At 38.7% G+C, this 71,629-nt stretch overlaps 4 protein-coding genes across 12 annotated transcripts; 2 read left to right on the top strand and 2 right to left on the bottom strand.

Moving 5' to 3' along the window:
- Window positions 1-22,568: 22,568 nt before the first annotated feature.
- LOC116262747 (protein MIZU-KUSSEI 1-like) lies at window positions 22,569-24,244 on the bottom strand. Its single transcript, XM_031642237.2, has one exon. The coding sequence runs from the start codon at window positions 23,650-23,652 to the stop codon at window positions 22,867-22,869; it is 786 nt and encodes a 261-aa protein (XP_031498097.1). The 5' UTR covers window positions 23,653-24,244; the 3' UTR covers window positions 22,569-22,866.
- A 4,820-nt stretch (window positions 24,245-29,064) lies between these two features.
- LOC116262330 (uncharacterized) lies at window positions 29,065-39,342 on the bottom strand. Of its 3 annotated transcripts, none has more exons than XM_031641591.2 (9): window positions 38,986-39,342; window positions 38,418-38,684; window positions 38,074-38,146; window positions 37,825-37,900; window positions 35,765-35,848; window positions 34,652-34,785; window positions 34,076-34,328; window positions 31,619-31,682; window positions 29,065-30,790 (listed from the first exon to the last, which is right to left on the bottom strand). In XM_031641591.2, exons 2-9 carry the CDS (start codon window positions 38,662-38,664, stop codon window positions 30,072-30,074), a joined length of 1,650 nt encoding a protein of 549 aa, XP_031497451.1. In that variant the 5' UTR covers window positions 38,665-38,684; window positions 38,986-39,342; the 3' UTR covers window positions 29,065-30,071. The 3 variants fall into 3 exon arrangements, with proteins under 3 accessions (XP_031497451.1, XP_031497452.1, XP_031497453.1); XM_031641592.2 differs by having other exon boundaries at window positions 38,418-38,681; XM_031641593.2 differs by having other exon boundaries at window positions 30,655-31,004.
- Window positions 39,343-41,873: 2,531 nt separating this feature from the next.
- On the top strand, window positions 41,874-52,384 carry LOC116262097 (protein decapping 5). Its single transcript, XM_031641179.2, has 8 exons — window positions 41,874-42,148; window positions 43,229-43,329; window positions 45,455-45,529; window positions 45,828-46,772; window positions 49,171-49,245; window positions 51,364-51,570; window positions 51,646-51,756; window positions 51,897-52,384. The coding sequence occupies exons 1-8, from the start codon at window positions 41,998-42,000 to the stop codon at window positions 52,044-52,046; spliced, it is 1,815 nt and encodes a 604-aa protein (XP_031497039.1). The 5' UTR covers window positions 41,874-41,997; the 3' UTR covers window positions 52,047-52,384.
- A 9,707-nt stretch (window positions 52,385-62,091) lies between these two features.
- On the top strand, window positions 62,092-70,033 carry LOC116263111 (uncharacterized). 7 transcript variants are annotated; one of them, XM_031642714.2, is made up of 7 exons: window positions 62,092-62,439; window positions 66,303-66,345; window positions 66,934-67,041; window positions 68,668-68,798; window positions 68,892-69,010; window positions 69,268-69,384; window positions 69,674-70,033. In XM_031642714.2, the coding sequence occupies exons 3-7, from the start codon at window positions 67,008-67,010 to the stop codon at window positions 69,747-69,749; spliced, it is 477 nt and encodes a 158-aa protein (XP_031498574.1). In that variant the 5' UTR covers window positions 62,092-62,439; window positions 66,303-66,345; window positions 66,934-67,007; the 3' UTR covers window positions 69,750-70,033. The 7 variants fall into 7 exon arrangements, with proteins under 7 accessions (XP_031498574.1, XP_049936249.1, XP_031498573.1 ...); XM_050080292.1 differs by lacking the exon at window positions 66,303-66,345 and adding an exon at window positions 64,362-64,494; XM_031642713.2 differs by lacking the exon at window positions 66,303-66,345.
- The last annotated feature ends 1,596 nt before the right edge of the window (window positions 70,034-71,629 follow it).

Raw genomic sequence — 71,629 nt, 5'->3', positions numbered from 1 at the left:
TTAAATGTGGTCAGAAAGATCTTGTGCACTAACTTTTGTTTAAATAATGTTAGTTTGAATGGCCCTGTGAGGGCCGTAGTATAGGTGGTCAGCAATTTGATTCTCATGAATGTTATTTTTCTGAACTGCAGATAATAACATGTGTTACACTTAAGTTAAAGGATATATCATAAGACCACCTAAGTCCCGAAACAGCCCTATGGGGGCTGGGGGTGGCTTTTCCTCTCTTGTACCACCACCTTAGTTTGAATGAACTTTTTAGATAAGAACTTAGCCCATGTTTCATTTCCTCGGCAGTCTGAGATCCACCCGGATTTGAAGAATCTTGAATCTCAAATCAACTGTTAGATTAAATAAGGGATTCCTCTCTACATGAATCTATGTAAGTTGGGGTTGGATGTATAAAACATGAGCAGTTAATTATGTCTAATGTTGTTGAGTTATTATATATCATTTGTTTGATGATTATATACCTGCAATGCTGGACTAAGTAAAAAGGTATTCGATGTCACATAAAAGAGAAAAGGGCGTCAGAGTTTATTTGGTATGTCTCCATTTGAGTCTACATACAATGGAAAGAGAAGTTGGTGATCTTTGACTCAGCTGAGCAACAAGTGAAGTTTGCTGACGTTCCTTTCATTATTTGATCACATCAACTTCATCCTAACATCAACGCCTTTATAAGACCCAAAAGAGTTGGCTCTAGAAAAGACGGCTTACGTGCATGTGCATGACCATGAGACCACAACAAGCCCACCTTTTAGGTCTGGGAGGGAACTTTTTACTCGGTGGGAAAGAGTACACGCATCTTTTTCAACATAAAAGTCGCCATGCCTCTTTCCTGGACACCCTCTTCACCAATGTCAATGTAAAATGGAGAGGAAGTTACCTTCATTAAATTAAAAATGGAGAGAAAGTTACCTGCATTGGGCAGAGGAATGAAGGATGTTTCAGTAATTTATTAAAAAGAAAAATCCTCCATAATCCTTTTACTTTTTTTCATTTTTAATGTTATTTTTACAAAAAAGTTTTTTTTTTTCAGAGTGAATTAAGAGAATTTTAGTCATTAACCATATTGACACACAAAAAAAGGTACACCAATATGGTGCATATAACCAGGTTCCGTAAAAATGAGATTCAACTTAGTGAATTGCAAACCTGCTTACTTACCTTAAAACAGAGATGAAAAGAGAGTAATTACCTGCAACAAGAACTTGGATCCAATTACTAGTTAATTTTAAAAAAAATAAGAACTTAAAATTATATTTATGTATTTTCTATTCAATTTTTAAAATGGATTTTTTAAATATTTTTTTACTAATCCACAACTGAATTTTTGGATCAATCCGGCATATGTTGCATGACGAGTGTTGTTTCAGTAAGACACCACAATGAAAATTGCATCATGAACATCGGGCTGCTCATCAGGGGCAAGTAGGAGAATTGTGGATCTGGTGATTCTGGTCGGCTTATGATGGGCTAGACCTAAAACCGTTCCTCATCTGGGGAAGAAAAACAAAAGTGAAGGCAAGATCGCTGCCAAAATTGAGAACAGGATGGAGAAACGATATGCTCATGAACTAGAGGTACTTCCTTAATTGGCAGTGGCAGAACCAAAAAAATTAGTTGAAGAGACATTGTTTAGAAATATTTATATCTAAAAGGGCACCTATATATGTATAAAAGTAATGTAAAAATAAAGGGATTTTAAGGAACTGGTGTGGGCAACTTGCCAACATGTGGCTACCCCACTGCATATTGGGAACCAAGAGAGAAACCGATCTGTTTCTAATTCTGTTCTTCATCAGGCATTGAACCCTTTTGTAGGTACAAGGTATTTCTACAATTTCAGATCATTTTACAGGTCTTGTACATCGGAGCTCCTCTGATTCAATTTGCTTGTGAAATTTCTTTATGAATTCTTCTACCCTCTTGTTGAATTCATCCACTCCTTCCGCCTCTTCGACGCACTCATATACTACAATGCAATGTTCTATGTTCATTTCACCTTCTTTTTGCTTTTCATCGTTTGCCGGTAAGAGTTGGCCGTCTTCCCCTGCTGCAATACTGACATCCCCTGGAAGAGTGGGTCCTCCTGCCTAAGCCCTCTCTTGTTCTCAAACCACATTCCTTCGTTACCATTGATAAAAGGCGCCGATTTAGCTGTGGTGATGATTGTCATAATTTTCTAAACCCAAAGCACATGAAATCCAAGGTGACATAGGGTGGCATTCAAGAATTCTCAATTTACTCTCTCATAAGTGTTACATAAATCAATTTTGATGCAAGCTGCTTTCTTCTTGCTGTTTTGAAAAATGTGGCCAATTTTTTGGCTGATTAGGAAGCTATCCTGAAGGTGTCTTCTCGAAAAAAAAGCGCTTTCATTGTTGGAGATAATCCTGTTTAGGATAGGTCGTATACGCTGAACAATAATCCTAGAGATAAATTTCAGCGTGCTAGTGCAAAGGGAGATGAGCCAAAGTTTCTCCACCTGTGTCGTGCCTTGCTCCTTGGGCAAAAGAATAATGTGAGTATTATTAACAGACTTAACCAACCTGTCGGAATCAAAAAGCCACGTATTGCCCTTGCTATTGCCTCCTGTACAATGCTTCAGTTACTCTGAAAGAAGTTGTTACCAAACCCATCTGGGTCAGGCGTGAACCCTAACTGCCCACTTGATTTATGTTTCAGCGACAGATTTCAAGAGTTCGGCATTCTCCTCCAGCAACACAGTAGGACCCGAAGCGAGAGTTTGAGGCAAGTGCCCTGAGCCATGGGTAGTCCCTAACAAGCCAGCAAAGAAATCAGTGCAAGCAGTAAAAAATTCAGGAATGTCTGTTACAAGCTGACCCTCATGAGAGATAGTTTCGATCTTATTCCCCTATCTCCTCCCATTGACATTCCCCTTGAAGAATTTAGTGTTTAGGTCTCCATCCCTCATCCATTTGATTCTAGCTTTCTGGTGCCATAGACGTTTTTCTAACCACAATAGCCTGGAAAGATCCTGCTTAAGTCTGCATTCTTCATCTATCGCCTCGAGCTCACCCCTTTCTCTTTGGGATTGGAGATGTTTGATTTTGCTCTTTGTCTCCATTATTTGGTGAGGTAGATTATTTTCTCCACCTTTGCACCAAACCTTAAGCTTGTCCCTGGTAACATTCAATTTGTGGATGTTTGATCATAGCGCAGCCCCTCATGTCCTGGATGTTTGATCATAGCGCAGCCCCTCATGTCCACCACTCAGGCTGAAAGAACTTGGTCACTATAACCTGTCATGTCCAACCAATACTGAAAGTGCCGAAATGGGGTACAACCCCAAGTACTAACCTGCACTTGGATATGCAAAGCAAAATAGGATTGTGATCCGAGATAGTTCTCGGATGCACTTCCAGGTGCAGCGTCAGTTCTGGATCATAGCTGGAAAGAGTTTTAAATGAAACAATCCTCAAACAAATGGTACTGATTCTATGCCCTTATTTTATATGATCGTAATACAAGAACATACATGAATGGTCACAGGCATGTATCCATGACAATATCATGTTTTTCTTACTATGTCTCTCTGTCTATGTCTCCCTCCTTTCTCTTTCTACCTTTCAGTACTGAAACTCTTTGCGTTGAGGATTTCAAGCAACTTAACCCTCGATGTAGAGGGTTTTAGTTGCATAAAAGCCTTTGAGCAGCGGGTTTTCGAGAACCCAAACCCTCAAACGCAGAGGGTTTCAGTGCCTGAAAGGTTTGGTTTGGGTCATAGGAAACCCTCGATGTAGAAGTTTCTTTTTTTTTTTGCCTCGTGCGCCAGTGGTAGTCGCCGATGCTTTTTTGTAAGAATACATAAGAGTCTGTCTGTGCATCCCCTGCACAGAAAGTATTGGGTTAAGCAGTGGATTTCTTTCGCCATGAATCTACATTTCCTGATTAAGCTGTTAGTTATGATGGTTGATTTTGTCGATTTTATTATGTATTCTCTACTAGATGAATTATAAGACTATACCAACAATGCGAGACTATATGCAAAGGAGTCCCATTTTTTTTGGAATGTATCTGTGTTTCCCCACGAGTCTACATACAAAGGAAAGGGAATTTCAGTGATCTACCGCTTGGGAGAAACAATAATAGAACTCCCTAATGGAATTGCTCGAGTTTTCTGACGTTCCGATGACATCAACACCATAATGAGAAGTTGTGTCTAAACTTTTGGATTTTGTTGCCAAGCCCACCCATCTTAATTACACAGATGTTTGGTGTGAGAGTTGTTCAATTTAGTCTTATCAAACAGTTTATAGTGGTCGTCATTGCTTCTCATGTTTCGTGGTCTTAGTCTTTGTGTTGCTGTCTTCTTCCTGTAAAAGGTACTTTATTCTATTAAATGGAACAGCATTTTCCCATGGGGAAGAGCAACCCTCTTGATTGTGAAGAAAGGCAGCTGGCCCACTTATTAGATGCAAAAAAATCTTAGTTTAATTTATTATGAAAAGCTAGGCAGTAGGAAAACCTTAGTTTCTCCTTTCAAATCATCAACGTCTTAGGATTTTAGGCCTCGAAATGGACACATGTGATTTTGTAAGGTCAACGGAGAGGTGAATATCCGTTTGATGATATGGGGAGATAAATACTATACATCTGTACAAGACTATGCTTTTTGAATGTAGAGTTGTTATGTACGTCAGTTTGATTCTCGTAGATATTATTCATCTGAACTCCAAAATGTGACAGTCACTACTCTCAAGTTAAACAGTTAAGTTCACCTAAGTCCCAACACAGCTCACCTAGAATGTGAAGTTGCTTGTTTCAGGGAAGGTTCATGACCAACCCAAATAAACAAGAGAAAACGGTGATAGTGAGTTAGTTCAACCTTATTCTCTTGAACCGCTGAATACAGGATGACCCCCCATTCTTTTGAAGGTAAATGGCACCAGGGCAGGAGTAGTCAAAGTGGAGCTAGCGGACTATTGAATTCAGAGCTGGGTGCCAACTCAAACCTATAAGTAAGAGGAACGAAAGGTCGAATGTGAAGAGTTGAATTTGGATAGTTTATTTAGATCTGTTGAGAAAGATCCAGTGTCCTAACTTTTGTTTAAATAATGTTAGTTTGAATGGCCCTGAGGGCACAGTATAGCTACTCAGCAATTTGATTCCCATGGATATTACTCTTTTAAACTGCAAATAATAACACTTGTGACACTCAAGCTAAAGGGTGTACCATATGACCACCTAAGTCCCAAAACTATACCCTGTGAGCAGTGGAAATGAAGATGGCTTTGCCTCTTGTGAACCACCACCTTAGTTTGAATGAATCTTTTAGATAAGAACTTAGCCCTTGCTTCATTGCCTCGGCAGTCCGAGATCCACACGGATTTGAAAATCTTGGATCTCAAATCTGCTGTTAGATTAAATAAGGCGCTGGATGTATAAAACATGAGCAGTTAATTAGGTCTAATGCTGTTGAGTTATTATATATCATTTGCTTGATGATTATACCTGCAATGCTGGACTAAGTAAAATGGTATTCGATGTCACATAAAAAAAAGTAGTCCGAGATATTTTGGTATGTCCGTGTGTATACAATGGAAAGAGAAGTTAGTGATCTTTGACTCAGCAGAAGGAACAAATGAAGTTTGCTGACGTTATTTTCATTATTTGATCACATCAACTTCATAGTAACATCAACACCTTTATAAGACCCAAAAGAGTTGGCTCTAGAAAAGACGGTTTACGCGTATGTGCATGACCATGCGAGACCATAACAAGCCCACCTTTTAGGCTTGGGAGGGAACTTTTAAGTCGGTGGGAAAGGGTACGTGGGAAAGAGTATGTGTATCTTTTTCACCTTAAAAGCCGTCATACCTCTTTCCTCGACACCCTCTTCACTTATGTTAATCTAAAGATAAAAGAGAAAGTTACTTGCACCGTACACTAAGGAGGGAAAAGATATTTTGATAATTTATTAAAAAAATATCTTTCGTAATCTGTTTAATTTTTTTATTTTAATTTTGTTTTTGCAAAAAAAATTCTTTGAACAAAGAGCATTTTAGTCATTAATCATATTAGCACATGAAAAATTGTGCCCGTAGTATTAACTAAGTTTGGTAAAAATGAGATTCATTATTCAACGGAGCAATAGCACAGCTACATATAGACTGGACAAAATTTTTATTTATTTTTTAGATATCAATTATTTACTTATTTATATATATTATGCCCCTTAAAAAATGATGTAATTTCTATAACAGTGCCCCGTAGCTAAAAAATTCTGGCTCCACCACTGCAACTGAGTGAATTACAAATCGACTTTGATTAAAATATTTTACCAATTTATTTGCATATAAATAAATAAACAATAAAAAATAACAGTTAAATTTTGTATAATTAAGTGTTGATGTGGGCATTCTTAAAACTATTATGCCCACTCGACTTCAAGCCAAGCTTGAGCAGCTCCAAGTCTGCTCTAGTGCTTAGAGCTCAACTCGAACTTGAGTTTATTAGTTGGAGCTCGTCTCGTCTCAAGTCAAGTTTAAGATGGATAAACTCGTTGAACATCCTTAGTCTTACATAATGAATAGTTAGCTACTTAGTTTTTCAGTTTAGAAAAACAAATAATTACCAATAATAAATTGTTATTTAGAAAAATAAAATAAAATAAAAAATTTTTAAAAAAAAATACATACTATAGAGATTAGTATCATGATGACCGACGTTGAGGTATTATTCATTGTGTGATTCGATTGTTGTCTATATGCATGATCGAATCCTTCCGAATGGTAATTCCATGACATACTATTCATCAGTTGCCCCGCGCCACCACACATTTAGCATTTACAAGCCCATGCAATTTTTAAGCACTTGAAAAACCATTCCTGACTTTTCCACCGTATTGGTAGACCCAGATCCATGTAAATAACATTAATTCTAGAATTTTACTTATGTTTTATCAAACACATCATCAAAACTTCAAACTATCAAACACAAAAGGAAATTAGAATTGGAATTTTCGTTTCATTGTTTCTAAAATTTTAATTAATTTCGGAATCAAAATTCTAAAACTCATAATCTACTCCATGATCAACTTTAGGAGATTTGGTATATGCAATCTCCATCTAACCTAAACGTAATGAATGAATTCGGCATGTCTCAAAAATCCCTTACAAAACCAAAGAACTGAAAGGGAAGAAGAAAAACAAAAGTGAAGGCAAGGTCGCTGCCAAAATTGAGAACAGGATGGATAAACCATATGCTCATGAACTAGAGGTACTTTCTTAATTGGCAGTGGTGGAACCAGAAAAATTAGTTGAAGAGACATTGTTTATAAACATTTATATGTAGAAGAGCACCTATATATATATAAAATAAATATTAAATTTCTTAATGTAAAAATAAAAAAATAATTAAAAAGTTGGTGTGGGCAACTTGCTCACATGTGGCTACTCGGGGAAGCAAGAGAGCAACTGATCTGTTTTTAATTATGTTCTTCATCAAGCATTGGACCCTTTTGCAGCTACAAGCTACAAGGTATTTGTACACTTTCAGATCATTTTACAGGTCCTTTGTGAGCTCCTCTGATTCAATTTGTTTGTGAAATTTCTTTATGAATTCTTCTACCCTCTTGTTGAATTCATCCATGCCTTCCGCCTCTTCGACGCACTCATATACCACAATGCAATGTTCCCGTTCGTTTCACCTTCTTTTTGCTTTTCATGGTTTGCCGTCAAGTGTGGCCGTCTTCCCCTGCTGCAATGCTGACATCCTCCTCCCGTAGATGTGCTTCGTCGCCTTCCGTTCCTGTCCCTCTTCCTACATCCATTGTTTCCGGCATGATTGCATAATGTGGTAGCCAAATTCGTCTAATTGCTTTGCTTCTTCAGGCAGCTTGAAGAGGGAGAAGCAGATTACACAAGCAATGATGCAGATGCCCATGAGAATCCATTAGATTAGCCGCGTCGAGGGCAGAGACTGTAATCGGTTGCTTGCAGCAAAGGAAGGTGAAGGTGAAGCTGGTGAGAGCTGTGAGCAGATGTGGCGGCGGTTTGCTTCCTTTCATCATGCTTTGCCCTCTGTGCGAGCCGAAGATGATGACTACAGTAGAGGGGTTAGTCATTTATATGGGCGACAGAAGGAAAGATCGTTCCGAGAGCAGAGAATTTTCCTGGATCAAGTTATCCGGTAAAATGCTATTTTATCTTCAGCGGTCACCGGTTTTCCACATGTTGTGAGAAACTCTGAACGCCACGGAAGCTCAGAAGAAATGGGGAGGAATTCTTAGCGCTGCTTTTACATTGTTTATTTACCAAGCGTGTTCCGGGTAGGATCCTGGACTCTGATGGATTTGGAAAGAATCCGGATCGGTCATATTGGATTTAGTACGATTTGGATTATTCTCTGAATCTGAATCCGACCGAATTGTGAGATATTAAACACAACTTTTGTAATATGTGGACATTGAATATTGACTATATATTTAAAACTATATCATATCCGAATAGAATCCGACCACATATTTACTTGAATCTTGAATCTAGTGGAATATTATTTCTTAAATCCAAATCCTATCCAACTTGAATATAGACTGTTTATTTAAAACTATATCATATCCGAATAGAATCCGACCACATATTTACTTGAATCTAGTGGAATATTATTTCTTAAATCCAAATCCTATCCAACTTGTTAATCATATATATATATATATATATGTGCGGATTAATATTAGATTTAAGTTGGATTTATTGACATCCCCAGCCCGAACTATATTCTAATTGACCACTACCTCCTATTGGGGAAACATTGGAGTTAGAAGGAATCTGATTATTTGCCCGAGGCAGCAACAGAGGGGCTGCTCCACATGTGGTTGCTGGTGAAGAATGGTTGAGAGCTTATCATCGCAGCTTGGCAGTCTCGGAAATAGGAGTTCGCCGGAGAACTTAATCGGACCGTCGAACAGCTTGAAGCCTGAAGGGTTTCCTGTTAAAAACGCTAGCGGGTTTGGATTGCAAAAGAAAAGGATTGTGGTTCGCGAAGCGGGAGGGGGAACAGGATTACAGGAAGTTGGGGTTTCTGCGCTTTGTGAGAGAAGATCGTCAATGCCGTGGGGTTTAATGGGGGAACAAACAGATGGAAGATCGCCAGTGGCGATAGGGTTTGGATCATGTGTTTGTGTTTAGTGTTCCGCATACTTTTAGTGGATGTTAATAGATGGGATTTCAATCAGCTATACTCTTAACTGCATTCGGTTTTTTCATATATTCAAATGCTCATGTTTAAATATGGATCTGAATGTGACTGAAGAAAAGTCATACTCGAATTAATCTGATTTTAAAAATTAAATCCAATCCGAATTTTGAACCAAATCCGGCCTATTTTCAAAAGACAATATATGATATTTATCTAAATCCAAATCTCATCAGATGTCATTTCTTAAATCCGAACCCGATCTGATTTTTTAATTAGATACTAAATTTTTTTCTATATCCGATTTTTTCAGAATGATTCGATTAAATATTCAATCCAAGTCATATATTGACATCCCAACCGTCTTCAAACTCAATTGTGTTGTTTAGAGGCAAAAATCAATTTTGCCTAAAAAACTTGGGGGAATCAGGTTTTTTGAGTAATTTGTGAAAATCAGGTTTGTCAAAACCAAGTTTTAATGTCATCCAAACATTCTTGCAATGGTGAGAAAAACAAGTTTTAGTGTCATCCAAACATTCTTGAAATGGTGTTTTTAAGTTCTCAAAGATATTAAATAACCTGAATGAAAAGAATAAGTTAGAAATATCATCATACACCAATCTTACACTGTCTCAATATGTTGATAATGATGTCCTATATTTGGGACTCTTCTTACACATTAGCATAACCTGCCAAAGTCACGGATAACTCAAATTGACAGAGTAAGGAGTTGACATTTTTAGCTACGATAGTCGATTCTCAAGGAAAAGTTTGACCCTTAGTGACATTTTTTTTTATGTTATTTGTCATAGCCCGTGAGACATAATGTCTATGTTCTGCTAACTATGATAAGTCAAGCCACTATATTGAGAAATAAAGGGTAACTATTTTTCTTTCATTATGTGAGTCCCTATAAGTGCGTAAAGTATATGCGTCGTATATTATAGTACCCCCAATAAGGCTACATTTGATTGCACCAAATTTTAGATCTGGTGTTTCCTATCCTGTAACTCGTTTAATGCTTTTATCAATAGGTGTGATCTGCGGGAGATTATGGATCTCGATAGCAGCTTCACATGGAGTAACAGAAGAAGGGAAGAAGATTTAGTTCAAAGCAGAATCGACAGTATCTTTGTCAATGGGAAATGGGTTGAATAGATTACTGGCTGTTGTAAGGTAGAGTCTACAGTTATACCTGTTGGATAGTGGCCACCGAGCCCTATCCGAATATCTCATAACTGCCTTGTAGTTTCGAGATTAACTCAGCAACTTTTTACTAGATAAAGTTCATTTTAATCTATGCTTTTTTCCTAAAAAATCTCTCACACTAACAGCCGCTGGGCTTTGGGAAAAACCTAAGGGGCTGGCCTATTTATGCCCAGCAATACTTTGTGTTAGGGTTCAATCTCTTGAAGATTACCTAAGAGGAGCCCCTTAGAAGGAAACCCTAAATCTGACAGTTTCTACTTGCTCTTTTACTTCATCTTCTTACTTGTCTCTTTCTCTTCCATCTCTATTGTCAGCTACTTGAAGAACAATACTAGAGCACCCGGTGGTGAATCAGTTGAGGAGAGTGAGATGTCGTTCTGCTGCCTTCACTCCAACAATACCAATGTCAGATTGTAGGGCTCTTATTGTATTTCTGCAGTCGAACAGGAGCAAGGAACTTAAGAGGCGGAGGTTCTATTTGTATAAACCATAGGTGTTAGTCTCAGAAGCGAGAACAGTGATGGCTGCAGCTTGGAATCAGAGGATGGAGGGTTGTCTGATGTTAAGGGTTATCAGAAGGCTTAGTAATGTCAAGAGAGATCTTAGGAAATGAAATTAAAAAAAGTTTGGGATCATAAGTGAATTGGCTAGGGACCCTTATAATCAGTTAGAGAAAGGTTGAAGAACCAGGGAACTTTTTGGCCAGAGGTTGACCAACCAGGGAACCTTTACCAAAAAGAGAGTTATCCATGACCAAATTCTAGTGGCTAATGAACATGGGGACCGACTCAGCAGGAGTAACCAAGGGGTGCTACGTCTGAAAATGGATATTGCTAGAGCTTATGGCTTTGTATCATGGGATTTTTTGCAGGCTGGGCTCTTCTTTTTTGGCTTTAATTGTTATAGTCGTATTCTCCAAAAAGAATGATTCAACAACAATAAAAGAGGCCAAACCAATACAAAACTGCTGAAAATCGAAATCACAGGGCTGCGAGCATAAGATCGAGTTTCCAACACCAATATTGCAGCAATATATATATCAAAATATATGCTAAAAATGCAGAAAAACATGAGACACCAATTTATGTAGAAAAACCCTCAATAATGGGGTAAAAAACCACGGGCAAGAGAGACTTTCTATATATCAAGAAAGGGAGTCAAATACACCTGCAGCAATATCCCTACTGTTTTAAGAAAAACAGTGAACTCAAGAGAACAATAACACTCTCTTATACGAATGAAAGAAAGAGCCCCAAAGATTCAAGAAAAAAATTACCCAATAAAGACTCCCTTCATTTTCTCTTTCTTCTTTGTTTTTCCTCTCTCTTCTTGGCGTGCCGATCAACCCACGTGCCTTGCTGCGATTTCTCCTTCTTCTCTTCCTTGCCTTCCTCTTCTCCTTCTCTCCTCTTGTTGTGCAGCCACAAGAGATCTCACATTTCTTTTTTCTCCAAAAGAAAACCCAAGAAAGAGAGAGACGTGAGAGGAAGGGGCACCATCGGGTGCCCTCCTTTTTCCTCCGCCCGTCACTTAAGTGACGGGTCGGATCGGGTCGAGTCCTCTCTTGAGGCTGGACCCGTCCCAACAAACTCTCCCTCCAACCTTAAGAGAGAGAACATACTTGCAAAATGAACAAAAATTAATACACTGCTTTAAAGGCAGTCATCCTAACTAAGTCTCTACACATGTCATGTTTCTCTTTAGGTAGAGACTTCGTCTTCATATCTGCAGGATTCTTCTCTTTATGTATCTTCTTTAATTGAAACAGTTTTTGCTCAAACACATTACGAATCCAATTATATCTGACATCAATGTGCTTGGTCCTTGAGTGGAACGCTGAATTCTTCGCCAAGTGTATAACACTTTGGCTATCACAATACAACACATAGGTCTTTTGACTAAGGCCTATATTATGAAGAAAACTCTTCATCTACAACAACTCTTTACAAGTTTCAGTTGGTGCAATATATTCTGACTCTGTAGTGGAAAGAGCAACACACTTCTGCAATCTGAACTGCCATAATATTGCTCATATGACTTTCTTTCCTCTTCCTCTACATCTTCATCAGTCTCACCATGCTCAGATGAAAGTTCTTCAGGTTTTGCATAGGTTGGCTCATGAACACTACTAACATTCACACCTGACTTCGTGTCTCCCATGACATCTTCAATCGTCTGATCCTCTCTAAAGACAACATCATGACTCCTGTAGATTTTGTCACTCTTTGGATCCTATAACCTGTAACCAAATTCATCATCTGCATGACCAAGAAATATTAGAGGAATAGCTTTATCATCTACTTTGGTTCTATGATCTTTAGTTACATGCATAAAAGCTTTGCAACCAAAAACTCTGAGGTGATCATACTTAACCTCTTCATCTGACCAAACTCTCTATAAAATATCTCCATCTAGAGGCATTGAAAGAGACATGTTTATTAAATAAATTGCAATATGCATTGCCTCTGTCCAAAAATACTTATGCAAACTTAGAGCTAGATAGCAAACTTCTAACTCTCTCAATTATAGTTATATTCATCATTTCTGCAACTCCATTATGTTGTGGAGTATATGGAACTTTCTTTTCATGTCTAATACTATGTCTTAGACATTACTCTCGTAAAGGAGATGCTATGTACTCACCACCATTATCTGTACACAGTCTCTTCATCTTCTTACTAGTTTCGCACTCAGCCGCTGCATGAAAAGTCATGAAGATACGACTTATTTCACTTTTGCTTTTAATTGTAAACGCCCACACCTTCCTAGATGCATCATCAATAAATGTGACAAAATAAGATGTTTCACCTTTAGATGTCACATTTATAAGTCCACATATATCTGAATAAACTAAATCTAATACTTCTTTAGTTTTTGAATAGCGCTTTTTCTGAAAGGAAATTCGATGCAACTTACCAACTAAACAATGATCATAAGGAGATAACTGTGCACCATTTGCCTTTGGTAACAAATTCTTCTTCGTGAGCAAATTGATTCCTCTTTGACTCATGTGACCTAACTTTTTATGCCACAAATCTGATGAAGTACCACCAGTAACTGCATTGACATCCACACTACTGATTTGAAACTTTATCCCATACAAAGAGCCAAATCTGTCACCTCTAGCCAACACTAGTGCCCCCTTTGTCAGTTTCCAACCAGTCTGATTAAACGAAGTACAATATCCTTCTTCACTTAATTTTCCTGCAGAAATCAAATTCATTCTAAGATCTGGAACATGTCTTACATCTTTCAAAGTCAACTTGCATTTTGTGCTCGTTTCAATGCAAACATCTTCTATTCCAATCTTCGAAGTATCACTATTACCCATGTGAACTACTCTAAAATCAACTGTTCTATAGGATAAGAATAACTCTCTACATGATGTAGCATGATATGATGCCCCAGTATCTAAAATCCATGTAGAATCACCATTCTGAACTGTAAGATAATTATTTTCTTCAGATAAAAATAATACTACCTCATCTTCTGAAGCAAATGTTGTGTACTCTTTTGACTTCACATTTTCTTAACTCTTTTTTTTCTGTTCTTTTTCTTCTTTTCATTTCTTACAATCAATCTTCTTGTGCCCTGGAATACCACAGTGAAAGCATTTACCTGTCATTTTGGGTCTTGATTTAGACCTAGAGTTTGATCTGTCATGTCATTTGTTACGGTTCTTTTGTCTGCCTCTGTCTCTCATCACTAGCACTTGTGAGCTACCAGTACCAAGAGACTTTCTCTTTGTCTCTTCATTTAGAATGCTGCTCGTTACATGTTTCATCGTAAGCACACCATCTGGAGTGGAGTTGCTCAAAGAAACAACTAAAGTCTCCCAACTGTTGGGAAGAGAACTGAGCAATAAAAGTGTATGTAACTCATCATCTAGTATCATTTTTATAGCCGACAACTGATTGATTATGCTCTGCACTTCATTCAAATACTCTGACACTGGTTTTCCCTCTCTAAGTTTCAGATTTACCAATTGTCTAATCAAGAAAACCTTGTTCTCAGCTATTTTCCTCTCGTAAAGATCATGCAACTTCTGTCGTAACGACTTCGCGCTCGTCTCTGCGAATACCAAATCAAAAACACAGTCATCTAACCATTGTCTGATGGTGCCAATGGTTTTCCTGTCCAATATCTTCTATTTTTCATCTGTCGTATTCGCTGGCTTCTCGTTCTCAATTGGTGCATACAGGTCTTTACAATTCACCAAATCTTTCATTTTTGCTTTTCATATAGTCCAATTGTTCTCATTTCGAGAGACCATTCTAGTGGGGGTCGACTTCATCCTTCAATAAGAATGTACACAACCAACCTGGCGCTAACCTGGCTCTGATACCGCTTTGTTATAGTCATATTCCCCAAAAAGAATGCTTCAACAACAATAAAAGAGGCCAAACCAATACAAAACTGCTGAAAATCAGAATAACGGGGCTGCGAGCATAAGATCGAGTTTCCAACACCAATGTTGCAACAATATATATCAAAATATATGTTAAAAATGCAGAAAAACATGAGACACCAATTTATGTGGGAAAACCCTCAATAATGGAGTAAAAAATCACGGGCAAGAGATACTTTTTATATATCAAGAAAGGGAATCAAATACACCAGCAGCAATATCCTTATTGTTTTAAGAAAAACAATGAACTCAAGAAAACAATAACACTCTCTTATACAAATGAAAGAAAGAGCCCCAAAGATTCAAGAAAGAAATCACCCAATGAAGACTCCCTTCATTTTCTCTTTCTTCTTTGTCTTTTCTCTCTCTTCTTGGCGTGTTGATCAACCCACGCGCCTTGCTACGATTTCTCCTTCTTCTCTTCCTTGCCTTCTTCTTCTCCTTCCCTCCTCTTGCTGTGTAGCCACAAGAGATCTCCTCTTTCTTTTTTCCCCAAAAGAAAACCCAAGAAAGAGAGAGACGTGAGAGGGAGGGGCACCATCGGGTGCCCTCCTTTTTCCTCTGCCCGTCACTTAAGTGACAGGTCGGATCAGGTCGGGTCCTCTCTTGAGGCTGGACCTGACCCAACATTAATGAGGAATGGACAATGCTAATACTAAAATGTGTTCTGTTTGCATCCCTCTGGCTTCCTATTAATGGTATAGAATGGAGAGTTTTAAAAGCAGCAGGGCCCCTTACCTCTTTATTATAGTAGTGGAGTTGATAATCAGGGCATTTAGAATGAAGGTTGAAGAAAAGTAAATATGGATCCCAAAGCTCATTGCGCTCAGGTTTGAGGTGGAAAGGCGGTATTTGTGCATGATGTTTTTATTTTCAGCAGAATCTCCAATGGAGCTATTACAGGTCTGAAACTCTTTATTATGGAGATGGAGACAAAAGTGGGCCTCAGAGGTAACTATAACAACCCGACCCACTCTCGGGCTCGGGCCCCTGGTTCGACGGATCCCAACCCGCCCCCTAGCAATTTCGGTTCCAATCCTAAAAAGGCTAGGAACCAGGACAATCATCTCATTAAAGCCTCCCTTTATAAGCCCTTGAAGATCCCTCACAATCTTCGATACGGGACTAAACTTCTGAGGTGTTACAATCCACCCCCCTTAAGGCACACGCGTCCGCGCGTGTGGGACCCCAGGTCCGAGTGTTGAAACTGCTATGATACCACTATAACAACCTGACCCACTCCCGGGCTCAGGCCCCTGGTTCGACGGATCCCAACCCGCCCCCTAGCAATTTCGGTTCCAATCCTAAAAAGGCTAGGAACCAGGACAATCATCTCATTAAAGCCTCCATTTATAAGCCCTTGAATATCCCTCACAATCTTCGATACGGGACTAAACATCTGGGGTGTTACAATCCACCCCCCTTAAGGCACACGCGTCCGCGCGTGTGGGACCCTAGGTCCGAGTGTTGAAACTGCTCTGATACCATTATAACAACCCGACCCACTCTCGGGCTCGGGCCCCTGGTTCGACAGATCCCAACCCGCCCCCTAGCAATTTCGGTTCCAATCCTAAAAAGGCTAGGAACCAGGACAATCATCTCATTAAAGCCTTCCTTTATAAGCCCTTGAAGATCCCTCACAATCTTCGATACGGGACTAAACTTCTGAGGTGTTACAGTAACAGCTCAAAATCAAAAGTGATCCCCATTAATGTTAATGAAGATAAAGTCTGGCTGCTTGGAATAGAGTTAGGATGGGGCACGCATTCTCTCCCTCTCATGTATTTGGGCATTCCCTTACTTGCTAGTAAGTTAAGTGTGCAAGATTGTAGGCTTCTGATTGAGGAGTTTGGCAAGAGATTAGCCGGCTGAAAAGCAAACCTTTTCTAAGAAGGAGGCCGGTTGTGCTTAATCAAACACAACCTAGCTGTCTTTTGGTTGCAAGCTTTTATGATGCCTAGTCCTGTGATCTGTCAATTGGAGCATTTAATGATGCAGTTTTTATTGGGTGATGAGCAGGATGGGAGCAAGATGAGTTACATGGTGGCTTGGAATGCTCTATGTAGGCTGTTTGGAGAGGGTGGTGTGGGGCTGAACCCTCTAAGACTATGGAATCAGGCTTTTTTTTGTCAACAAGAATTTTTCACATTGTCAATAACAGGTCAGAATTATGGAGTTGGTTCCAGAATAGATAAGTTAATGTAAGTGCTGCTTTAAACTGAAATCTAAAACCATGAATCATTGGGCCTGGCTAAACACATCTAGTAAAGAAAGTAAACACTAGTCAAAACGGAAACTCGTTTATTGTTCTCTCAAAATATTTCCTGCAAATGACAGGTCTACTACGAATTCACTTAGGCTCCAAAGCAACTCTAGATCTTGAGAGTTAGGGGAAAGGGAGGGCTTCACTCAAGGGGCATAGCATGCCTGGTCGGTTGGCGAGTCAGTGAGAGCCTTGTCATTCACTCGAGGGGCATAGCATGCCTGGTCGGTTGGCGAGTTAGTGAGAGCCTCGTCATCAGTTTGTTTCATGTGGATGCTAATCTTTTAAACTGAAAATGGTGGCAATGAGGGATTCTTATTGACAGGTATACGACGGGTTCACTTAAGCTCCAAAGCAGCTCTCGATCTTGAGAATTAGGGAAAGAAAAGAGCTTCACCTCGTATTAAGGGTTAGAATAATAACCCCAACATGTACTATTACTCAGTGCCCTTGTGCCATACACCAAATCCCCTTTCCTTTACACGCCGAAGCAATTTTTAAGCACTCGAAAAACCATTTCTTACTTGCCCGTCATATTGGCAGAGCCGGATCCAGATATGAATTGTATCCTGTCAGATTTTCATTAGTCAGGTTTCGCTAAAGAGCGGACAATCTAATCAATGGTCAACTTCAGGAGATCTGGCAGATGCATTTTGCACCTAACATGAACCTAATGGATGAATCCCGGCGTATCTCGAAAATCCGTCAAAAAACCAAAAAAAAATGAAAGGGAAGAAGCAAAACAGAAAGTGAAGGCAACCTTGCTACCAAAATTAGGAATAGAAATGGATGGCAAAATGATAGAACTCTTGCACTAGAGGTTCATCCATTTTGGGAAACAGGACAACAACTGATCTGTTTCTGATTCTGTTCTTGATCTGCCATTGAACCCTCTTGTAGCGACAAGGTTTTTGTACAATTTTACACAGCTAATCGCTGATAAATTTTCGGAACATTTCACGTCTGGTATGAAATCATCCGAGCTCCTCCGATTTCATTTGTTTGTGAACTTTCTTTATGAATTCTTCTACCCTTTTGTTGAACTCAACCATTGCTTTTTCCTCTTCGACACACCAATATGCCACAATCTGCTGGTTTTCTAAGTTTGGTTCACCTTCTTTTTGCTGCTCCTCATCATGTGCTGGCACGTGTTGACCGTCTTCCCCTGCTGCATTACTGACATCCTTCTCCTGTGGATGTGCTTCTTCACCTTCTTTTCCTGTCCCTCTTCCTACATCCATCGTTTCCGCCATGATTGCATCATCTGGTTGGCCGAATCCATCTTTCTTCGCTTCCTCAGGCAACTTGAAGAGTGAAAACCAGATTACGCAAGCAACGACGCAGATGCTCGTGAGAAATGCAAGGCCTGGTGTCCTGAACTCCATGAGATGAGCCGCGTCGAGGGGAGAGGTCATAATTGGTTGCTTGCGGAAGAGGAAGGAGAAGGTGACGCTGGTGAGGGCTGTGAGCAGATGTGGAGGACTTTTTCTTCCTTTCATCATGCTCTGCTCTCTGTGCGAACCTGAATGCGCGAGGACTACGGAAGAAGAAGGGTTGGTCCTTTATATAGACAACTGCGAGCAGGAAAGATCGTTCCGAGAGGAGAGAATTTTCTTGGATGGTAAAAGCACCGTCTCATCTTTAGCCGTCGTCTGCTTTTCCACATCCTGTCAGCAACTGTGAATGGCAGGGAAGCTCCAGAGAAATGTGAAGGAAGGTCTTAACATTGCTGCTACATTTCTTTATTTACCAAGCATGTTCCGCGTAGAATCCTGGACTCAAATGGATTTGGGAAGAATCCGGATTGGCTACTATATTGGATCTAGAACAATTGGTGAATCGGGTCCCGTCCCAACTGGCGCCCACTTGGATTGGCGGCTACCGGTGGTCGGGTCGGCTGACCTAGGCTTGACCCAAGGTAGGTGCGCACCAGCCAACCTAAGCTCAGACCTACGTATTGAAGTTTGCTGGGTCAGGTAGGTGCAGTTAGGGTCTGGATTACAAGTGTATGTCGAAGTTTTTGAATTAGGGCAGGAATATCTCTACGATGATAAAAGTGCTGTTGATCTAACAACTTGGAGACCTTAGATTCGAAGAGTTCTTTTCCATAAAATTCATGGAACTTATTTATAGATTTAAGAGATATTGAGAATTTTTAATTTGTGGTTTTTAGAAATGCAGTCTAATAGGCTCCACGTGAGGTCGGACCCTTAAATCTAAGATTGACGCAATGTCAGACAAGTTTGAAGAATATATTGTCATCTCATCGAGATTTTCTCTGCTGTATTTCTATTTTTTGGGTCCTGAGCTGTGTTGGCGTCTAGTCTAAAACAGGAACAGTCATAGAAGACCAGAAACTAAACCTCAAGAGTTTAACCAGCTTAGGAGAAGTCAGATCGCAGGCAGGGTCGCCAAGGAAGCAGTTGGTTTGCTTTATGGACCAAGTTCTTTTTGGTAAAGATTGGCAACCGATCAAGTGCAGTAGGAAATTGATTGATTAGGTTCATTGAGCACTACGATGGTTTTGTTCATTTTCTGTTGTTTACTACATGTTTTTTTTTTATTTTTTTATCTTTGTAACTATTTTTCTTTTAAATGAATGTAATAATTTTTTTCCGAAGAATTGGTTTTCCACTTTTTTTTATCAAAGAAGCATTCTTTTGTCTTTTTACAAGGGGTTATTTTTATAGATTCTGCTTTTTTTAATTCTAAAAAGGTATTAAAATTAAGAATAGATGCTCCTGACTTAGGGATGTTATTGGATGGATTCGAATTGGATATGATATTGTTTTTGGATGTTTACATATTCCGCTTCGAATGCAAGTGAGGAAAAATGAACATCTTATCCGAATCAAAATTTGCAAACGAAGTTTAATCCGAATTCAATTTTTAGATTATTATATGAATCTGAATCCGACTTTAATATATTAAAATACAACTTTTAAAATGTATGAACGTTGGGTATAAAATATTTATTTAAAATAATATCCTGTCTGAATAGAAATCGGTATTTACTTCAATCTTGAATGATATTTACTTAAACCGATCCAATTTCTTAATCGTATATACCTTTTTTTTTTCTTTTTTCTTTTTTTATGTTGTTGGGAACTTTCCGATATCATATTTAAGTCATAGGTTATTTTACCCGAGGCAGCAACAGAGAGGCAGCTTTGCGCCGAAGGCTGCTCCACTTGCGGTTGCCGGTGATGAATGGCTGAGAGCTGCGACGAGTCTTGGAAACAGGATTTCGCCGGTTAACTCAATCGGAGCGTCGATCGGCTTGAAGCCTGAAGGGGTTACTGTTGACAAACGCTAGTGGATTTGGATTGCGAAAGAAAAGGATTATGGTTCGCGAAGAGGGATGGGGAACAGGAAGTTGGGGCTTCTTGGCCTTCTAAGAGAAGATCGTCAATGGCGTGGCACTCGAGAAGAAGGAAGATCGTCAATGGCGGTAGGGTTTCGATCATGTGTTACGTTCAAGGATGCCAACGGATCAGATTGTTCAGATATTCACATATTCGTATTCGTGGAGAACGACGGTCTTCTTATCAATGCCATGCCATCTAGAAGTAGTCCGTGGCAGGATCATGAATACCACGCCAAAGCAAGCTAAATTTTGATGGAATTGCCAACAAAGAAGTGGCGGAGGCACATGAGGCAAACTCACGGAAAAAAATTTAATACTAGTGTCATATTGTCACGGGCCGAGTTTCTCCAAGTTTCTCTAGCCCGCGCGCGGCGCCGAAGGCGTTCTCCAAAGCCTTCGACCGACTGTCTCTCTTAAGCTAGCGGAAGCATTCATCTTTTCTTCGGGACTGTGGACTAGACGAGGAGTGCTAAGCACTCAGCACACCATCACTCAGATTTATCCATTGTCGACCATCGGCAAGCCGTGGCCATGAGGTCCTGTCAGAACTTCGTCATTCCTCCAAATGCCTATCTACATCCAAACAAAATCTGGGTGGGAGTAGACTTCCCTTGGGAGGAAGTCCACAGCCGAAGCCAGTTGACGACTATATGTCATTAAGTAAGGCGACCGACCATCACCCTACTCGACGATGAACATTCACTTGCTCACCCCGCGTGACTCTACGCGGTTGTGGAACGCAGCGTATGCGCCCACTGGGGAAATTGCCCCTAACCCACGTGCACCCCCCTTGTGTATCAAAACACTACACGTGAGGAACCTACTGGATTCCCCAACGACGGACTTGCACTTCCAAAGGGACTGTTCACTTTGATGCATTTATACGCCTTGTCACTGCACCACCGCGCTGCACATTTCACGTGCATTGCTTTCTACTTGACTTGGAGGCCGATTGATCCCACATGCCTTCTAACTAAGCTTAAGCTGGCCAAGCAGCATCACCTTTTACTGGCTTGATCAGACTAGACATAGTCCGCCGGCAACACATATATGCCATTTATTTATTTATCAGTTCACACATATACATACTGGTGCCCCTCATTTGTTGAATTTTCGTCTCTTCGGACACATCCGATAAAATTGGAATTGTTGAATTTTCAAACGGTCTGCCTCTTGCCAGAAATTTCTGGTTCCGATACTGCACCAGAAGTGCAATTGTGCAGCGAAGCATACAGCGTAATAGAGGTCGAAATATCGCTTGCAGGAATCATGTCATAATTGTTTCAAATTTTGAACAATCTAAAGCCCAGGACACGCAACCGTTTTGCCGGAGAACGGGATCACAATTTACAATTTTACAGTACTGTTCCTATATAGTCTTAACGCAGACATGTAAGGCAATCATGGTCAAAGTGATGCGGAATTGCAAAGCGCATCGCCTGATCGCCATTCCTTCGGTTTGAAGACCACGGCAACTGGATGTTTATTTTTGGCTACCAAAAGTGGCATGATCTACAAATCTGTCGAAGAAACTATACACTTGATAGATTGGCAGATGCAGGTGTCATTAGATCATGTCCAAGCAAATTTCCGACGGATCAAATGCCAAGGATAACATCCGAAGAAGGAGAATCACTTGAAGAACTTACTCAACGAAGAAGTTCACTAGGGGAGACTAAAATTCCTTTACGTTGGCGCAGCTATCAGTTTTGAAGTCTTTTGATGCACACACCAGGAAAAACTAAAGGGGTCTTCTTCTCATCCAAAGTTTCAATCCCGAGTTAAAATTTGAACACAACTAACCCGTGAAGTTGTATTCTGATAATAAAGGTGCACTACATGTGGCAGCAAAAACAATGTTTCATCAAGCGCAGGAAACACACACGTTGAATTGGATTGTAATCTCTCTTTTTTCATCTTACTCATAGGAAGACAGATGCAGAGATCACAGAAACCGCACGAGTCACAGTTTGGCAAAGAAATCTTCTGAGGCACGGCAGTAAGCAGATTGGATTCTTAGCAGGCAAGTTGGGCATGAAAGACTAGTACGCACCTGAGAGGGAGTGTGGAAACGAATCGAAACAGAGGATGATTCAAACAGCTAGGAGATAAAAGCATCGATTATTAGTTGTACCAGTTAAGAAGTACATCGCAGATTATGTAAAGAAAGTTGTTTTCTTCCCATCCACATAAAGGATTAACTTAGAAACGTATTGACATGCGATTATCAAGCAAAGTTATTTTTTCCTTGATATCGTGAATCTGTTACCTCACGATTCACAGCAGGAGTGTCAGTATTTTTCCTGCAAACTCCTACCAACGATGTCCAGGAAAAGGAAAAAGACACAGAAACCAACTTACAAAACAGCTCACATAGAAAGGTCACCTCCCCATCCGCCTGTTACCAACCAAAAAGGATCGAAAGGATGGAGAAGGAGAAAGGGAAGAGAAAAATCAAACCCTGAGAAGGAAGATACTGAGCTCAGTGCCCCCCGTCCCATCTGGGTTCATCATGTAGAAGGCCTCAGAGTCTCTGGAACCAACCACTCTCTCGAACCGAGCTCTCATGTACATGAGCTCGCCGTCAGGCCCCCAACTTCCAGGCAGCACCCCTGCACCCATGGAGATGGCCCGCACCGCCTGCAGCAACTTCGCATCCCCCACCGTGCACTCCCTCGCCACCGCGTGCCCGCTCTTCCTCCCGTTACAGTACACCCTCCACACCTGCTCCTCCAGAAGCGCCCTCCCTCTGCTCTTCCGACTGCCGCCGCGGCTTTCGCACTCAAGAGCGATTCTAACCAGACCGGAGGCCATCTCCCGGACCAAGCCGCCCGTCGGCGTGGTTAGCTCCACCAACAGGGCCGGAGTGGCGCTAGGGTCGCTCTGGAAGGCGATGCTGACGTTGCCCTTGCGGTGGCCGAAGAGGGTCCCGACCACCCTGCTTCCTAGATAAGGGCGGTCCGCTGAGGAAAGGTGACGATTGGAGGGGATGACGGTGTTGATGACCGACCTCAGCACCTTCCCCACCTTCTTCCTCGGCGCCTGCCTCCGCACCAACGGCCTCGTAGCAAGCGCCTCTTCCTCGTCCCCCTTGAAAGCGTCGAACAGTTGGTGGTCGTGATGGAAACAGTCTGGAACGACGACGGCGATGGCGTCTTTGGCTTCTGATGCCGTTTCCTGAAGATGGTACATACCAAAATGCCTCTTTGATGAAGAAGACGAGTCAGCAGCCGCTGCCATGGTAGTATCGTTCTCTCTCTCTCTCTCTCTCTCTCTCTCTCTCTCTCTCTCTACGCAGAAGCAGCAGAAGCAGAAGAACAAAAGACACAGACCATTTTTGGTGCTTGAGCCTCCGGCTTTGCTTCCAACTTTGGATTTCAAAGGCGTCTCAAAGAAGTCTGGAAGTACAAGCAGATGCTGAAACCTTAGGCTTTGTGGGCAAGCAGGTTGCTTCGTTAAGTTCGAGGAAGACGAGTTGCGCTTTTATATCCCCCGTCCACGCTCGAAATACCCCCCGTTTTTATGTGTTTGGTGGAAAACCATTGAAACCAAAGAATTGCAGTAGGAATTCGACTCCTTTTCCCCTTAAAATAAGACTGCGTGAGACCAATACAAGGAATGGCTAAGGATTCCTCAATTAAGCGACCATATTGGGATAATTTAATTATTTCATTGCATACTAACGGCAACCTTCTTACGAGATTTGCTTCTATGGCATGGAGAACACTGCAGATCCGCAGCTAGTAAGTTGCAAATGTTCGACTGCTGCGGAATGTTTCTATCTATCGATGAAGTATGGTTCTCCTCTCCTTTCTCTGGCGTTGCAGTCTTGCAGAGCGTGAACGCGAACTAAAAGTATAGATATCGCAAAATGCAGCTATTTCAATGGAGTAAACGCGAGCCTTGTTTCCGGTTTTCGACTTGGTTGTTTGGATTCCCAAATGAGGGTAGAAGCATGATGTTGGGGACTGAGTTCATGTAGGGGTTGGTACCATGTTGGTACCATGTCCTTAGAGGGCCATTTTTTAGACTTCATTAGTTTGGGTCTTTCTGCCTCCTCCTGGTTTCATATGATGTCAAATGATCCAATTCCATTTTTTAGACTTCATTAGTTTGGGTCTTTCTGCCTCCTCCTGATTTCATATGATGTCAAACTATCCAATTCCAATTAGGTATACTGTTAACTATATCTGCTTTTTCATATGTGCAAGTACTCATATTCCAATTTGGATTCTAATATATAATATATAAATTCAAATCCAAATCTAAAATCCAATTTGGTAATTTGAATCTTATTTTTATATTCATATCCATATCTAAATTTGAAACTGAATCCGACCAATTTTCAAATTGTAAGAGTATTCGATATAAGATATTTATTTAAAACTAAATCTGATCTGAATCTGATTGGATATTTATGTATATCTGAATCTGATCTAAATCTGATCGGATGTTGTTTGAATCTATTTGATATTTTAAACAGACATTAAATTTCTTTCCAATACCTAATTTTTGGAATGGTTGGCTGGATATCTTATTGACATCCAAGTGGTTCGACAATCTTTAAGGGTGCATGAGCTTTACATATATCTTAAGGCTCTACGAACGTATTAGAAAGTCTATGATAATTCATCATTGGCTTTTAATATTTCTGGCTCGAAATTGAAGTCGTTCACGAAATGAAGAATCAATAGCGTAAGAATAACATCAATCGCAATGGGCTCACTAAAATGACATTTCAGATGAAAAATTAGAACATTTTCCAAAAAAAAGAAAACTCATCTCTGCAGGTATCTAAGTTTGGAATTTTCCACAATTACAGAAGTTTAAAATGATTTTGCAAGATAACGAAAAGTGGTAAATCAAAAATTTTCTGTAGGTTAATAAGTCACCAAAGATTGTTGTTTAGCTGATACGTCTTCAATCTCCGTAACTTGTCACAGAGCACCAACATACTCAACAATGGCTAAATTCTTATGCTGCATGTGTGATTTCTTGCATTAAACTATCCTACAAGCGAAATCTATCTGTTTTCATTTTTTAAACTTTTCAGCAACTACTTATACATCATAAACAATTTGAGACAGTTCTTGCCTCAAAGTGCCTCCAGGCCTAGTCTCTGAATTTTTAAAAAATGCCTGCTTCACAGCTGGAAGCACTAATGATTTCTGTCTTTTCTTTTCTCTAATTCCATCTGAATTTGAGTTTTTTGCACTGCTGATCTGAATCTGAAATATTTGCAAACTGCTGCTGCTGCTGCCGATTCAGGCATAGAACACAAGTACAGTTGCTGGTTTTGGGGCCATTAGAGTCCCCAGCTCAAGAAAACCCGAAGAGGAGGAAGGTAAGCAGCCCTACCAACCAAGATGGAAAAAAAGAGATGGACGATTTTTGTGTCCAAGCATGCAAATTAGCTAGATTTTTCTGGCCGAATACGTACCAAGTTGCAGAAAAATGGGATTCCAATGGCAGCCCACCTTGAAAACAGTTAGCCAACCGATTGGACCCACTCCATGAAACGAAACTGCAGCCTTCTATATATTTGACCTCAAGTCAATGGGAAGCTCAACCAAGGAAGGAAAATTTGATCAAACAGAAACAACTCTCCCACAGAACAATCCAGCCTCCCAATCCCGGCGGCCAACCTTTTCTTTGGTTGCTCTTGATTTCCTGCGGCGGTGCCGGAAAATCCATCAAACAATCTTTATCCATAACAGTAAGTTTAAAAATCCCAAGTAGTAGTTGTCACAACAGAGAAATGTTGTATCCAACGGCGAGGTTCTAGTGGCCAATGTTATATGCTCTATGTTGGGAGATTTAAAATTCTTCATTGAATGATCAGCAATCGGTAAGAATAAGTTGATCATCTTGTGAACTAACATGAGTGGTAAAGAGTGGGAGAGAAAGCGGGAGAGACGCAGAAACCAACTTACAGAACAGCTCACAATTTTTTCAAGTACAAGAAATCAAATTTTCACCATTTTTTTACGTTTTCATTTTTTGCATTTGCAAGACTTTCAAGAAAATACTATACACAAGAAAAACGTAGCCAGCAAACCTGAATAGCAGAATGTCGTGAAATGCACAGTCCTGAAGTTGTCAGCTCAAAAACTGTGGGTCCCAAAATTTCCGATGTTACTTTTTATTTGTTACTTAAAAAAGGAAAGAATTTTTGGGACAAGAATCTTTTGAATTGGCAGCTCTAAAACCACTTCCATAGCTCTATGAAGTCCTTACTACTCTTTCAATGCATATATTCTGCAGCTCATCAAGGTTAACCGGTTTTAATGAAGTAAAGAGCCACCTTTCAACTTGAAGGACAACATTAAGGAGTCATTGGGCAGTAAAGGAACCATATGAGATAATCTGCCTCAAAACAGAACACTAGTTTTAGTGTTTTATAGTTCTAATGTTCTATAAATCTGACTGACCTTTGAGGCCCATTCATGGACAGTGTTTTCTGCTGTCCCTAAGGTATTGTTTGGTTGCAAGGACAACTGTTCTTAAGACACTTATCCTTAGAACAAGTGTTTAAGAATAAAGAGTTTTTGTTCATGTAGAAAAGTTGTAATTTTGTCCAGTGTTTGTTTATAAGGACAAATTTTTCAACTTGTCTTTCTGCCGTTTGTTTAAATAATTAGACGAAAAAGTTCAACACATGTTTTGCACTTTTCTGTCTATCTATTTATATATAATACATGATAAAACAAATGAAAAATGTATAACTAATAAAAATAATTGCATATGACAAAAGAAAATATTTCAAAAAAACATATTAAGAATACAAAATAATAGAAATATTCACTCTCTTTCTTTTTCTCTCTCTATACATGAGAGACTTAAAAATCGACATATAATATAAAACAATGAAATATGTAAAAACAACATCTAAGCTAACAAAAAGTACTCTCTCTCTCTTTCTATCTCTACAACTACGAGCAACCTAAAATATACTAATCAACATAATATTTTCTGTCTTTTCTCATTCTTGTTCTCTCTCTCTCTCTCCCCTATAAATGACATAAAATCCATATCTTATAAAAGAAAACATCATCTAAATATAAACAACAAAAAACATGATTGAAGAATAAGCTTTCAATTTGTTAGATACAAACCATACCAAAATATTTAGATACAAGCTTCCAAAAACAACCAAATGTGTATGATGATGGTTATACGATTAAAAAGAAAACTTTCATATTCTTCAGTGCAATTCATGACTTGAAAATGATAACGATTCCTCTGTATGCAAGATATCCTTGAGAATAGCCACTGATTATGGCTGTGCACGTTACTGGATCTGCTTCAGGCATGTTACCAAACAGAAGTTTTGCATTTTCAATCTCCCCGATTTTGGCATATCCAGACGCCATAGAGCTCCACGACACCGGGCTTTTCTTCCTCATTCTGCCGAACAGCTTACTTGCGGTATCCATCAGCCCAACTTTGCGTACATATCAATCAGTGCACTTTCTAAGATTAAATTCATATCAATTTCCCAGCTTTTGCAGATGAAAAGATGAATCTGCTTTCCTTTGCGTGCGTCTCCCGCTTTTGCACAGGCAGATAGCAGACCTACCATAGCGTTAGTATATTCATCAGGCTTGACGCCTAAAATAATCATTTCCGAATACAAACAATCCATCTACAGGATCATTTCCACGAGAACATCCAGTGACCATGGTGTTCAATGAGACTACATCTCTCGTAGGCCTCCTATCAAACAGTTCGCGTGCAGAATCCATATCACCAAATACTGAGTACATATGCATCATAGCATTCACAACAAACAAATCTGTATCGAACCCGTTCTTTATAATATGAGAATGAACCTGCATACCGGATTCTGGCGTCCCGCACCTTGCACATGAATTGACCAAGAAGGGGAATGTATAGTTGTTCCGTGACGTAAAAGAATGAAGCATCTGTTTATAAAGGAAGAGTGCATTTCGATGAGCAGGTGTCCTAGAATAAACCCTGATGAGGGTGTTCCAGAAGAAGATTCCTGGCTTCTCGATTTGGGAGAAGAGAAGAAGCGCATGGTCGATGTCGCGGGAACTCGCGTGAGCAAAAAAGAAGATGATCTTCCAAAGGGCGATTGGGTTTTCGTGGAGGCCACCGGTGATAAGCTGTGCATGAATCGAAGCGCATCCCTAAATCTCGGAGACGATTCGAAGAGAGCTAGTAGCTTTGGCAATGACAAGAATGTAACAGGCATCTCATGGCCAATGTTTCCTGTGGCAACTCAAGCATCTCCACGAAGCGGGCTACAAGTTTGTGTCATGGCGAAAGAGAGAGGGAAAGCAGAGTCAGCCGATCACCAGCAACAAAGACAGAAAGAGAGAGAGAGAGAGGATTACCTGCACAGCAAGAGAGTGAGACGGCGAGTGCGTAGGAAATTGAAATGGCGAGAGAGATGACAAGGGTTTTCACTTTTCAGTGTGAGGGTTTTGAGCGAGAGCAGTTTCGACAAAATCGAACGCCTCGTGTTCCGTGGGGGTGACCATTTCACATAAGAACGTAAAAATGCGTTCTTCAAGGACAGGAGAACTATGCGTCCTCCATGTTTTCTGTTCGGTGTTTGGTGATGTTACATTTTTCTAAGGACATTGTGTCCTTGGGACAGCATGTTATTCAAATCCAAATGCCCTCTAAAGGTAACAAATTTCACATTTCCAACAGATGATAAAGCCATTTTCAGCAAAAAATGTCTCACATATTGACAAGAAAGTCAGAACTCAGGGGCTTCCATTCAGATTAAAACGAGAAAAGATCAGCCCTCGAATAAGGTTCTACAGTAAAAGAAGCCTGGGATGCTCCTGCAGCAAGTTAAACAAGAGATGGTGCCGAACAAACGCCTGAACTGTTCTCGTTCTGCTTTCGGACAACCTGTGCAACAATTTATGTAGTCCACACAAGGACTCCCACTGCACTGGCGCGTCAGCTTAACGTTTTCAAGTCACCCAAAATATTTTGCTGCAAAACCACAAGAATGGAGAGACATTCCTGGTGGAACAACCTTGAGCCACGATGATGCTTTAGGTTCTTCAGGATTTGTGGTGCTCAAAACTTTAATCAGGCTCCAGCCTTGGCCTCCAAAACAAGTCACCCTTTCAGCGGATCATAGAAGGAAAAAACTGGCCATAACATTTCGGAAAACTGGCCTGAGGCCCCAGAAAGCAAATAACAGTAATCCAACCAGATGAAAACACCTTTTTCCTTAACGGGACTCATTTCTCAGCCAAAATTGGAGTAACTTCGCTCTTTGGAAGATATCACACACAAGCTAGAGGTGAATTTCGCTCTTTGGAAGATATCACACACAAGCTAGAGGTGAATTTCGCTCTTTGGAAGATAGCACACACAAGCTAGAGGTGAATAGACAACACCTAAAAGTACAGGCAAAATACAGGCACTTGGAAAAGAAGCCTGAATATCATCTAACAAATTGGCTCACTGAACCAACAATTGGTAGGACCAACTTCTTTCTCTTTCCCTCAATGACAGTAATCTCGTGTCTGATCAAGTGAAGCTTCAGACGGTCGAGTACAAAGAGAACCCATTCAGGTATCTAGTTACCGACATGAGAATCAATAGAAATAAAATGATAGGAAGATTGAATATATGGCTGTCATGCATGTAGGAGTCTAACGCCTGATTCATCTTCTATGATGGTGTTGGTAATCATAATGGTCTTTCCAGCGAGAAGAATCATGTGTCCCTCTCTGTCTATGTCGATCATCTAGGCCCCAAGGATCTGACCTTGCTGGGCTCCGGGGAGACTGCCAGCTGGAACTCCTTGGAGAAGAGTATGACGGAGTGCCATGGGTGTAGTAAGATGGGACATGAGGACTGTGACTTGGATCATTATATGAGCCATGATTTCTGCTGTGTGAGTTATCATACGCCAGAGAGCTCCTTCTCCTTTCGGAGTATGATCTTGTTAAACTTGGGCTCCTAGGTATTGAATTGTGAAGCCTTGAACTTTCAGATTCACCGCCATAACTGGGGCTGAAAACACCAGGACTTTGCATGTGCGACGAATAATGCCCACTGGTTCCTGGTGGAGCATCATCTGTATAACCCTCGGTGCTCCTACGATCAAAGAACTGCCTACCTTCAGAGTGACTTGACCTTGGATTGGACCAGTCTCTGCCTGAAGCTGGGCCATGTGTTTGCTTTGGGGAAGCCGCCCAACATCTAGAATCAGCATTCTCAGGAATAGGTGCATTTATTCCAGGGAAATCAACCATCATTTTCTTACCCTCCTGTGAAAACGAATTATCAGTTTCCAAAATTTCTCCATCTTCACATGCTTCCTCACTCTTTTCATCCGTATATATGGTGATTCCCGACGGTTCAGCTCCATCTTCTGTACCTGCAATAATAACCAAGTATGTTGCACACAGAATAACCTATAAAAGAATCCAAAAACAATTTACAACATAAAATTGCTTTGAAAATTCAAACTAAAAAATGCTCTATCATAAAATGTACGGCTGGACAACTCAGAGAGAGCAAAGAACATAACTATCTGGGAGGAGCAACTTGTTGAATGTCACCAAGTTGATGAAACAATGGCAGTTCAAAACCTGCAAGAGACATCCCTTCAGGTCAAAAGCTCGGCGTGCACCACCGATGGCAGTGGGAACCACATAAAATTTTACCAACCAGAGGCCAGCCAGTGGCTTGGAGGTTCATTTTTTCTTTTTTTTTTCTTTGGGTTTGGATTTGTGATGCAAATACCATCAAAACATTAACTGATAATGCAATGTAACCTTCCCACCATTACAAATCAAGTAGTTACAACATTTAAACTTTTCTCATTTTAACTTGCATTTGTCCAAGGCAGGTTCTTAAAGGTTATTCCCATTGAAACCCTTGGCTTTCCCATCAGCACTATCGATTTTCACAGGTGGAGGCAGGTTGAACATCTGTGCTAATTCAATCCTAGAGTAACAAGTATCATATCCACTGGTTGAGTTAGATGGATAGATTGGTCCTAAAGTAAATTTGAACACTAAGAACAAAAAGACAAGTATCCATTTCATGCACCCACTCGACAAATGAAATAACAATTTGAACCATTCAAGGTGTTTATTTTTGTAAAGTGACAGATATCCATTTTATGCAGCCCACTTGGCAAATGAAAAAACAATGTTGAACAATTGAAAGGTGTGTGTTTACAAAACAAAGCAAAGATTACCTAGATACCCTGGTGGGTAGCCAATTTCCCTCATTCTGTTAAGCCAAGGAGGAGGATCAAATTCCTGCACAATAAGAGAATCAAGAAACAAAAATAACAGCAGTAAGCAACGCTAGAAAGGACATGAAGATCATCAATCATTCTTCCTGTCCAAGTCAAATAACCAAAACTCCACAAAGGAGCATAAAATGGTAGGCGTCACACACGCTCTATAAAAAACAATCCAGTGACCCACTGTTCCTCTCTAGTCCATGCTAAATTATCAAAAGGACAGCTGCCAGAAAGTACCAACACAATCACCTACAGTCTCTTTCTCCTCTCTCCCTCTCTTTCTCCTCTCTCCCTCTAAGTTGTCAAAGCCTCACCTAGGCCTTCAGGCTCAACTAGTCGCCTAACCGAGCTGTTTCTAGGCAACCTACGACTAGAAAACACTAAAAACATTGTATAGGATGCTATACATACATTAGCTTAGGCCTCTTTCTTTGGCAACCTATACTTCTGCGTCCAAGCTCCATACTTGATTCACTATTGTGATCAGATGGAAGAAAAGTGGGAACTTATATATATATATATATATATATCTTCATCTGTTTGTGACAAGCGTGTTTGAGAGCGAGAATGCCAGTGTGTGTGTGTGTGTGTGTGTGTGTGTGTGTGTATGTATGTATGTGTATATAAATTGGTGTTCCTAGTCAAGGTCATGCTTTCTTTTGGTTTTTCCCTCTGCTTTGTGTCATTTTTTTCACTTTTTTGGTGTTGAATGTAAATATGCATCAATGTGTCTGTGCGTGTATGCCCACATATAATTATAATCAAGATTGCAATTTACATACTAATATACTTTGAATGTTTTGCATGTTATTTTAGGTTTTCCACTCTACTTTTCATATATAAGAATTATCTTCTTAGTACTTACAAACAATGTTAACATAATACAACTAATTACAGGGGATTTATTATCCCTCCTTTTTCTATTTAAATTATTGACTCTAGGTTTTGTTTTAGAATTCTAGTCTTAGAAATTAGAATTTGAGATTTAGCAGTTGGAATTTAAAAAAGGGTAAGATGTTGCATGCCCTATAACATTAAAAAGCACAGATATTCACTTATAAGCTCTCTTGTATCCCATATAATTTCTGAACTTTAATTATTCAACTTCATTAAACTTGATCTTCCAAACTGTTAATCATGTTTATTATCATGTTACAAAAAGTTGAATGTGTATGTATAATTGTGTTTTTTTATTGTTTTATTGATATAAATGATAGTTATTGGTTTTGCATTGTAAAATGTTTCACTTTCATGGCTATTTTAAGTTCTTAACAATTAGCATAGCATTTTATTAGTTTCCCTTTCTTGGAGGGAACTGCATAATGCACGTAGCGTTGCTTAGATGTTCAGTTGTATTTTATTAGTTTCTATCTTTTTCCTTTCTGTAACACTTCAAGCACCTAGTCCAACCTAGGCACGCCAAAGCTCTAGGCCCTACTCATTGCTTAGCCTCTACCTAATGCTTCTAATAATATAGGTCTCTTTCCCCCTTGCATTTCACATACATATACATACAAGTACGCTAAAAAGAATGTCTCAGATTTTCCTGTTGAAGCAGACCTCCCAATTAGTACCAAAAGACTTCACACGATAAGACCCTGAGAGCTATATCTGTGACTGGTTTTGAAGATTAATGCAATATCTGACAAACCAATTAACTGTGTAAAAGATCTGGTGCTTATAGGGTTTTATGGTTCATCATGTTGGTAGTTCCATCACTATTTAGTTGTTCAGGATGTGGCTTCCTAGACAGTAACACTGTGTTGGGATCATATTTTTGTGTGCATGTCAAAAATCTGCAACACAACTTTGTCCAGAGGATGAAATTTACTGGAAACATTGTATTTGGGGTGCTTTTTTTTTCTTTTTTGACGGGAAACTATTTGGGTGTCAGTATTCACTGCAGACACGTTGTCAAAAATTGAAACCATAAAGTAGTTTCCACTTTCCATTGCATGGTTGATTAAAAAACATATGTAAGGTAATAAGTATTATCAAAGCATGAACTTTGTACAAATTTTCTTCAAAAACATTAGCAAAACTGTAAAAAAAATTATTAAAATATTAAATAACGTCTAAAATATATCTAAGAATGTTTTTCATAAAATCTTGTGAAGATATCTTCATAACCATGTTATTTTCAGTAGCAATTGAAATTGGCAATATTTTCAAAATATTTCCATAAATTTTTCAAAATGTTTGCAATAATATAGTGATATTTTGAAATATTGCAGACATTTGTAACTATGTTTGAAACTATTGAATAGCTGGAAAAATGTCAAAACAATCTTATTTCATGCCAATGGCAAACCATAAATTAGTGCATACTATACAGAGAAGCATGTGAAGACAGAATGAATGCTCGAATGCATAAGACACATGTGCACAAAGAAGGTTCTGTATTACCCCAATACCCAAGCATTGCCTTGTCTCAGAGCCAAGAACACCTGGTTTTATGCCATCAAACTTTCCACCGGGAGAATTTTGGTAATAACGAGTTGGTAAGCGAGGTCCTAAAGGTGTCTTCCTTTTGGAATTATGTTTCTTCCGAGCATTATTCACGGCAACATTGTCTCGAGGCTTTGGGCACTCCTTCAAAGAATGGTTATATGAGCCACAATTGAAGCAACGAGAATCGTGCTCTGGTGATTCCGTACATCTGCAAGCAATACAAGAACATGAACAGATATTTCTTCACGGTTTATTCCAAATGGGAAAAAAGATAATATGACGTTTTGTGCAGCATTTACTGACAATGCAATCCCTCAAAAAAAAATTAAGCTAAAACCATCATGATGACATACAAGTGGCAATGTCTCTGTGTATGTATACACGTCCTGTTTCAATTTCTTGCTAGGCGCCAAAAACCCAAAAGGGTCAGTTGTGCTTATTGTGCATTTCGGGTCTCCAGCACTAATTATAAGGGTAAAGAAAAGTATGTCTTCCATTTAGCAATAGCAAGCAATAGAACTGAACAACTACCTTTCTAGGCTTGCTAAGCCCTCTCCTGAAGATGACCCCTTCGTGAATCCACGATCATACATTGGCACTGACTCAATCTCTGATGAATTTTCTATCTTCCCCTCCAACCTAGCTTGGCTGTCCATCCAAAATGTCTAAACAAGAGATGAATCCTATTAATATAGAAATTAACAACAAACAGCTGCACAGCACAAATTATGAACAGGCAGCAAATCTTGTATATTTGTACAATGAACAAAGTGAACTTTCATATGTGTCTAGAACAAAAATGAGCATCCTTGTTGAGAGGTTTTAAAGCATCTCAGAAGGAATGATGATGACAAACAATTTCTGGCTATATTGCTGAGATGAACCCTTACCCTTGTCAGGATAGATGTTGCTTTTTGATTCCCTGTTATTCATTTCCTAAATTTCAGCTTCATTTTAATTTTTTACATTTTTCCATCTTCCAATTTTCTTGAATTTGACCTTCAAATTTCTCCAAATAAGAACGGAGTAATGCTTAGGTGTGATAGGCTTGTTTGATCAAAGTCGTGAGACACTCAAAAAAGAAACTATGACAATGCTAAGATATTTAGAAGAACTTTACAATATTACATGAGATGGTTCAGGAATTCTTTTCAAATACTTAGAATAAGAACTGTGTACCATTAAGACATTGAGAGTATAACAAGAACCAAACTTTGTGCGAATGAAAGATTCAAACTATATTGATAAAATCAGCTTCTTATTGTTGGCAAAGTTTAAAGTTTTAAACATCAAAGTGTTGTTGTCATGGTGATATTGATTATATGGTGATGCCGATAAAACCGAAAGGAAAGCAATATACATATCCAAGTGATTTACCATAAGGATCTCCTTTTTTATTGCTTTTGTCAAGAGTGTGAAACAAAAATCATGTAAAAACATCTTTTTCTTGCACAATTCCGTCAGATTTGGATTTACTGTACTATATGTCATTTCTCAAAAACACATGAAGCCAAGTTCAACCTTTCAATCCATACATTTTATTTAATCATACTTCATGTCAATTGTCAACTGAAGAATAACTTCAAAAAAGTATTAGGGCTATTTTACAATTCTAATATACAAAAGTTAATAAGAGCACCATACCACAGTAGAAGACTTCTCAAGACCTACACAAAGTGCAGGGAAATATGTTTCTTCACCCGATTCCAATGATTCTTCTGTAGAGTCCTGAAATTTTGTAAACAGTTTTTCTCAAGTTATTGGAAATACAAATACAAAAATTCACTTTGCATTGTCATCAGTTCTAGATATATTTTGCACCCAATAGAAACAGACGCATATTGAAACGGACAGAACATGTGAAACTCACTTAGAAGACAAGATATGTGCATGTTCAGAGGTCGTTTGATTGTTGTCCATTGGGACAAGACAGACAGGACGTCCTGTCCATCACTCTAGTGTCTTGTTCTCATGGACAATGATGTTTCTCGTCCGTCGTTTGATGATTTTAGGAACAGACCACTACGGTCCTCTTGTCTGATGTTTGTTTCGCATATGTCTGTTCTGTCTGTTTTGTCCGTTCTGTCAGAAGTTTGCTCGCATAGGAACTTTTTGAAGTTGAAGTGGGAACTTTTTGTTTTCCGGGTTTTGAGAAAAAAAACTTTTCCAAATCTGAGAAAACCACAGTTTGATAGGAAAATTTCCGCCCCTTTGAACACGCTCTTCTTCCATTTTCACCATCAAGAACAATTTGAGTCCAAAGCAGAAGACCAACGAGTAAGAAGATGGAATAAATGATCAGAAAATCAGTTTCATTGCTCCAATAGGAAAAGGGCGAAAGGGAGCAAAATTCCAGAAGGAAAAAAAGGAAGAACACAGAGAAGTTTTAGCTCGTGCTGATTTCATCTCAAAAAAGAATGGGTAACAGTTTCTCAAGCTTTAGTAGAAGAAATTACAAGGAAAAATGAGAGAAACACTGAATTTGGTGTCAGGCCTCCTGTTCTCCAATCATCCTCCACTAACACTGGGTCCCTCTTCCCTTCACCATGAGCAGAAGCCAGATCTGTGAGAGAAAGCACAAGCTCACGAGATCTTCATTCTTCTCACGGAGGCCTTCTGTGAGTAATCCCAACCCCAATCACAAAACAGATGCTCTTCTATAGTATTTACAATTTAAAATGCTATGAGAACGTCACAAGCAAAACCCCCAATTTCTCAACACCACGACTCCCTCACGACAAAACTGTAATCATAGACTTGAGAAGGAAAGTGGAAGGAAGAAAACATGGCCTTCACGCCCCTAGGAGAATCACCAGAACCAATAGAATCTGCCGGAAGCTCGTCGTTTCAGTAGTCCACACTATAATCTGAGGAGCACGCGCTCGCGGAACAGGAGCTGGTCGGGGAGATTAAGGGAAAGCTGCCGCCAACTGCCGCCGCGGCCATTGACACTAGTTCGGCGACCGATTGGCCGAGGCACCTGAAGATCCTGGCCTTGACCTGCGCCCTCTTGGGTGGAAGATTCCGAGTGCGAGGGGGTGGAGGATTCCGGGTGCGAGGGGGAAGAAGAGAGAAGGGGTGAGGGGGAAACTCATAAGAGAAAAGGGGGAGAGACGGAGGAGAATGAGAGAGCTCGAAACGATAGTTCGAGAGCTCGAGGGCGGGAAGCTCGGGGGAGGGAGACGGTGTCCTGTTTAGGCTGTTCCGAGGGTTACCTCAGGACATGATGGAACAAAAAAATTATTTATACCTTTGTCCAGTCGTCTGTCCTGTCCAGCCTGTCACGTGAACAGCGTTTGATGAAAAAATCGATTAGACAGGACACACGTGTCCTGTTCCGCGTCTCCCGTGGCCATCAAACGACCTCTCAAGGTACGAACATCAAGAGGCAACGAACTGGAAATACATGCAATACAGAGAACAAATTGTTTCGTTTACAAATTACTTGGCTTTGTTTATATAGAATCAAAGATGTCTTTGGAACCTTCATTTTGTGCCAATGCAGTATCAGACAACAAAATCCCTATAAATTCCTAATAAGAATTACTGACGAAAGGTACACTTTTCCTGTTTTCCACAAAGATAAGCTCATGTCCTTGTTCTAAAGAATCTAAACTAACAAAATTCAATTCACAAAATTGTGAAATCCTCCAAACTGACATAGCAATAAGCCAAATTATAAAGATGATTCAGCACAAACATACCTTTCTTGTAGAAGCATTTCGAGAATGCCAGTCAGACCACTGTTTCATGAGTTCGCCAAGCTTATTCTTGCTTTCCCTAAGCAAAACCAAATAGACATCAAGCAAATATACACCCACCACTCCCATGATAATATACTTGCAACAACATCACACCAGTGCTCCAATTAAGAATGAGCTCCTCAGAAAACAACAAAATCAATAACAGTATCATCAAGTACTTGGGACATAGGAAAATGTATTTCTTCTGACCTTGTTAAGAGACTGTACACCACGTGGACACTGGGTTGCTGGCTAGAATATGAAATCCGGCGCCGCTTAGTACCTGAAAATGCTACAAATTCTAAGCTACGGAGAACAATTAAAAAGAAGCAACTTGCTCATCTACGATCCACCCGTCGAAGCCAAAACAAAAAATAGTATATACAAACTATTTTCTAAACCAGAGTCGTCCCATGCTTCACAAGCCTCATTATATGTAACTCTGTTTGGACAAGTACATAAGACTATTGAACTAAACAGGCGAAGCGGGACCAAAAAATGAGTGGCACCATATAGCCTCCAAGTTAACTTCATGGTAAGAATATGAAGCTCACCAACAGCGAACAAGTCCACCTCAACCTTGGATTCCAACGCCACAGGTTCCAGAGCTGATTCTGGACTGTTCTCCGAGATGTGCTTTTCCAGATCTGCGCCATTGGAAACACTCAACTCCAGCGGAAACTGGTCGTCTTTCTTCTCGACATGATCCTCTACCATTTCTCCCTCCTCTTTATTTAGTACTTCCTTCTCAACCTCGGAAACCTCAATTCTTTGCAGATCAATAAAATCCTCAGCTTCCATCTTCAGGTAAAAAGCAGCTTCTGGTCCAAAAAAGGGTGTCAAATATCAACTTATGTGAAAAAGAAGAGGGTCAATGAATCAAGATTTCTTACTACCGGAGAAACTTAACTCTAGGGCATTCTAGTGTTTTCTTTAGAAGAAAACTCTAACTCAAACACAACAAGCTCTCATAAATTTCAACTCCAATAAAACAAAATAACACGCGACGCAGGCAAAAAAAAAAATCACATTGAAAAAACCAAGAACCAAAAGAAATTAAAAGAGGAAAATAAAGAAATAGAAAACAAGAACAAGAAGAAGGGCGTGTGAAGGAATACCCACCAGATCGAAGCCCGACAAGGAGTAAGCCACGTCGGTACCTTATCACTGATAAGAATCCGAAACCGCGAGTCTCTAACTCATTCACCTGGACGGGAACAGCTAGAAATCTTGCTCCGAATTCATCAAATTCCTCCAAATACCATCAGCTCGGGAAAGAGCCTGCTTCACGAGAAAGTCGCCTGGAAAACCCTGGCTACAGGACAGACTTCGGAGGAGTCGGAGCTCCGTTCAAGGCGAAGACACGCAGGGGAGAGAGCAAAACGAGCAGCCGAGAAGTGGCGGAAGAAGAAGGCGAACAGGCAACGCGCGGACCGAGGGAAGCAACGGAAATTTCCTCTTTTTTCTTTTTCTTTTTATTTTGCCATTTAATTTTTCAGATTCTATCCTTCGGAGGTCGGACAGCCCGATAGAGCGATGCAAGCGGGTCGGGTGTGCGCCGGTGAACCTCCACCCGGACCCGCCAACAACAATCCAGAAGGGCCGGTTCTAAATCTGGATCCGTACAATATTCTGGACTACGTTGTGATAAGGGACCGACCCATTATTAACCCGAACCGGATCTACATATGATACTAATACTAAATTTTATATTTGAATCCATGCATATCAGATATAAATTGATTGCACCCTTCGATCCAAGTAAATATGAGATAACCAATTTGGAGCTTCTTGATCCTAATGACAAGTAGTGGAGGAATCAAATGTTTATGATTTGGAGCAGCCGCCTGCTTCGTTATGATATGTATGTGTTGCATCTTGAACTGGTAAATTTGGGATTCACTTTGCCCCCTTTTGGTTTCCAAAGACAAACTATTCCTTATCAATGACTCTGATCAAAATCGTATGAGTTTAGTTTTGTCAAGGATGTGAAAGGATCACTAGCCCAACCATTTGTAAATATATTTTCATCATCAACTTCTAAACATGTAGAGGATCGTGGAGAATCAGGTGGTTGATACAGTGTTTATTGCAATAACCTCGATAAATGTTGTAGTTTTCAATTGAAAGTATAAGCTTAACAACTTGAAGTTTAAGATGCAGATACTGAACTATGTTAATTTTATAATTAAGAAGTGGAACTATGCAAGTCTTCCTTATTGGTGCATGATTGCTGTTTACTTGGTGGATGTGCAGCATTTACACTTGATGGATGTGAATCTACCTACTCTTTGGCATATGGTTATGGTGTATGGGCCACAAAATTGGATTCTTTGATCAAGAATGAATTTAAAAACAATATTGTCCTCACATGCTCTCGAAATGCAAAATACTTGACACAAAAAAAAAAGACAAGATGTCGTGTAACATGCTTTTTATCTCATTATAAATTGTTTATGCTGCTAAACTTTTAGACAACCTACATTTTTATGCTAGAGGATTATGTGCCTTATGGACCATGTTGTAGAAATAATACTCACCCTGTATACCTTCCATTGCATTGCATTTTTTACGCTAAAGCTTATCTTCATAGAAAACAGTGCAAAATTAATAATCCTATCTTAACAATCTCATTTTTATAAAAAGTGAAGTTGTTTCACTCTACCATCATAATTCATTTGCAAGACATTTTTTCATACTGACCATAAAAATCAAATCATCAAATCAAGATTGCATCTAAATCATTTATTTATGGGCCTTCAATAAATGGTTGCAATTGAATGTATCCAACATTTTTCTTTGAAAAAATCAGGAATCCTTTTCTTGTTACTTAATAAAAGTATAGTTGTGATGTTTTAAGTAGAATGGATAAGAACTAAATTGTAAGGCCACAAAATGATAGACACAACTTTGCATTATGTTTAGTATAGACATCATTGTAAGTCTTCTTAAGTATATAATTCAAAAGTAAAATTTCAATTGAGAGAGAGACACATTTGGCAATATTAGCGATGAAGCGATCATGCATTGTTTTCATAATATAAAAAACAGATTTGTTGATGATTATATAGTTGTTTGTTTTACTTTTTAGAGGTCAATTGTAAATTTGTTTATATCTGTAGTTTTTTTAGGATTATTATAAATTTATTCATAAGTTTTGATATACTTTTTAAGGCCAATCGTAAATGTGTTCATAACTACAGCTACGTGATTAACGAATTGTAAGATTGTACACAACTATAACCGTTTGCTCAACTTTTTAAATAACATTTGTTTTAATTTGCAATTTTTCTCATGTCATATGTATTAGTGCCCCTCAACTACAAATTCCTAGCTCTTCCACGGATTGAAATCTGCCTTTTTTAGTGGTTTCGTATTCAATTCACTCTTTAATGTATTCAATTGATCCATATCGATTCCATTTGCAACTGTTTAAGATATTTAAAAATCCTCGTTCAATATTACACCTTCATTCCTTCAATACGTGGACGTATACAGGGATGCACAACCTAGTTGCGTGTTAAGACTGGTTTTACCACACCCTTCGATTTAAAAATTTTGAAGATTATGCAGATGATATTTGAACGTTTGAAAACATATAAATCAATATAACAATTAGATTTTTAGGCATGTAAAGTAGATTATATGAAAAAATTCAAACTGTTAAGTTAGTTATGATAAAATTGTATATATGCGTTTTTAATGTATATATATATATATATTTGTAGATTCACAATATATTGAATAGAAATATCACACATTCAAAAAGGTAAATTGACAAAAAATGGTAAGGACACAATAAATTGAATGTGTAAATAAACGCAACTTTTATAGAAAACACCATTAAGTTGATTTTTGTCTCTAGTGGGCTGTATGTAATTTAGAACTTTGGATGATTAAATGTGTAATATTCAAGAGGGATTTTGTTGGAGGTAAATGATTCGGATCGTGGGCCCGAACCCAATCTCATCCCTTTAAAAGCTCGAGAGGGTTGAACCGAAACTCTACTTCGCCCAATTCAGAGAGGGAGGGAGTTTCAGGGGTCGTGTGAAGAGGAAGGCTGCCGCAAAGAGCTGATCATTTTCTTCTGACGGCCGACGACCAAGAGGGGAAGAAAGTAGAGAAGAGAAGAGGATGGGCGACGCTTCGACGGGGAGATCGGGTGGTGGCTCCACCGATTCTTACATCGGCAGCCTTATCAGCCTGACATCCAAGTGCGAGATTCGGTACGAGGGCATCCTCTACAACATCAACACCGAAGAGTCCAGCATCGGCCTTCGAAACGGTCTCGCCTCGTTCCCTTCTCTTTCTCTATCCCTCTTTCTCCTTTCTCCGTTTTGGGGGTTTTTTTATTTTGTTTTGTTCCCAATTGCTTTTGGGTTGGGTGTTTGTGCTTTTTGTTGTTGTTTGCCTGTTGTGAGAATGAATTTCGTTGTTTGTTCATTGCGTTGCATGACTTTTTTGTTCATGTTCATTTGGTGAAAGATCGGACTAGTCCGTTGAACTGTGCTATTATTGGCTCTCGTGTTGCTTGGAATGCTTCTGTGTTTTGTATCGCTTTTGTTATTGGGATCTATATATCTGCATCCTTTTTTTTTTGCCAATTGCTTATATTACCTAATTTTCTTTTCTGGATAACTCCGGAAAAGCTAGGCCTCGTTATCTATGTGTTCTTTTCCCTTCTGGGAACCTCTTCTTTTTCAACTGTTTTTCATGGTACTAGTCCGTCTTATTATCGTGATTGATTATTTGCAAACCGAGCTAGAGCTTATGGTGGGATCCCTGACTCCTACTCATCATGTAATATATTTGTCGGTGGGGATAGTCTGTGTGTTTTATGAAAATGAGATTTTAGATGTATCAATCAATGCTATTTAGTGTCCATCTATTGCTAGAGCTGTGTTATTGTCTAATACTAGGGTTTCATTGTTGGATGAATGAGGGGAGGGACAGAAAGAAGAGAGGAGTGAGAAGGACACAGTAGTTCATAATAAAAGGATCAGGAAGTAAAGCCTCCTCTGTGTTAGCAATCAGAAATTTTCTATTTCTTGTGCTTAGGAAAACTAACATGTGAGTATGAAGTATAAAGTATAAACCAGGCACCAAAACATTCTTAATGAAAATAATCATGACACAAAAGTAGTTAGTTAAAGATGTTTTCCCTGAGCATGTAAAGGAGAAAAAAATCAATTCATGGCAGTTTCAGAGTTTCTATTGTGTCTATCTTGCATTGGTAATGTGGCAGTATTTTTTATTTTGTTTTGGTTTTGTACATCTCAGTGTATCCATGCCATCTGCAGTAGATCGTTCTTGGAGATTATCAAAATTAGAGGTTGAAACTGCTTATTGTACTATTGCTTTGCAGTAAGATCTTTTGGAACTGAAGGGCGGAAGAAAGATGGCCAACAGATTCCTCCAAGTGACAAAGTTTATGAATATATACTTTTTCGTGGATCTGATATTAAGGTTCTTGACTTACCAAGTGTTTGTTTCATAGTATGAAGATTTTGAGGATCATGCTTACACTTGTAACATTTATATTTTGATGAAAATTTTGGTAAATTTCACTCCTTACTTTGGCTCTATAAATGCCTACCTAAGAAGCTGGGATATTTCTTATAGCCCTCGTAGACAAGAGATAGTCTAAAGGATTTTAGGAGCAACTCTTTAGTGGCGTGACCGGCATCATTTTAAGATGAGCTGATGATATCAATAAAAATATTGTATCCAATTTCATAATACTTGCACAAACAAAAAAGTCGTTATATCATTCTTCGATAGTATTGGGGAGATATACCTGACATTTGCCCGACACTTTAAAAAAGTCCTTTTCTCATGCTTTGAACAATGTGATCTTCTTATTTTGTTTCTTTTATATTTTCATTTTTTAAATATTTTCGCAAGAAGAGTACTAAAAATATGTCATCTTATAGCATTCTTATTGTTCTTCATATCTAGCTTAAAACTCCTGAGGTTTTCCTAAGAAACCATATGTATTGAAAAAAAAAGGTACCAAGACAGAACTTACCAGGGAATTGCCACGAAGAATATCCATGATTATGGTCAAAATTTGCAGATGTACTTCTGCTGATAGTGTTCAATATTTTTACTCTTGTGCATGTATTCCCAACTAGTCAAGCCAGTAGGATGACATGGGCTGATGGTACTGGACCTTGCTTACCATGGTTGTTCCGGTATCTAAGAACACCAAATGCCAGGTGATGAGACCTCTAAGAAGCCTACCAGGGCCTTAACAGATTGAAACATATATATACGCTGAAATAGAATGAACTTAAAATTTAAAGTACAAAGTTAACTTGAAAAATGGAATGACTAGAAAAGAACTTATGTGAAGAAATTGAAAGTTGAAACCCATAAGAGAGAGAGGGAGAGAGAGACTGTGTGTGTGTGTAGTGTGCCTGTGTTCTTTACATGAAAATTAGAAAGGAAGAGGAATTTGGACGTTCCCACTTAGGCAGCTATCCTGATGCAAAGTCGTGATTAATGACTATGCTCGTCTTCTGTTTTTCCTCTTTTTGGGTGAGAGACACTCGTTTAACTGATAGGTCTAGGACTCTAGAGACAGTATTCCTAACAGCCTAAACATTTTCTGAACGTGTAGAGAAAGGGCGGTTGTTACTGTTCCTTGTTTACCACATGCTGAAGAACAAAATATCCTACCATTCAGAAGTGTTTTGAGTTAGATCCATTGATAAGTAGAAGAAAAGATTAATATTCCATAAATATCAGTTGTCAAACTATTATATGCCAGCTGAGATTAGAAGTGGTTGTTGATATATAACTTTTGTTGATTCATAGTCCATGAGCTGCATATGTCCACATGTCATATTGCAGGTTAGGAGAAGTCCATATCGAAGTCTTGGGCAGTATGTTTTTGTTGCTCTGGAAATTACTCGCGAGTGCTCATATTCATCCTGTGCCTTTGATCTTTCATAGTATTCTAGCAATTGGAAATGTCATCCACCTGTTGGTTGACTTCTTGCTAATAGCTGAAGGTTTGATATTTGATATGCATATGAATATGCATAAGCACGTGCTTGCATGCACAAATGTGCAGATGTTCATATTGATATAATGCACTGTATTGGCCAATACATATCTATATCTGGAAGGTGTGGTACACCGGTATGCATGGCTACCCGCAGTTATGCTGCATTTTCATACATAAAAGTTTACAAAGCTTGATTTCAAAAGAAGGAAAAGGGGGCAGAAAAATTACTTGATCTGGATACAGACAAAATTTCTGATTTTTGAGGTGTATAACTATCTTCCCCTTACTTTTTATTGTTAAAATTCGGAATTGATAAATTTTTATCATGTGCACAACTTCACTTGTGGGGGCTTATGTTACGAGAAGAATTCTTTACTCAAGAAAATTCTCTACCTGTATTCTGACGTCTCCTTGTTTAGACGTGATGTTTGAGATCATTACCAGTTCTGGTTGTCTGTAACCGATTCTTCATTTGCTTTATGGGTGTTAGCATTTTTCTGATATTGGCTGTTGTTTATAGTCACTACAAAGGTGACTGTTTAGGATTACAATAATGTATTGCTTTTTATCTGTTTTCAGGATTTACAAGTGAAGTCATCTCCACCAGTCCAGGCAACTCCTCCGCCAATACATAATGACCCTGCTATTATACAAGCAAGTGAAAACATTCTAACCTTACATGGATTTATAGCCAAAGAGTTTCAGAAAGAGGTTATCTGTTATGCAGCATCACTGCATGTTTATCATTTGGTATTCAATACCCTTTTCAGTGACCATCCATCTTAATATTTCTAGAGATTGACCTGTTCTCCGTCTGAAGGTACTGAAATGGGTGATCAAAAGGCGATGAGTTGTACGCTAAGCATGCAGTGTTGCTGCATACAAACGAGCTCTGACAAATAGCCTTTTCTGGGGAAGAGTTTATAACTGTTTTCTTTTCTCTTTTTTGCAGTCTCACTATTCACGTCCGGCATCAATGTCTACAAGCCCAGGTTCTGTTGCGGATCTTAGTTCCCAACATTTGGCCAGACCAACATTTCAAGGTGGCTTGCCATTATACCAACCTGGAAACAGTGTAGGTTCATGGGGCTCTACTCCTCAACCACCAAATGCAAATGGTGGTGGTCTTGCTATGCCGATGTACTGGCAAGGATTTTATGGACCTTCAAATGGTCTTCCTCATGTCCAACAGCAGCCTATGCCTTTTCGGCCTCCTCCAGGCTTGGGAATTCCACCAGCTATGCAGCAGCACTTTCCATACCCTAGTTTGAGTGCTCCCTTGCAGACAAGTTCAACAAGCTCGCCTGAACTTCCAAATCCTGTCCAACCACCTGTTAGTTCCACTATTTCAACTTCAATCTCCTTGCCATCAACATTAGCTTCTGCCCAACTTCCACCATTATCATCTGAAACATCAACCAGTCTCATCTCCAATAAGGCGCCTTTGGTTTCTCTTTCTTCTGCTGGTGCCAGTGTGAGTTTACCATTGGCATCTTCCCTGGTGCCTGCTGCTCAAGAGATAAATGCAATTGTTACACCACTTCCATCTAAGCCAACGCCAGTTCGGCCATCAACTTTGGCTTATCAGACTGTATCTCAGTCATTGTCGTCCATCACAGGGGCTTCAACTTCGATGCCTTCTGAAACTTCTATTCCATCTTTGATCACCCCGAATCAGCTATTGCACCCCGGGGCATCTGCACCTTCAACCCATCAGTCATTGCCTGCAGTGCAAAAGGATGTTGAAGTGGTGGTGTCCTCATCTTCATCGTCGTCATCATCATCATCAACAGCAGCTGCAGCGACAGCAAAAGCAGCTGCTGCAGAATCACCAGCATTGGTTTCCGCAGATGCAAAAGGGCCACTATTGCCTCTCCCTAAAGCTTCTGAGCAAAAGGTTCTTTCCTGGATTTGCCATCATGTTTCTAAACACTGCCTCGTTGTATCATGGTTTTGTGATTTTTGTTATCACGAAGGGTTGCTTCTCTTAGATATTGGAGCATGTATTTTTGCTTAGAGCAAGTTCCATATCGGCAATTAACTTTCACGCAGTTATGTACCTATCAGTTCTATATGATGTTGATTAACTTTCATGCACTCCAAATATGCTAGAAACATGCAGAAAAATATATGCAATAATGCAACTATGTAGATTAAATACTATGGGATATTAATATGTTAGTCTTTTGAGGCCTAATCGAATTATGTTTTATTTTCTTCATGGGAAACACTAATGCACAAACACTCTATCTTATTATGCACCAAGACTTGCAAGTGCGTTCTTATGGTGCTGCTCCACTGTTTCTTCATATGTTATAGAAAAATAGAGAAAGCCGCCTAACTTTTATGCAAATAACAAATCATTAGTCAACTTTTAAGGATAAAAAATAGGTGTTCAACTGTTGAGAGAAATTCTAACAGAAATTCTCAAAGAGCTGTCTGTAAACAGAAATTATTGAAGAGGTGTAACTTACAAGATTGTCTCTCTTAACAAATTTTCTCTAAAAGAAGAAAAAAATATAAAGGGGATAATTTTGATCAAAAGAGATAGTTTTGTAAATTACTCTTCCACTTTATTTTTGAATTTTTTTCTATTCAGAAGTGTCTCTTTGAGAATTTCTATAAAAAGTTGAGTTTTTTTTTGTTTTGCTGAACATTAAAAGTTAGCTCTGATTCGTTATTTGTTTAGAAATCTAGCAGTTATTTCAAAATTTTTTCTATGGTGTGAATGTGTTCATTGCTTTAAGTGTCTTAGTTTGATTTGTCTCTGCCTTTGTTATTTGTTGACTAAAAATATGGTATTTTTGATAATTGAAACTTGCTTTTATAGTGAAAAATATTATACACATGTTTACACTGATGCTAATATTGTGTTGTATGGTGTTCATTGATGATATAAGAAGACAGTACATATGATCATCGTCTCCATGAGAATTAGGCTTCTTGCCTTTTTTCTTGACTGTTTTGTTGAGAAGAAAGTAGAACCTTTCTTGCTTTTGGGAATTTGCCAAGGTTGCCCTGATGTTTCCTTGAGCAGACATCTTGTGTTTATGGTTTTCTGGAAATTAATTCTTATCTTAGTGACTGGTTTCAAAAGTGGTCTTCTGCTTATTCAATTGACAATTCAATCCCTCCCTTTTGCTTAACTGCAAAGCCAGCTAGCCATGTGGTTATGTCCGTTCCACTTTGTGATGCTGTTTAAGTGCTCATAAATCAGCCACCTTGCCCTCACAAAGCCTATGAGCAAGAGTTCAAGTGCATTCTAATGGTAATTTTGTGGAGATGAGTCATTGTAACAGCTGCCCAAGAAAAAGGATGAATTCAGAATGGTGGCAAAAGGTAGTTTTGAAAGAAAGAAATGGATGTGAAGACATCTTTATTGCTTTCTAAGCCTAAATAGGCTAGGAAGTATGTCACATGGATGCTGCACTTTAGGTTCTGCACTTATGTCGACGTGATGCGGGCACACCTTCCGGTGGGGGTGCTCCTTGAGTGCCGCTCCCATTCCAAAAAGAAAGAGGAAGAAAAAGAAGAGGTGGAGGAGGAACAGTAGAAGAGAGGAGGAGGAAAAGAGTAAAAAAGGAAGGGAGGGAGAAAGAAGAAGAGGAAACATACCTGGGTGGCACTGCCAATGCATAGTTGTTGAAACTATTAGGGTTTTATGAACTCTTATGTTTTAAAGTTTAAACCTTTCTTTTACTGCTAATTCCAAAAGGAGACCCGTTTCTTTTAGTTTTTTACCTGCTTGTTTGGAATTTTCTTTTGTTACAATAAGAGGCTTAAAAAATTGTCTTTACTTTTAAGTTCTACACAAAACACACTAACACACATCTATATATTTTCATGCACACCCAAACTTTTTTTTGAAAAGTTCTGCACCCGCACTGGCACTGACAACCCGCAACTATCTGACACAGGCTAGGAATGGTTTTGCAGACCTTACATGCACACATTAGAACCCATATATGGAGACAGTAGAATTCTTTCATGCACACATGGTAAAAATAAGTGACTCTAAAGAATGAAACTTGTAGCTTAGTGCATAGCAATGTCTAACCTTGGCAACTCACAATCTTGAGTCTCGAGTTTTTCTTTTGATCTATCCCCTTTCTGTTAATTTGGGTTCTGCCTAATTTCGTAGCACTTTAGTCTGTAAGCTACTTCTGCAGTCATGTTCCTCTGAGATTATTGAAGTAACTATAGAGTTCCTAGTGAGGAATTATTGTGGTATGTTGTTAAGTTCTTGAGTGCAATTTAGACCAGTAATGCTAATAAATATTGATTTCTACTTTCAGATAAATGGAGCTCATCGAATTTCACATGTCGGCAGCAGAGGGCGTGAAAGAGGAAGAGGACATGGTGGACGAGGGGTACATCAATCTGTTTTAATGTGTGTGTGTGTGTGAGAGTGTGCCTGTCAAAACTCCAAAGGTGGGGCTAGGTGGAAACCTAGGTGGCCTAAGTGGGAATACTGTAGCCTAGGTGCCTAGGCTGGTGAGTCTAAGCCAGCAAAACGTTCTGGGAAAATTTCAAAAATGCATCTAAACATTTTGTAACAATGAAAAAACATCCAAGTCCTTGATGTTGTTAAAGGCACACCTAGGATTTTCCATGTTTACTTAAAAAGGTCCCCAATGTTATTTTATTTCCATCAAGTTAGCATTTAGATCAGATGCATTACTATTTTGCCCAAAAATAGTAATCAAACATTGGCTTAACTAATTTAAGTATTAAAAAGGCTACTTATTTTGGATATAAAATGAGTGCAGCTAATGATCTTGAAAATTGTTTTTGGTATTTTAGGCCCAACTCAAATTGCTGATAACAATGGTCTATTTGCATATAGTTGTTTTTAATTAACTTTCAAAAGTTCTGCCTTTTTAACAACATCGAAAAGGTACCTTTTTTCTATTGTGTAGGTGTATTTTTGAAAATTCCTATTTATTTATTTATTCTTGTCTTTGTTTTCCCTATCTCCTATTGTGTTGGTTGATGTTATGGAGTTTTTTAACTCCGATCCTGCCCCATCTCTATATTTTGGAAGCCGTGAAGAATTACTTTCTTCCTTGACTAGGTTAAGATATTCCTAGAAGACAGCCCTCTGGCTTCATGTCCTCACCAGCTAGACGTTGTATGGTTCATTTGATATTCATGATCAGATTGAACATACCTTATATAAAAGTACCACTTTCGTCATCGATGGATTGATTGGATAAGTGGTTCCTCATTTGTAGTAATTGTGAAAAGTAGTTTTTTCACCGTAGAAATTTTGTGAAGCCGTTCTTTGCTCCAGTTGGTGTATGGCATGTGCATATTGCTATATGTGTTTAATGCCTGTTATTTTTCATATATTAGGAACTTCATTTCTATGTTCTTTCAGTAATTGTGCATTCAGATGAGAGTATATTTACCATGATTTAGCTTAAGATAATCTCTGAGATGTTAAATTGCTTTAGCATATTTTAATGCAGAATGTGTTAGAAAAGTTAACATATTCCTTCCTCTCTTGTTATTTTGGCCACGAGTGTTCAATTCAACACCTCATTCTTTAGTCGATTGTTCTGGTGAAGGCCTGTTTAGGGATGATCAAATGAATAACTAGGGATCAAGCAGTAAAGTTATAGAGCTAGTTCAAGGATTTGAGCAAGTCCATGACTGATTCAGAGCAGATATTCCATTTATGGTATCCATATTTTTTTCTTGGATAGAAGAGAAAGCACTCTTGGGGCGGGCCATCTGGCTGCACTGGATTAACCTGCCGTGCCTTTGGACCTATGGTCACCTTTTCAGCAGTGTGAAACTTTGAAGGTTGACCCCTTGAATCCTGAAAAGCTTCACCTGGGCATGCATGGTGGGGCTCAGCCCCACAAGATGCCAGAATGAGGTTTAAACATGAACTTTAATGAGGCATAATAAAGAGAGAGAGAGAGAGAGCATTATGGATGTTGGTCAACCATTGATGTCTACTTTCTTTCATGTGGTGTAGACCAGTCTTGTTCTCTTGAGTTGCTGCCATAAATTTTAATCAGCATATATTTGAATGGCAGGTGCTGCACTTGAATACGTGAGGCTGTTTGCTTCTATATTAGCTTAATAAAAATCCAGGTCACATCTATGTTTATTTCCCTTTCCATCCATAGAAATATGTAGCAGCGATCGTTGTCACTGTTCAGGTATTGAACGTGACTTGTTAGCGTGAGCATCAACTGTAGCAAACTTCTGTGCTGGCAAGAGATTGGTTGATCATGCCAAGTAGCTAGCCTTTCAACTGTTGATATCTGAATCTCATTAGGTTGGGAATCGGACTTTGCTTAAAAACTGTCTAATAGTTGCTTTGAATAAGGGCCTTTCTCAAGCAAAATAGAAGCATGTTCTATTATTTCTGTTTTCTGTCTTGATGGTTTCTAAGATTTAGTTTTGTGGTAAACAACATTTGTCTCTTGTGGACCTGTCCCAAATCTGACTCAGATAATTCTGCGAGTTTGCAGGTTGGGCGTTCTGTGACCCAGTTTACAGAGGATTTTGATTTCATGGCAATGAATGAAAAATTCAATAAGGATGAAGTATGGGGCCATCTTGGCAAGACTCAATCACAACAAAGAGATAAATCAGTAGATTTGGAGGATGATGATGCTGATGATGCTGATGATGAAGATAAGGAAGACAATGCCCACTTTTCTAGGGTTGAAGTGAAGGTGGCTATGGCGTATTCTTCTGCATTAATGATTGATTGTACTTGTATATTGACTTTCTCTATAATTCTTCTGCAGCCTGTTTATGTCAAGGATGACTTCTTTGATTCACTTTCTTGCAATGCATTGGATCAAGGATCACGCAATGGAAGGACTAAATTTTCTGAGCAAATGAAAATAGACACTGAGGTATGTTTTTGGTTTGTTTCATCACATCCTGTGGTCAGAGAAGCATGGAATGCTTGCAGCTGTAGCTGTATATGCATCCTACTTATATGCTGATGTGCTGTGCTGGAGGTTAGTAATCATTCAACTGTATGCATGTGCAGACTTTTGGCGATTTCCCTAGGCACCGAGGAGGGAGAGGTGGGCGTGGAGCAGGTCGTCGTGGTAATTTTAGGGGCTCATACTATGGAGGAAGGGGATATGGCTATGGTGGTAGAGGACGTAATCAGATGGTCTCTGCCCGTGATCAATAGGTCCCGTTGTGAAGATATCTATCCCCTTTCATAAGGCTGGTACTGATGGGTTGCACAAAAATATGGGTTGCCTACCTTGGCCGCTTCTCCACAGAAAGATGAGATCCTCCAAGGTCGAAGTATTTCTGTAGTACCGAGAAATAAGCTTATCTGGTCGTAGAGTCTACAGCTTGTATGTGAACAATTAGTTCCGCTTGAGCTTTGTGTCTTTTACTCGACTCCGTCTTAGTTTGCACTTCTTTCAGTTCCTGTATGGAACATTTGCTCTTAGTACGATTATTGTAATGACTACTGCAAATTATGAAATGGAGTTGGACTTCTTAGTTATTTGAAACATAGATACATGATGTAAGGTACTCAAAAAAAGGGGTTTTGATATCAGTGGTTGAGTTCTTCATGTCGAACGTTGGAAATCCTTGTGCTGTATATATGTTGATCTTGGAATTCCATACATTTTGTTGCTTTTGGTTCACGGTCATCGAGGTGGTTGAAACACTTGCTAACAGTCAAGTAGAAGCCGGATGTTTGCAACGAGGCTGTTTTTTTGTTTTTAGGCGAAGCTCTCTTATGACAGAATCTGTCTGCGTTTTTCGTCACTGTTTTGGAGAAAAAACTGAAAACAGAAGAGACTTCTGTTGGATGTCATACCTGGTGTAGAAATGATTATGGGTTCTCATGTTCATTTGCGCCGTTTGTGGTACATTCAGGTTTCGTTGCCGTGAGACTGAGAGATTGGTGGAATGGGTACGGAGTCTGTTGGGCTTGGCCGTTGCAGCCATGTTTTTAACTGTTCTGTCCTTATGGGTGCCATTTTCAGATGTAACTGGTTCGGGTATGTTTCTTATTTATCTAGCTGCTAGGAGAGACTGTCAATATTGCAATCCATCTGGCAACAAGACCTGGTTAGAAGGAATTTGCAGTATGGTACTTTGATGCAGTGTCGTTAAGTACCATGATACGAAGCAATGCGTTCCTGTAAGGCGAGAGATGCGCAAAGAGGTGAAGCGATGCGCAAGTATCATCATGTAATATCTTTAAAAATAATGTAGAAAATGAAAAACACCTGAAATAAAAATTATATAAATAAAGAACAATGTAGAAGCATATTTAAATGGCGTTACTGTTAATCTGTGCCTGTGGACTAGTCTATAGTTTAATTATAGCGAAGGTGAAAAAAGTTGAAGAACTACAATGGGAAACAATCCAACCGACACGGCAAATCGTTCCCACACCTAACGAACTACATTTTAACAAAAAAAGAGGGCTGCCAGCTAGTGGCCCTTGTTGCAGCAGTGAGCAGAGGTTAAAACCAAGAGACAACTGATGGCTGGTGGCCTATTAGCAGAAACAGCTGACAAGAACAACTGCCAGCCGGTCTAGCATGCTTGCTGGCAACCTTCAACCAAGTGAGAGAGAGAGAGAGAGAGAGAAATGCGTTTACTAGTCACTCCCGGAGGTCCATCGACGGTTGCCGGAGAATCGGAATGTTTGCCGGACAGCCAGAGAGAAGGACTGCAGAGCCGAAGAGTTAGAGGGTTTACTGGAGCTCTGAGTTCACTTCAGAGTTCAAATGTGAAAAGGCTTTAAAAAACCCCTTCTCCCTTACCGTTATATTGCAAACTAACGTTAAGAATTAAAAAAAGGGTTTTGAAGGAATGAAAAAAAGAAAAACTGTGCCTGATGGCATAGAGTGTGCAGCAGGCATACATCATGCAGGAGCAGAGCTAAGGTGGGGCTGGTAGGGGCCTTGGTCCCTCAATTTTTTTTATAACAATTTGCATGTAAATTTGTTAAAAATTTATTTATCTTATATAAACATTTTGAGAAATGATATTTCGGCCCTTGTCAACATTTTAAATCTATCATTTGGCTCCCTTCATGAAAAATTCCTGGCTTCACCCTTGGCCCTGTGTGACGCATACATCTGATCATTGTGCACCTCACATATTATTTTTAATGCATTAATGCATTAAGTGCTTTGGTGAACACAGAGGCGTGCACATTAGGCGTCACTGCACACGCACTTAACAACACTGCTAGATGTTTCATGCCGATTGTAAGAGTCGCTGCTGGCTGCTTTAGTGTAAGTGGAGAAGGTCCGACGGACCTTGATGCTTATATTCAGTTGAGATGAAATACAAAGCAAGCCAGTGGAAACAGCACCTCGGCTAGTAGGTTCCATTTTGGATGGGTGAGCATGCTTGAAAGAACAGCGAGATTATGACTCAAGCAGGTGCCTGTCAGGTTCCAAGTTAGAGTTCTGATCTCCTTCCTGAGCACATATCTAACATGCAGGTTAGGAACTTGGGAGTAATCTTAGTTATGTTTCAGCATGAAAAGAAATTTTATGAAGGGCACAAAGAATGCTGCTAGAGAAGATTCTACATTTAAATAGATCCAGCAGAAAACGATCAAAAGGCAGTCTCAGAGTTTCTCTTGGTCAAACAGCTAGAGCTATGAGGTGAATACCTTGCCACTCAGTTTTTAAATGAATATGTTGTTGAACATACGGGTCATCAACTGCAGAGCAGAAGATTTTGCGTGCATTCTTTTCTGAAAATAAAAATTATGAAAGTATGTAATTATAACAACCCGAAAAGTTTAGTATCGTATTTAAGAATGTAAGGAATTCTGAGGAATTAATCAATGGAGTTGTCAAGTGATTGGTTGTCATAGTTTCTAACTTTCTTAGTACAGAGCTAGTTTAATACTCAAAGTTAGTATCCTGTGGACGCGTGTATTAATACCTTAAAAATTTAGTTTCATATTTAAGATTGTGATAAATCGTAAGAAACTGACCGAAGTTGCTAGGAAGTGAGTTTAGATCTTTCGAACTTATTCGTGACAGTAAAAACACGAAAATATGTTAAAAAAAAAAAACAATGCTTGACAGGTGACATGTGAACCGAATCAGTTTGGCCGATTCCAGCTGATGATAACAATCCTTAATTGATTCGCTCTAACTTTTATACGATCATATGATAATTTCTCTGGGAATTTCGTAGATCCTTAGTTCTTTGTCTTCTCTTATCAGTCCTTTGTCTCTAGCTTTTTTCTTTTCGCTCGCCTAATTGGAGGTAGCTGCGTGGTTATAATGTCATCCTCCATTTGAAGTTTAAAAATATAAAAAACCTGGCGAGCTTTATTCCCTTGCACACGCACTCTCTGAGACGTGGGGAACTCTGCATTCGTATCCTTCTCTTTGGAATTTTTCAAATAATTATAAAAAGAAAGCTATACGTACAGTGAAGGACATTTTGTGCTAATTTCTCATCAGACTTTTTGACCGTTTAAAGGAACATTTTGAAATCAACTAAGCAAGTTGTTAATTAATAATATATGATTAAAATATTATATATTAATAATATATGATTAAAGTACTCTATCTCTTTTTTTTTTCCTTTGATTTTTTTCTCAATCATCCATCTTATAAAATTAACAACCAAGATGATTTCATACACATCTCTTACCTACCAATTGTTCTCTCTCTCTCTCTCTCTCTATATATATATATATATATATATAAATATAAATATAAATATAAATATATATATATATATATATAAACACAAACACACATGCTTAATAATGTGGGTCCACATGAACATACTAGAATCTAGATCAAGTTGCCACAATCTTTGCATGGCTCCAACTTAAACCATAAATCTTGTCTCTGATTATTTGACAATTAATGGGAATGAAAGTACACTGCAACTCATACTAAAGGTTAGGGGCAGAGCCAAGGGGATTCAGGCAGGGCCCTTGGCCTCCTCTCAAAATTTCTAAAAAAAAAAAACCTGCAACTTTTAAAAATTTTCATTTAATCCTAAATAAAATTTTGAAAAGATTATATTTGGGTACTATTAAAATTTTGAAACTATAGTGGATAGTTCAACCCCTTAACAAAAAATTCCGGACTCCACTCCCGATAAAGGTTAATATAATATAAGATAGAGAAAGTAAAACAGATGATGACGTGAAAATGGTGAGTGAATTTCACAGTTTTATAAGATAATCTCTTTCTCCTCCCCTCCCCCTTTGAAACACATCATTTGTTTTATAAATTCATATTTAAAGAATTCACAGATCCATATATAAGATAATCTCTTCCTCTATCCGAAGATGAAACATGTTCAACAGTCCCAGTCTCCCCTGAATTAAGGGCAGCCTCCCCGCTCACTCTCGTCCATCAAAAAATTATATTGTGATTAAGGTGAATGTATGTGTCACCATATCAGGCCCTCCTTAGTAACTCAATTGCCCCTCACCCAAAAAATTCTTGATCCACTGCCCTCTTATTACTCGCTAGAGAATGGAGTAAAACTATGGCTGCTGCCTCACTACTCTTTCTTTTTCCTTTTTTTTTTTTAAATAATGAGGGAAGAGGATGAAACCTCTCCTCCTAAATTCCTCCCAATCAAATCCTGTTTTTTTTTAATGTATTTAATAGATTCAGAGACGTCTCACTTGTTCCTTTTTCACAGCTACCTTTTCGAAAAGGAGTTTCACGACTACCAAGCGAACAAAACAACCTCAAAGGTGGTAGCGTACTGGACGAAAAGGTGGTTCGGTCTAAAGATTCAGGTTCGAGTCTTGAAGTGGTCACTGTCACGTCTCAGTGCGTTCTACCTCTGACCTATAAAAAAGCCCGAAGCATGCTCTCTGAAAACCTAAGAGGCGGGGCACAGGAGGAAGCCAGTGACCTCTTTTAGGGGCGGCACCCTTAATAAAAAAAGAAGTGAGCAAAACAAAGAAATGGTAGAAAAGAAAGTTTGAATTTATTCTCTATATATGTCTATATTTGATTTGGATTAGATATTTAAACAAACAGTTGTCAAAAAATTCCGATGTAAAAAAAACATTCAATCAGGAAATCCAATCGAATTTAGATTTAAGAAATGACATCCCATTATATTTGAATTCGGATATAAATAAATACCTGATCAGATTTGGACTCAGATCACATTTAATAAAGATCATATACCCAATGTTCTTACATTTTGATAATCGGTCATATTTGATTCAAAATTCGGATTTGCATACATGTAAAAATCTGATTTGGATCCCATTTGAATTGTGAAATCAGATTTCAGACTTGGATTTGATTTTTCTTTTTTTTTTGTATTTAAATCTGAATATTGTGCATATCTTAGAAAAACAGATACAGGTAAAGGTATATCTGGTTCGAAATCCGGTCTATTAACATCCCTACTGGACTGGAGATTTATGGAAAAAAATAGCATCCATCACATTTGAGCGCTAACCCTAGTTGCTGCTCCAAAAGGTTTGGCTTAGTTGGTTGGATTTGAAATAAGGCTAGTCGCCGGTTTGATTCTCATGGATCCTATGGATGGGTACTAATGTTGCCGGGGTCGCTGACAATCTTCTCCGCTTCAACTTTGACTGTCTGCATGACAGCTAAAGCTTTTGGTTGGATTTTTCTCTTTGGGCCACCATGGTACACATGTGGGTCCGTTGCTCCTATGCAGCTGTATGGAATTGGATTCACTCTGCCCAACCACTCTCACTGAAGCTTTGTTCCCATGCTCAATTTTTCAATGGCAGGGACTTCATGCTGAGTTGGTCCATCCGTGACATGTCGCTGCAGCGTGTATGGTAGCATGTTATGGTGTCTGATTACCCCGACAAATTTTGTCTTTGGCCCTTCCACCACAGTATGGTGGGAAAATCTGGAAGTTTTGAACCGTCTGCATCGCCGGCAGCCCGCACCGGGGAAAAGACTAAGGATAAGATCAGGCATAGCAGAGATGCTTGAGGAATGGAGGGGTCATGCAATGGCATGCACATGGGCAGAGCAAAGGGAGCCAGTAATAGGGGTGAACAACGAGACAAGCTCAACTTGTTAAAGCTTGGCTCGTGAATGAGTTCGAGCTGAGTCATTTGCTTAACAAGTCGAGCTCGAGTTCATAAGTCGACTCGTTCAAATAATCGAGTTGATTTCGACTTCCATACGTAACTGTCGAGTCGAGCTCGAGCCTTAATCTAGTTTGTCGAGCCTTAATGAAGTCGATATATTCAAACGAGTTTACGAGTTTATAGTGTCTTAATCGAGTCGAGCTCGAACTCAACACGTAACTGCCGAGTCGAACTCAAACCGCTTCCGTCGAGCTATTCTCGAGCTCAATGTTTCATTAGTCGAGCCGAGTTTGAGCTGATTGAACTCGGGCTCAACTCGGCTGGTGTTCACCCCTAGTCAGTAGGGGCCATGGCCCCTTTAAGTTTTGTAAAAAATGAAATTTACCATATAAAATTATCAAAATTTTCACTTAGGCCTGTGAAAATTTTGAAATTTATATAATGCCCCATGCTAGGAAAAAGAATCCTAGCTCCACCTTCTCTCCCATGAGTTGAACCATCAAAATAGAAGATTAACACCATAGAGAAAAGAAAGAAAAACTTGAGATATATATATATATATATATATATATATATATATACTTGTTCACATAGATAGGGCTGCACAATGAATTGAGTCAACTTGAGCTCGACTCAAACTCAATAGTAAAACTTGATTCGATCTTGACACTCAAGTGTAACTTTATGCTCGAAATGTTAGACAGGTCATGTTCATGTTGTAAGAACTTGACTTGTTTAAACTCGGTATGGCTCGATTAGCATTACCTGTTAAACAGTTGTTATAGTTTGATTAGTTAAAAGAAGCAAATTAAACGAGTTAAAATCAATGAGAGATATTAATTTAATATCAACAAATTAAATAGTTAAACAAGTCTAGCTCGAGCTCGATGCAATATGGTTGACTTGCCTCGTGCTCAGGCCACACTCCTTCTTTTGGTGCCCTTTTATTTCTTTTCAGTTTCCCCTTTAATGCCCACACATGTTTATGAGCAGTGGATGTAAAGTAAATCTCTCTCTCTCTCTCTCATGCTTGTGTTTTTTGCCTTATTTTTGTTTTTTGCGGATTGTTTTTTTTGTAGTTAGGAGACCTCTTGTTCCCAAATTTTGTTATATATTTCCATTTTATCGGCTCTCTCTCTCTCTCTCTCTCTCTCTCTCTCTCTGCATGAAAAAATTGGAAAAGAAGGCCCTACATGAGCTGAACTGGGCCGTGTTTGCTCATGCTTTCAACAACTTTTGGATTAGGAATCACATGACTGTTCTAAAAGTGAACTGGTTTCGACTTCTTTGATTTAGGTTACACGTCCTTATCTGGAAATAACAGGAAAATAAAATGTTCATGCATTTTGTCCTATGTATACAAAAAATCTGAAATATAATTGCACTCAATTATTGCTTTTACAAACGATTCCAAATTCTTGCAAGGTTATGAACTAAGTACAATATGACGACTATGTGAATTGATTTATGATAAACTTAACTAACATTTACAAAATCTAACGTAGCCGAGTTACGTTTTCAAAGTCTCAATAGAAGTTAATTCTCATTCATTTTTTTTCAAAGAGTTACGTAAGTGTGACAGGTTATGACTATGATAATGAGAAAACTTCGCTGCAAGGGCATTGCATAACTGGTCGGGTAAGCGGTTACGCAGAAGGCACTTTATCAGTTCCATCTCTATGGGTCTTACTTTCCTAAGCTGTAAACGGTGGGATCACGATACTCTATATTGACAAGTGTATCATATCCCAAGTAAAAAAATTTTCATGACGAGCAGAATTAAAGTTTATAAAGTTTGACTGAAATATCATTTTTTTAAATTTTTATATACAACAAGTGAATTTTTTTAAATTTTACATGTAAATTTAAAAAAAAAAATCTGAGGTGGGGCTAGAGCCCATGTGGGTCCTACCTTAACTCGGCCTCTGAAACAACTCAGCCTATGACCTTGGGAGTAGAGAGAATGGGGGATATTCAGGTCCGCTTTTATGGGTAAAGAGTTTAACCTCATGAAGAGCTTTATGTGCCCTAAAAAACCTTAAGAAGATAAAAGAAAAGTGATATATAACCATTAAAAATTGTTGGTATGAATTTGTTTTGCTTTTGATTTGTGCATATTTTTAAATAGTAAAATCATACGTTTATTTTGCATAAGAAACATCGAAAATACGTTTTAAAAAAAATACGAAAATCAAATGTACCCTACCTTTTGAAATAGTTGGACAGACAAAAAAAAATGATGAAGCAACTTTGTTAATTAGGAAAAGAGAAGAAAAGGAAACCAACAGGTAAGTAACGAAATTAAATAAAAGGGTGAGAAGTAGGCAGTTAGTTATGAAATTGATTGGCAAATGTAACGAAGCCTGGACTCTTACTATATACAACAAAAATAGCTCCATCGTTTAGCTTGAGTCTGGATCCAGAAATAATACATAAAAACACTAATAAATATCAATAAATGGTCCTTTCAATGTGAAATTTTTAAGCAGAAACTAAACCTTGGGGAGAATAAAAAAACACAAAATTAAGGCTTAAATTAACGCCCCTCAACTTTTTTAATGGTTAATTACAAGATCCATGGATATCATCTTTCATTAAATTTGCTCACTCTCGATAAAATTTAAACTGAAACTTTTATGGGTTGTCAATATTGCCTTTTTTTTTGGCAAAATATGTTTATTTTTATTATTATTTAACAAAAACCTTGTCTCCTTTGAGGGCAATCGAGAATTCTAAAAAAACAATGACTTTTATATTTGCATTTTAGTCTCCATCATCTGATTTATGACTTAGATGATTCCCATCTAAGTCTCTTAAGATGAAAAAGTGTATATTTTTCCTCATACTAAGGTTGTGCTTGTGGTGTAGCAACAAAAACTTCATAGATTTCACCTTGGATATCTAGCAGCTACTTCTCTCTCTTTCTCTCTCTCTCTCTCTATATATATATATATATATAATATATATATATATTTCAAATTTCAAAAAAAAATTCAAGAAAATTAATAAAAAAATAAATAGTGTATGATACATGATCACATTTGCATATTGGAATCGACGTGCTTGGTTGATTGAAACTCACAAGACATGACTTGTCATTGTCTCAAATCACATGTCCAAGCTTTCCTTTTTTTTTTGATGGTATGCTTAAGAAAAGTCTGTGGTTAAAATGGAGTGTCCTTTTCAGGTGGGCAGGTGATCCGTCAAATCTTCACGCCAAAAATTAAACGACGGAAATAGAGACGTAGAGGAAGCAGCAGATGAAAACAATGCTACATGACATCTCTCTAGTTTGGCATGTAATGAATGTGGTTGTTACCTTCAAACTTTCCTTATTATAAACTCATCATGTTATATATTTTCTTTGAAACAGTTTCAATCTATAAAAAATAAGCACATACATAGTGTAATAAACTGACATCTTCTAACGCTTTCCCTCTCTTTCTCCACACACACACATATATATATATATATATATATATATATAGAGAGAGAGAGAGAGAGAGAGAAAGAGAGTTGTTCGTTTAATTTTCATGGTCGCTACTCTCAAATATTGTAAACGGTAGGTGTGTGATATACATATATATTAAAAAAGGTAAAAATTCAGTCTTCTGCCCTCTATCGATAAAGGAAACTAGAAAAAGAAATTTCTAGAGGTCAAGATTTATGATCAAGAAATTTGGAAGATAAAAACTGCATCACTTGCTAACGATCTTAATTTATAAACTACACTTTCAAAAGAAACTAAACATTGACAAACGCATCCAATGAATTTAGATTCATCAAAGAAGCACGCGAAGCTTTCTTCTATAAAATACACTATTTGTCATGACAAAATATCTTGCTTAGATTGTTTAGCTTGGAAAACCATCATTAGCACAAGATTTTTGAAATTTGTATTTTAATATGTTTATTTAGATTTCAAGTTTAGGTAAAATTACATAACCTATACAATTTCAGAATTTTGGATTGTGGTATTAAAAGTGGATCCGCAAGTTTTAAACCGTTGGAATTACGAACTTTTCAAAAAATGGTTGAATAAATTTTGGAATGTAACCGCTCAAATTCTGTACGATCGCCATTCGCCATAAGCCGAGGGCGGCGGTCTGTGATTCCTTGGTCCAATAAGTACTAAGATCTTGCGGGTAAAAATTTTCGATTCGTTACCGCGAAATGCTCTCTCTATCTCTCTCTCAGTTTTTCTCCCATGGCGTGGCGTCATGGCGCTTTTAGAAACCACCAGCCCCCACTGTCCTCTTTCAATAGAGAGAGAAAGAACAGAATTCCGTGGGTTGGGGGCTGTGTCCTGGGCGGGTGGATAAACGTCATGGCCAATTAAAAAGCGAGGGTAGTCTCCTCTCTTGCTCTGCTCTCTCTCTGTCTCTCTTTCTCTCTGTTTTCTGTGGGGAGGGGGAAGGTGAAGTCCATTCTTCAACACTAAGGTGGGCAGCTTTGTGGTTCACAGTTCCGGAGTGGTCGGTCGTTACGAACGAAGCAACCAGCAGGCGTCGCCTCGGTACTCTCTCTCTCTCTCTCTCTCTCTCTCTCCCTCTCTCGAGTCTCTCCCTCCCTCTCTCTCCTTCTGTGAAATGAAGAAGGAACCCTAGTTTACACTTGGCGTGGTGTCCGATCAAACTTCTTTCTTTTCCTGGGGAGAGTGTCGACTTCAGCTTTGTGCGAGCAGCGACTTCGGGCGTCTCTCTCTGTGCTGCTTCGTCTCCTGCTTGTAGGCACTTCTGGAGGAAATTTCCTTTTCTTTTTCTCTGTTGCCATTGTTGGTAAATTTGTTATGGAGGTGATTTCTTTTATGCCCGTGATGGAAGTAAGGATTTTGGTTCTCTGGATTGTGCGCCGATGTTATGGACTCATTGTCTGAGCGGAAGTGGTTTCAGTTGTTTATTCCCCATTGGTTCATTCAGCTGGTCCCTTTATTCTCTTTTTGAAGTACAGACTTTATTTTTAGCGGAACTGATTGTGGGTAGCTTGAAAATAGGGCTGCCTATATTCAGTCTGGGAGAAATTGTCTCTTCCATTTTGAGTGACTTAATTACCTCCGCACGACTGCCGGCCAGAATTCCTGTGGGTGAAAATATTAAGGGAGCACCTCGGGGATTTAAAAGAATTTGAATAAGAAAATATGCAAGCAGGCGATGTATCATCTACATGCAATTTTTTTTAATGAATTTTTTGGCCGTTTTGCTGATGTTCATTACAAATTCCCCGGTTAAACAATATTTCTGATATTCCATTTCTTTGGAGTACTTATTCTGCCGTACAGTAGTACTCGATTCATCAACTTCATGGGAGGGAAAAGGAGAGATCTTCTTATCATTTTATAGTCTCTAGAGGGATGACGCGTAATATGATTCATTTTCGCATTTAAAATCTTTAAATTTCCTAAGGTGTTGTAACTCTACTTATTTTCCCTACTGTTTTTTAATTCACATATTTAGGTTCTTGGTTCATTTCTATTCTGGTTCTCGGATTGCTCATATCAGCGTAGCTGACATGGATATCTGTCTAATAGGATCTTGGGTCTCTTCTCATTCATAGCGGAAATAGAAATTGCGACCAGTAGACTGTCTTTACCTGCACCTTTTGTTAATTTAGTCCCCTCTATTTTGGCTGCTTTCATGCCCTTATTATGTGGGCGACAAACACATAGAACCACTCTTGTAAAGCAAGCTGCTGATCACTCGTTACATGAGCATATAGGTCTGTATTTAGGATGCTAAAAGGTTGGACATGTCTAAAAGGTTGGACATGTGAGTACATATGGCTGATTTTTCACAATTCCTGTTATGTCTGTTTCGCCGCCCAACTATTAATGTCATTTTGTAACCAATGAAAGTTGTGACTGTTTTCTTGATTGGCGCAAAGGTCTAGTTCTAAACCCCTAAACCCCTTTGTGCAATTGGTGAATGTTCTAGACTTTCCACTAGCATAATCCTATATTCTCCTTTTCTAGAACGGTTTCTTTCTTAAGGACTGACCTGGATAGCGTATAATTAGATCTGTCAAGTGCTCGGTTTGTTGTGTTTGATTTATTTTTTCTCCCTTTTTTGTGTTTTTGGTCCAACCAAAAATGAGCTTAACTTTATTTTCTCTTTCACTTCTTGTCTCTGGATTTGCTCATCTGCATACAGTCACAGATGTTATAGGGTGTATTAATAAAATGTAGAGAAGATACATACACGAGTGAACACATGCATATGTCGGCAAGGTGTCTCATGGATGTATATAATGCAAATCGTCTCCTACTGAGAATTTTAAAAATATTTTACACAAAATAAGTGAAAAACAGAACTATATTCTGGTAGAAAAACTTGCAAACTGAAAAATTTCAGAAGTATTTATGTTTAATTTTTTATTTGGAACTTTCTTGTTTTATAAAAAGCATTATCACCTGTTAATCTTTTTAACTTCACAAATTCATAGGTTGATATATGCATTCCCCATACCTTTGAGCCCGCATAACTCTCCTCCACTTCTAAGTGGTACAGTTGACCAAGTTGGTGTAGGTCCACTACATACGGCCAGAAAATAGAAAAACTTACCACCTGTCTGGAAGGTATAATGCAAATACTCAGTTGTTTATTACAGTTTACAACTAAAGTATAGAATGTCTGCATTATGGCTTTTCAGTTTTCTTTGTGAAGGCATTGTTCCTTCATGTATTTCATGTATTGTTGCTCTTATGACGTGCTATTGATGAGTTTCCCAGATTTCGTCATTTTCAGCTGGAGGTTTGTTATTGTTGTCTTTTTCAGCTGAGGGTTTGTTATTATGAATTCGAAGGTGTGTTGCTATTTGATTCTGTTACCTCTTTCTACTAGTAATAGGTTTGCCTCTCTTATACTTCCACCTTTTGGATATTCTTTTTATTCAGTTATTACCAATGCTATAAAAAGCGTATCGTAAGCCGTATCGGTCTGACTTTAAGATATGTTGTATCGTAAAATATCGTAACGTATCGTAATTGTATCATATTTAAAAAAAAACTAATAAAAAATGGATTTTTTTTTGAAAAAACATAAAAAATCAGTTAAAATTAACGTATCGTACATGTATCGTAACGAATCGTAACTGTATCGTTACGTATCGTAACTGTATCGTTACGTATCGTAACTGTATCGTTACGATATTGTGCCTGTATCGTAACTGTACGATACAAGTGGTGTATGCTGTATCGTATAACATATGTAATTAGCTGCAAGCGATTAGATTAAACCAGAAGAGGTAATAACCAATGTTGTACGTATCGTACGATAGTAACGATATGTACAACACTGGTTATTACCTCTCCAAGTTTAGTCTAATCGCTTGCAGCCTCTGTCACACAGGTAGGAGTACCAGCACGGTATGGGTACGACACGGGTACGTAGTTGACTGAGTCCAAATTTGTTCGATTTTAATGTTAACTATTTTTACATTTTAACTTTTTAAACCATTTTAACGTTAAAATTTTTGAAACCCTCATTTTAATGTCCCACTTCCCTCTTTTTTCTTCATTCTTGCTTCGTAGTGTTGGGATTCGTTTTTTGCTTCGCTAGCTCCTCTATCTTGTTATGTAAAAGTTTATGTTGTTCTTTTGTTCTATCTTGTTCTGTAAAAGTTTATGTTGTTCTTTTGCTTGTGCTTATGCTTCTGTACACGCGTGATTTTCTTTGGCCTCAGTTGAGCAGTAAATTTACGACTGAGGAGAATGAGAATGATAAATTTTGGATTATGATTTATGAATATATTATTCTGTTTGTACTTTTTTGATATATATATGTGCGAATATGTTATTCTGTTTGAAATTTTTGACATATATATGTATATGTGCATGTGTGTGTACGACCATACACCTGCACCCAAGTTTTTTAAAAATGGTCCGTACCTGTACCCACATCGGCACCTGTACCCGCACCCGTACCCGTACCTATGTGACATAGCTTGCAGCTAATTACATGCTAGATATCTGTAATTCTGTAATATGCCTATATGGTCTTGTCGCATCTTGCTGTCAGTCACATTTATTTTATTTATAAACATCATATTTGTTTATGCAAATTGGTTCTGTGATTTATCTGGTTTTGCCAACATGCAGAAGCATGTGACAGAGAACGATTAATGCTTAATATTTCTTTCTTCCTTCTAATAACTATGTCAACGGGGGATTAGCCACCCTATGACTTGAACCCAGATTTTGTGTTGATATGTTGGGATCCTATTGACCTAATGTTTGATTGATTATTTGTTAGTAGTTATTATCAGGAAGCTATATCTTTTGAATTGTGGGCCTTCGGTTCAATGGGTTTTACTCTATGCTGCCTGGTGCATGGAGCTTTATGTGCTATGAATTGAGGCTCCTGATGACCTTGAGTGCCTATGTAGGTTGCCTCATGCCTGGGATTATTAGGGACAGCTTTACAATGAAGTAAGTATATATTTTCTGGCATTAGATGAGCTAGTGAGCTACTCGCTTGAAAGTGGTATAAATGATAGTCAGTGCCAATGTTATTCTGATTGGGAATTTTTTCCTGGTACTTTAAAGGTTGCATACATCCAATAGAGCATATGACTGAAAGACGTTGAAATGCATATATTCCTGCCTTCTATCCACACCAAAGACCTGTATCTTCAGGGAAAATTTCTAACTGCTGTTTGTGCAATCCAGTAGGATGTGCACCAATTTCTGTTATAAGGTGAACTGGCAAAGGAGGTTCACTTGATATGAAACCCAATCCCGAAAATACTGCATCCTTCCTTTCTTTTTTCACCAAAGGTACTGGTGTCAAAGAATAATTAGCTGATCTGGAAATGTGAGTTATTAAATATTGTTCATTGGTGGAACGGGCCTCTTCATGCTGATAAATGGTACTAAGAATTCTCTTGAAGCTGTGGGATGTAAAAATGCATTTATAAGGGACTGTTTTGTCTTTGAGTGAATCACCTGTGCTTGTAGGTGTGGACAAAGCAGAAGTGAGAATGTTGACTTGAGTTAACATGATAGTCTTTGTCGCAGGTCTTCATGTAGGCTGATTAAAAGAAGGCATCCTTGTCCAGCAAAACCAGTGTCTTAGTTTTATCGGAAACTAGATGAGGGCAAAAAGAAGACAGACGTCAGGAAGTTGTACGTTCTCCTTGTCTTGACTCTCTGAACTAAATGCAGAAACATCCAGTAGCTCTTCCAAATCCTTGCTTTTACTTGATAGGCTTTGTCGCAGGTTTTCATGTTGGCTGCTATGTCACACGGGAGTACCCGCACGGTACGGGTACGGCCCTGGGTACGACAAAGGTGCGGTCAACACAGCATCGGGTACGGTCAACGTACCCGGGATCATTTTTGTCCATTTTCGGACTCGTTCAACTTTGACCGAGTCCAAAGTTGTCCAGTTTTTGAGTTGAAAATTAAAAATCCCCCTCTTTTCCTGTTTCCTTTTTCATTCTAAACCTTTCTTGTACATAGTTCCCTACAACTTTTGATTTAAAATCTTCCATACAATGTTTCGAAAATCCATCCCCTCTCTATAACTTGACTCTTCGAATAATAGTGTGAGCCATAACCATAGCGATGTCAATATATCTTAAAAGCGTGACCTGTTGCTCCTTCTAATCTTGATGATGCGATGGAGAATCAAGAAAACTGATGTATTTGTATGTTAATTACTTCCATACTGTGTTTTGGATAATGATTTATGAATATGTTACATTTTGAAAATTTTTGACATATCTATATATATATATATATATATATATATATATATATATATATATGTCCGCGTGTGTACGGCCTTATCCCCGCACTCAAATTTTTTGAAAATGGTCTGTACCCGCACCCATACCCGTACCTATGTGACATAGGTTGGTTGATTAAAAGAAGGCATCCTTGTCCAGCAAAACCAGTGTCTTAGTTTTATTGGAAACTAGATGAGGGCAAAAAGAAGACAGACGTCATAGGAAGTTGTACATTCACCTTGTCTTGACTCTCTGAACTAAATGCAGAAAAATCCAGTAGCTCTTCCAAATCCTTGCTTTTGGTATCCAATGAAGTTATAGTAGGTGAATTAATAAAGTTTGAATACAGGATGATAGATATTATTTTGAAGATGGAATCAAGTAATGTGGGCATTGTATTGATGGGACGGTTTCATGATACAAGAGGGTAGTTTTATGAAAGCAACAAGATCATGAGCCACATAGGTAAACTTTTGTGGTTAAATGAAAGAGTTTCTTGAAAGCTACTGCATATCTGCACCTATACAAAGATCTAAATAAGGATGGATTTTATAAAAAAGGGCAACAAAACGTTGCACTTTATGAAAAAGAGAAAACTTGAAGAAGTTGGCTAGTATAACATGACATTTGTGGTGTTCTTCAAAATGGTAATATCTCTTGAAAGCGAGATGCATGACGAGTGCCCCGGTTAACTTGGGAAGTTAACTAAGTATTGGAAATATTATTTTTTTATTTTCCTTTTTTTTTTATTTTGTGGAATAAAGTAATTTTTTTTTATTTAATGCACATAGAGTGCACCTATGTGCTAGGCAAATGGTGAGCCAGAAGAATCCTGTGCCGTTCTGATCTGAGAAGTGAAGACAGAAGTAGAAAATGGCTCCATGCCGAGTAATCATGGTGGTGGAGGATGTTGATGTGGCCCGAACTGCTCTCCAATGGGCAGTTGACAACATCATCAGGGGTGGAGATCTTGTCACCCTTCTCCATGTCTTTGAGCCTTCTTCCTCTTCTATGTCATCAGGGGAAGTTCAGAAGAAGAAGAAAAAGAGCAAAAGCAGCATCGCAGCAGCTTCACATAGGCAGAGGGTTCGCAGATTGAAGGGATTTCAGTTGGCTCTCTCCTTCAAGGATATCTGTGCCAAGATTCCTGAGGTTAGTGTGATCTTGAAAAAGACATCCTTATTATGTTTTTTCTCGAAGTGCTTTATCAAATGGCTGTTTAATTCTTTTTTTCTTTGGACTTAGGTGAAGGTGGAGATCATAGTGACAGAAGGGGATCAGGGGCAGACGATCTCGTCTCTGGTGACGAATATAGGAGCCTCTACTGTTATTCTCGGACTCCATGACCGGAGCTTCCTTTACAAGTAATTGCTCACTTTAGCAGCATTTGTTTTGAATAGTGTATAGCAGAATTTTAAAGAAGAGACGTGACTGTGCATGTGTGCACCATCACCCGAATGCTTGCAATGTCTGATGTGTCATTCCCTTTAGTGAATTCACCTGCAAATTGTACTCTTCTCTGTTCCTCAGGATATCAGGGAGGGATTTTGCAGAGGACTGGGTGTTTTTCATTTTCTTCTGATGCATTCCTGCTCATTGGTGTTGAATCATGTGGATGCAGGACAGCTATGGTAGATGACTACATAAGTAGCCTGAAGTGTCGAGTTCTTGCAGTGAAGCAACCTTCTAGTTCTGTAGCCACGCCTGATTTCTCAAGAATTGAACTTGTTAGGAATTGGTGAGCCTAAAGTTCTCCATACTCTTTATATATCTTGGTCTCTGTCTCTCCTGAGATTAATTGGTTCCATTAATAATATATACACTTTGAAGAATGTATTTTTTCTTTGCTTGGTGATTTCCTATTACTCTTTCAGCTTCTAAGCGCATTTTCTTGATCTCTTTATTTGAAAGATGAAACCCAGGAGATGACGGGAGAATAGATATTCATATCACCTCTTTGAATTATTGGAAATTATGGCCTGAAGATGGCCCCTTGATTAACAATTGAATTTTTTTCATCTTTGCAGGACGTCAGAGCCAAAGAGTCCACTGCACGGACTTCCAAACCCCATAGGAAGCTTCTGGAGGTCAAAAAAACGATGAAAAGGCCCTAACCTTTTCGGCAATGCCAGATCAAGAGACAAGCTTGCCGGAGTTTGTAAAGTTTTACTGCACACTTGGATCACATCTGTAAGTAAAAGCTGAAAGCAAAGGAAAACTATTTATTGGAATATCTGTTGGTGTATTTATAATCCATTCAGGTGAACAATCTTCTCGAAATATTGGGAAATTCGAGATCAATTTGGTGGGTGGTTTTGAAATGTGAATTTCACTCATACTTCTTTTGTATTACACAAACTCTAATAATCTAATAATAATTCTTGTCCTGAGTGTTCTTTCTCCTAACAAACCTTGCATAAAACAAGGAGGTCTAAATGTGTAATGTCCTATGTATTCTAGGACTTGAAAATAGTCTTCTGTTGAAGATTTTCAGAAATCTTCATGGGTTTATATATCCGTTTGCCGTATCCTCTGTTTTCCTGGTTCATAGATTTTTTAGTGCGTACTAGTGAGGTATGGAGTGGATTGGACCTGCCATATCAGGCAGTTGGCTCAGTTTTGAGTCAGGTGCTTATTTTTGGAATCAAAGCCAACAATGAGACTTGGACTCGCATGGGTAAATCTGTGTGCCTTAAATGCAGATTATAACAATCTATCATTATGTTGGAAAGATCTAAAAGAATAGATCTATGTTGATTTTTTTTTTTTTTTTAAATGAACTCGTTATTCTTGCGTCTTACTGTCAGTTGGATTTGTTCAGTCTTCTGGAGTGCAAAATCAAACCGGGTACTACTGGGAGGTTAGGATTCATAAAATTAGAATAATCAGTGTTATACCTGGTCGTTAATTTTATGTTGCATGATGATGTATGTAAAGTGTGATGCATTCTCCTCTATTGTATCGGGCATATGATTTCAACTGACCTGATCTGCTTTACACGCATTTTTAAGCAAATGATGTACTCGATTATTTGAGTGATCGAGAAGCCCTTCCTTTTTTTCACCTCAGAGTTGAGGGCTGCTGCTTCAGAATCTGGGTAAGGAGTGAGACACCCCGTCAACCAAACATTGAGGGCTTTTCCTTTCTCATTGGAATCGCTGCAAACAAGCATTAGGGGTGTTCAATGAGTCGAATCAATTCGGGCTGGATCTAAACTTGCTCCCACAAGTTCAACATGATCTCAACTCGGTTGTTAAACAAGCTGAGTTCGAGGCAAAATAGCAGCCAGCCAAAGTTGCATAAATTCAGCTTGATCGCCTGCTTGTAGCACTCTTAACGTATCATGAAGCTAAGGTTTTTCCTTCCATCTGCTTGCTGTTTTTACCGCAAGGTTCGGGGGAAAAAAATAAAGTGTAAAAACACCTAATCTTTGTTTCTAAAATCCTTCCATATCATTATTGCTCTTCCCAAGGTTCGAAATAGCATGTGATCAGCAGGAGAAACTTTCATTTTAGATAAAAAATTATATCTGCAATTTTTTTGCTCATGAAGGCATCATCTCAATTCTCAGTAACAAAAAATAGCCATTGTGGATTGGAACGCATCAACAACTGCAATAGAAACTGCCGCAGATATGTATGACTCCAAGTAAAAGCAGATACACTGGTCATTGGAACACCATTTTCCCCATGCAAAAAATCCTCAAAAATTTATTATATGAAAATATGAATAAAAAAATCTCGATTTGGCTGATATAAGTAACACATCGTAACCATTTACTGCTCAACTAAAACAAAAAGGAAAAACGTAATCAATAAAATGAGTTGATTTTGTTAACCAGTTGGTCTCATGAAATTATTTGGAGCAAATACTTGTTCCAAGTTCCTACACAACGACATTTGATGCTTCAAAATGAACAAATTAACCAAGGTTTGTGCAAAAACATTTTTGGAAAAGGAAATATTGCAAAGGGTTGTGCAGAA

Source organism: Nymphaea colorata, chromosome 10 (assembly GCF_008831285.2).
Source record: "Nymphaea colorata isolate Beijing-Zhang1983 chromosome 10, ASM883128v2, whole genome shotgun sequence".
Lineage (NCBI taxonomy): Eukaryota > Viridiplantae > Streptophyta > Magnoliopsida > Nymphaeales > Nymphaeaceae > Nymphaea > Nymphaea colorata.
Note: the sequence above shows the minus strand (reverse complement) of the source record. Positions and strands in the feature narration are given on the sequence as shown.

Excerpts from the sequence above, each read along its gene's own strand:
- LOC116262747 (XM_031642237.2), bottom strand. The coding sequence starts at position 23,652 with ATGGCAGCGGCTGCTGACTCGTCTTCTTCATCAAAGAGGCATTTTGGT.
- LOC116262330 (XM_031641591.2), bottom strand. The coding sequence starts at position 38,664 with ATGGAAGCTGAGGATTTTATTGATCTGCAAAGAATTGAGGTTTCCGAG. Across the intron at positions 37,901-38,073 it reads GTGTACAGTCTCTTAACAAG|GGAAAGCAAGAATAAGCTTG; the intron begins GTCAGAAGAAAT and ends GGTTTTGCTTAG. Across the intron at positions 30,791-31,618 it reads CTACCCACCAGGGTATCTAG|GTACAGAAGATGGAGCTGAA; the intron begins GTAATCTTTGCT and ends TTATTATTGCAG.
- LOC116262097 (XM_031641179.2), top strand. The coding sequence starts at position 41,998 with ATGGGCGACGCTTCGACGGGGAGATCGGGTGGTGGCTCCACCGATTCT. Across the intron at positions 42,149-43,228 it reads CAGCATCGGCCTTCGAAACG|TAAGATCTTTTGGAACTGAA; the intron begins GTCTCGCCTCGT and ends ATTGCTTTGCAG. Across the intron at positions 49,246-51,363 it reads GAGGACATGGTGGACGAGGG|GTTGGGCGTTCTGTGACCCA; the intron begins GTACATCAATCT and ends GCGAGTTTGCAG.
- LOC116263111 (XM_031642712.2), top strand. The coding sequence starts at position 68,520 with ATGGCTCCATGCCGAGTAATCATGGTGGTGGAGGATGTTGATGTGGCC. Across the intron at positions 68,799-68,891 it reads TCTGTGCCAAGATTCCTGAG|GTGAAGGTGGAGATCATAGT; the intron begins GTTAGTGTGATC and ends CTTTGGACTTAG. Across the intron at positions 69,385-69,673 it reads ATTGAACTTGTTAGGAATTG|GACGTCAGAGCCAAAGAGTC; the intron begins GTGAGCCTAAAG and ends TCATCTTTGCAG.